The sequence below is a fragment of the Pinus tabuliformis genome, chromosome 8 (genome assembly GCF_031772625.1).
Source record: "Pinus tabuliformis cultivar Carrire ecotype Pingquan chromosome 8, CPIR1, whole genome shotgun sequence".
In the NCBI taxonomy this organism is placed as follows: domain Eukaryota; kingdom Viridiplantae; phylum Streptophyta; class Pinopsida; order Pinales; family Pinaceae; genus Pinus; species Pinus tabuliformis.
Window position 1 is genome coordinate 648,757,005 of NC_142294.1, and position 72,089 is coordinate 648,829,093.

Consider the following 72,089-nt stretch of genomic DNA (forward strand, 5'->3'; position numbering starts at 1 on the left):
AATAAGGCAAGCCTAAAAGATAATTTCCCATTACCTACTATGGAGCAGATACTCCAATCAGTGGCAGGCTCTGAGTTGATGTCCTTTTAGATGGTTTTTCAAGATACAACCAAGTTTTGGTCCATCCTGATGACAGACTCAAAACCACATTCAGAACAAAATGGGGAACTTATGCCTATCAGAAAATGCCTTTCGGACTTATTAATGCAGGAGCTACGTTCCAAAGAGCGATGGATATAGCTTTCAAAGGATTGATCAAAAAAACAGTAGTTGTCTACCTAGACGATATTACTATATTTTCTAAAAAGAAATCCGATCATTTGCATGATTTAAATCAAATTTTCAATGCTGCAGAAGGTACGGTATTTCACTCAATCCCAAAAAATCCTTCTTCGCTCTTGATCAAGGAAAGCTCTTAGGTTTTATTGTTTCTAAAGATGGCATTTATATTGATCTGGATAGGATTAAAGAAATCTCTGAAATCCCTTTCCCTCATAATAAAAAATCCATGCAGTCATTTTTAGGTCAAATCAATTTTGTCAAAAGATTTGTTCCCGACTTTTCTCAAATCATTCTGCCACTACAAAATATGATTAAGAAAAATTCAGTCTTTAGATAGGGATCAGCAGAAAAAGAAGTGTTTGATTTAATCAAACAATCAATAATTAATGCCCCCGCTTTAAATACTCCTAATTTTTCTAATCATTTCACATTGTATACTATCGCATCCGATTTGTCTTATGCATCGGTACTCACTCAAATTAATGATCACAACTTGGAAGCACCCATTTCATTTTATAGTTCAAACTTGCAGGGTGCTGAACTGAATTACTCCGAAGTGGAAAAACAAGCCTTTGTTGTGTATAAAGCCATTAAACATTACAGACCCTTCCTTTTAAAAGCCCATACAAAACTTATAGTTCCTTTTCCTGCAGTAAGGCAACTATTAATCCAAAGGGAATTAGGTGAAAAAAGGGCAAACTGAGTTACAACACTTCAAGAATATGACTTGGAAATCAAGCCAGCAAAGATTGTTAGAGGCCAAGGTTTTTGCAGGTTATTGGCAGGAGCATCCAACATTAAACAACTAGGTGATACAGAACATATCGAAGAAATCAATCAGATAAGTATTACTGATTCTGAATCACAGTATGCAGACCTGATCTTTTATTTGAAAAACGGATATACACCTCCTAACCTGTCTTACAAAAACAAAAGGGCCATTATATTAAAAGCAAAAAACTTCACAATTATTGATGATGTACTTTTTAGGCAAAATTATGATTCAATATTATTAAGATGCCTAGAAAAACCTGAAGCACAAAAGGTTTTGCAGGAATTACATGATGGACCAGCAGGAGGACATTTTGGAGCTGACACAATAGCCCACAAAATTATTCATGCTAGGTACTATTGGCCCACCTTGTTCAGAGATGCTCACGAATATGTAAGGAAATGCCGAAGTTGTCAAACTTCTAGTGGAAGATAAAGAAAGCCGGTTTTCCCTTTGCAATCGGTCAACATTGAACAACCATTTGAGCAATGGGGATTAGACATCATTGGAGAAATCACTCCACATTCATCCAAACAACATAAGTATATCCTTACTGCCATTGATTATTTTACTAAGTGGGTTGAAGCGATTCCTTTAAAGACAACAAATTCTGAGGCAATTATGGAATTCATAGATCAATTCTTCATTACCAGGTTCGGTGTCCCAAATGCTCTTGTTTTTTATAATGCATCTTACTTCTCAGGCAATGCTATGTTTGATTTCGCTATTAAAAGAGGATTTAAATTGAAATATTCTGCTAATTACTATCCCCAGGGTAATGGTTTAGCAGAATCCACAAATAAAAATTTGATTAAAATTATTAAGCGGACTATCGAACAGAATCATAAAAACTGGCATAAATCCTTAATATTTGCGCTATGGGCTGATAGGATAACACAGAAGGCTTCCATAGGTTCTTCTCCATTCAATCTCGTGTATGGGAAAGAAGCAGTGCTACCAACAAATCTTGTTCTTCCTTCTCTAGCCGTAGTTCAGTTTATTGAGGAAAGCCCTTCTTCTTCTATTCAACTTAGACATGATCAAATCCTAAAATTAGAAGGGGAAAGAGAAAAAGCCAAGGTTATTCATGCAAAACATCGGCAAATTATCAAGTAATCCTTTGATTCAGCTTCATCAAGTTCAAAACAGTTTCAAGTCGGTGATTTAGTTCTGAAATGGGACAAAGCCCATGAGGATAAAGGAAAACACACCAAGTTCCAGAAAATGTGGCTTGGGCCATTTCAGATCTGCGAAAAGATAGGCCATTCGACCTTCATATTGCAAGATTTATCAGGTTTGAGAGATTCTCTCCCTGTTAATGGCCTTATCTTAAAGAAATTCTTCAATTGAGGAGGTAACCCCTTCTCCATTTTTAGTTTAGTAAAATTTGTAGTTTGTAGGACCATTAAGAAATAAAGTTGTAAGGTATCTTCCATTGAACTTTGTTATATGAAAAGGTTGCTCAAGGAAGTAATGTTGATATTTGCTTTTAAAATAATAGAAGTCTTAGACAAAAGGGATAATTTCTAGGAAACTAGGTATAATTGTATTCTGAAACTGCATTTCAATCCTTGTGAACTCTTCTCAAAATTTAGAAGTATTGTAAATCATTTTATGTTTTCAAATTGGTCACAAAAGAGGTTATCAATATCAAAACGGAAACTAATCCAATTTCAGCATCTTCAACTCTTACCTTGTCATTTGTTCTCTCTTAAGGAGAAAATTGTCCATCCCATTCATGGAAGTTTGTAATTACTCAGAGTGTAATTCTAAAATATTTGATAGAAAAGATAAGAGGTCTTATTACAAGCCTACTTACCATGATCATCAGGAAATAGTTTAACCGACATTACCAACACTGCATACCAAAACAGGGTAATGGCTTATTATAAGACAAAGGGTCACATCACGAGCCAGTTTGTTCGGTTAGATTACTACCAGTGAATGGCATTGTCACTCAGCTGGCCACCAAACCAGGACAATGAATTTTTATCTTACAAAATAACAGAAAAGTAAAAGAAATACAAAATATGAAAGCATGTTTTGAATTCATTCTGTTAATCATACTCTGAAATGAATGGGATAATGGACAATAACATGGTTAAAAGGTATCCCTGTCAAAACTATAAACGTTTGCTGGCAGCAGAGGCTCTACCTATGACAGACGAGTTAATTCTAAAAGCTGATTTGGAAAGGTTTTCTGTTTTTATCAACCAATAGAGATCAATTTAAAACTTAGAATGTATCTAATTTTAAACAAGAGAATAAATTAGCAAAGATAGTTTTATTTTATTTTTGGAATGCATATATACATAGTTATATTAGAATTGTCCTCTTTGATGAGATTCCTATTTAGAGAAAGTTTAAGTATTTCAGTACTTTTCAGAGATAACTGTTCCTTCCAGCGAATCGCCAATTGTTGTGCTCTACAACAACCCCCCATTTCATACAAATTTTATTCTCAAAACTATGATATGAAATGGGTCCCTTTTTATTTAAATTGGTATCAACTTATCATTATTCAAAAAAGGTCCGAAACAAAATGAAAACATTATAAAACCTTTTTGATAAACCAATTAATCGGTCTTATAATATAAAAATGAGTAATCTTTTATCATTGCGATAAAGCGATCGCAAGATCGCATATCGCAATGACAAGGGAGGCATGACTTAAAAGACCCATTGATTTTCCCCGATGCGACAATGCACAAAAGGCTATCGGATATCGGCAATGACAAGCTATCATAACAAAAGCCCCTTTTCGCTCCGATGCGATGCGATATTGCTATCGGCGATCAGAGATGTACCATGCATGCCTTTCAAAGCCCTCATTTAAAACTCCCGATGCGAATTGGCGATATCGCTATCGGCAATCGGGGATTCCGAAAGAAACCAATATAACAACTTAAGCTTTCCCCAATCACCGATTGCGATAAAGCTAAAAGCGCGGATTTCAAAAAGGATTGGTAAAGCTGGGATATTTTACGGTTAATTTGTATTAAAAGCCTTATCTTCCCGATAGCGATTCACTTAAGCTCAAACCACCAAAACATCAAGGCCACGCTTGAATGAATCATTCGGCCAATAAACGATATGATGAGCATTTAAAGGATTGACAGGTTTAAACGGCCATTTAATGAAATAGTCAGTCTAAAATCTCTTCACAGATTGTATCTGCGACTACCTTAAGTTAATCCTCCATCATGCATTGATTAATATATCTCGCTCATATTTGGTTTGCACCACCAATTCTCTGCATTACGTTCATTTTCACTCCTGTGCAGAGCTCTTCCGAAGCAGTAAATTCAAGCAGAATGGGGAAGAAGTCTAAAAAGACTGCCACAACTTCCGCTTCGCCAGCCACAGGACAACCCATCGCTGATCTAGGAACTAAGAAAAAAGGATTGATATCCGACACTACATGTCTAGGACTCGACAAAACTACTTGGCAAAGTACCTATAATTTGATTGAGGCCGAAGAACCCGAGGTGACAGCAGTACAAGCCACAGCAGATATGACTCGGAAATCTGATGCTACTCTAAAGGATTTAGCCGACTCTTTCCTTCATCGGATAGCATCCCGGGAACAAATTCTCCCATATACAGATGTAGTGAGGTGGGAAATTGAAGAAATCCCAATCACGAACATAACCTTTTGCACCATGGATGGGAGAATCTTCGGTTCATTTGAACCCAATAATTTGAGGCAAATGTATCATTTGCCTATACTGGAGAAGAATTACAACAAGGCTTTCTTGGAGAAATTCAGAAAAGAGAACGAAATTGAATCCGAACCCATTCGGGATTGGAGGCAAAATCCAGCAAAACACAAACATGAGTCTTCAGGTAAGTACTCTGTTGATTCTTTGTGTTCTCCTTACTGTTATGCCGGGATAATGATGTGTAGATTGTGGGGGTTGCATGATTCCGCAAACTTCACTATAGAAATGGTTCCTTTGATGGAGGCAGCATGTAATAGTGAAATAATGGATTGGGCAACTGTATTGTCGGATAAGCTAGCAACCGCAGTTCTTGATTTTAGAAGCAAAGCCCGCATTACTGAAAGGCTTATTCCCCCATTCTACTATAGTGCCTATATCTTGGACACCCTGTGTTTTAATTCTAAATTTCCTGTGCTTGGATGGAGATGGACTCCGCAAGACCCCATGCCGATTCATATATACCATCAGAAGTTGTGGAAAGCTTACTATAAGCACCATTTATATCAAGTGTGCAACGGTTTTATGTTACCCATTCACTATTCTATTTTTGATAAACCTGCTCCTAAGATTTCCTACCAAGCAGGGATTGACTTGACATCCGTAGGAAGATGGTTCGGAGAAGAAAAATTCACCTATATAAGAGTTTTCGGCAGCCAAGCCAACCCTTATGTCCTCCCTTTGTACATACCTGATAAACTGTTAGCCAGGGAGGTAGCCTATCAGATTACATTCGAAGGAGTTACACAGACTCTAAAGAACAAAAAGAAGCAGGTTTGGCCTCCTTTTCCTCTAAGATGTGGTGTCTATGCTCTACATGACTTTAAACATGCAGAGAAAGAAGCTGGTAAAATCAAGGCACTAAGTCTAGCCACTCTTCCTAATAGGCGATTTGATCCAAACAAAGTCGCCTACAATGCACTTGAACAGGCAAAATTGACTAAGTTTGACCATAAAGAAGATGTGTTCGATGACCTGTTCTCCTCAGCCGAGTCAATGTCCCAAGTTAAATCTTTCGCCAGAATGGAGTATAAGGATGACGGGATAGTTGAATTTAACAGACTTAGAGAACAGAGGTTGCAAACTCTGCCTCTAGACATGTTAGCAACAACCCCAACGACAGAATCAAGTGAGCCTGAGCAGCGACTCACTAAAGAACCTCCGGCCACATCAAAAATTGCTGAAGAAATCCAAACAAAAGCGCAGGAGGAAGAAGTGCATAGCAGATAGAAAGAGGAAACACAGAGGATAGAACAAGAGCAGAGCAGCACAGAGGTGAATGTAGATGCCCAGATTGACCCGAAATTGCTCCAGGAATGGCAGCAATTCGACTCAATCATAAGAAATCTTGAGAGCTCGAAGGAAGCCGAAACATCAAAAGCAGCTGACACACAAGAGACAACATCAAAACAGGTTCCAAGTGGGACCAGCAGCCTACCCAGTTCTACAGGAATAGAGATAATTCCTAAGGATCCCTCCGATCAGATTGTTTTGAAAGTAGAAGAAATTCCTCCCTTAGATGTATTTTACAGCCCAAAACACAAAGCTGTAGTAAAACGACAGCGGAAAAGGAGAAGGACTGATCAACCTTCCCTATTCCCTGAACAAACAGTGATGGGAAACGTGGTTTGGAAGGAGGAGTTTGATCCCTCTGATGACCTAACGAAACTGTCCCAATATGCTAGAGCCTATTCGGCAGCTACCATAGACAAAGCATCAGAGGTGAGTAATTTATTAAAAGGAAAGGACCAGGAAATATTTTCGCTACAAGCACAACTATCGGAGGCACAGAAGAAGGCAGAGCAAGCAGAACGGCAATTGTTTACACAACAACAAATAAATAATCAATTAAATAAACAATTGCAGGAAGAGAAACAGAGGATTGATTACAGTGCAGTTCAAAAGCAGAAAGAATTGTCGGAAGCATTGGCACAGCTAAAAGCAATGAATGAACAAATGCTGAAGTCGAAAGATGAGAAAATTGCTCAACTATCAGCCCAAATAGAGAAAACCAAGAATCTTCCACAGCCAGCTAAATTCAGAGTAGAGGCATTACAGATAAACAAGGCATTGGTAACATAGATAAAGCTGTTATGTCAACAAATTGCCCAGGCGGAACCTTTATGTGACTTGACAACATCAATAGGTGAAAAATCGGAAAAAGCTAGAACAGACTTGGATCAAGCCGATGAGACCCTAACTAATTTTCTTGAGTGGCAAGACATTGATGAGGGACAGGCAGCTAATTTGCCAAAAATCCTAGAATCGCATAAGGAGATATTATTTACGGAATGGCAGTCCCAGTTAATGAAAGCAGAGAGAGAAGTTTCAAGATGCAAACTAACCACAAGTAATTTGGTTGAATTGGTTAATGATACTCTCTACTTATCTAACATGATTTCTCAATGTACCCCAGGTAAATTGACATCGGCTAAAACATTGGAGCAGTCATGTTATCCAGAGCTGGAGAAAAATGGGAGATTAATCGCAGGAATTAACAGTTTGACATGGGACACCTATTGGTTATTCTTAGTCAAACCATACAGCCAGAGAGCCACCCTCAAATGCCTCACAGATGCAATCGGGTGTATCATTCCCGATATACAGGATGCCACCTATGCTGCCCAACTCAATTCTCACCTCAACCGACCACCAGAAGTGGAACCAATGCTTGCGATATGCCAGCTCAGGTCTAAAGGAAAACAGCCTAAGTGATGATTCATGCCACCGACTGCCAGATTGTTGTGAAGGAGATATTCAGAATCAAAGTTGTACCAATTAAATAGGATTTTAGTTTCATAGTTAGTCAGTTTAATCAAGTATTTATATACCCTTTCATGTATTTAGAAAGGGTCGTAAGTTTTGTATATGACTTAAAACCTGAAGTTGCATTACTGTACTTCAGGCGTATTCTTTTATAAAACTGGGCCAATTATTCCAGATTTTGATAACGAAGCTTTTCTGTGGATGTGCACTATTGCCTTTATTTAAAAGCATTTCTGAGTCGGAAGAAGGAATTTCAAGTAGCGATTGATGTTGGGAATGATTTGCAGCTCATATGGTACTACTATCTATGTCTGAGTTCATTCTGTTTATGTGAATTGTTGTTTGATCGCTCTTGCTATTATCAGATATATGCATATGTTTTTAACAAGCATTCTTTATACTTTCCACTATTGGATGTTTACAGCATGCTTTTCTCTCAATCATTCATGTATCGGTAATATAAAGGATAAGTGTAACAATGTGCTAATCACTTTGTTCAACTATTTGAACAAAGCAATCATTAAGTGAATGAATGTCTACGTTTATTGCTTAGAGTCATCTATATGCCTATCGATGAACAGAGATCATCAAACGTTGCACTTCAAAGAATAGAAGCTTCCCGGGATAGAATAGTTATTTATATTTTCGCTGATAGATTAAGTCATCCATTCGTTATCATTTATTAGAAATCAATCACTCATCCATCCCCTTTTATTCATCATGGGGAAACTGGTCCCATTATATCCAGTCGGAGCCACCATTCCAAACAGAAAAGGAGCTGCATTAAGGTCCGGACCGGGTGGTTATCCCCAATGTTGATACAACGATTTTTGGGGCATCAACAGAAGGCAAAGCCCCTTCCACATCCTGTGGTGCTAGCATTTGCCTATGGGCTGATGAAGAAGGCAAGGTCCCTTCCACATCCCGTGGAGCAAACACTTGCCTATCAGCAGAAAACAACCTCCTTGTGCCCCTCTGATATGTCATGATGGTCCCAGGCACCTCAGTAGTTGTAGTCTCTTTGGCCTCCTCATCTGTCTTCACTTGACCAATGCTAGAAGGTCCCCCTGCTTCTTGAGACACTGGTGGAGGAATTTGAGGACCCTGCAGATGTCATGAGTAATAAATGTCTCCCAAGAGATGTTGAGGAGACTGAGCTGATGAAGCACAATCAACTTGATCAGGGAATAATGATAAAGACTACTCATCTGCTGAGGGTATGGCTTCCTTTGGACAAAATGAGCCATCTTCTCATATTCCTGAACAAGAAATAAGTGAGGTTTAACATCCTCACCCTGGTAAAATGCATGAGGAGCCTGATGTGATAGGTGTACACAAGTGAAATACTTCATGATGATTTTCATCATGGGGACATACTTGTCTTCGAGAAATCTGAAAGGGAAAAAGTCTCTTCACCTCATTTATGTATTGGAGTTTGATATAAGGCTCATAATAGTGTTCATCCAGGTCCTGGGCCTTGTACCACTTTTCCCCTACATTTGGAATCTTGGTTGCATCTGCAATGATGGAATGTGAAACTGTGAATGTTACCCTAGGAAGAGTCACCTTGTTGTCCTGAAGATGAGCTACAAAACGTATAGTGAGCTCAGGGTGGTGTTGAACTTTATCTACTTGCTCACAGAACTCATAACAACCAAGATATCTGAAACATGTGACAACCAACTGAGAGGCCTGCAATTCCCTAAGGTTTGATGGCTCTTTCCTAATAATTCTGCCTCCCTTTTGTGGTTTTCTCTATTGCCTAGCTCTATCTGCTGAGGTGTCACTTCCTGTATTTTCCTCCTCCTAATAGTCTCGGTCCTCTTTGTCCATGTTTGCAAGGCCTGAGGTTGTATGAAGGGAGTGACTGAAAGTGTTTTAGGAGTGAGGGGATGGAAAATGACTTTATGGACTAAAAATAAATGAGGGAGTAGGAAATGAGAGGGAGGGCTTGTTTTGTTTGAGAAATTGCCCTTGGGGAACAGGGATAAAGGGATGGGAATGATATGGAATAGGGATAAAGGGATAAAGGGATAAGGGAATAGGGATAGGGAAAGAGTTTAGAGTTGTAGTGATAGGTGATAGGAGGGACAATGGGGGTTTATGGTTTTAGGCATAACTAGGGAGATTTTTAGGGTTTCATATTTATCATGGAGAATGATTCTTATGATGTTGATATGCAAAACAAAACTGTAGCAAAGGAGGTCAGCTTACTTGCAATGAAGGTAAGAGAGAGCAATTTGGAGGTTTTTTTAAGTTTTGAGGGATTTCTAACCCTTCTGCTCAACGTGCAGTGCCAGTGCACAAACGCGCAGTGCCACTCCCGAAGTTCATCACAGTATAAAATTACACTAGGAAGTTTTCCAAATGCGCAACGCTGGGCCTCAATGCGCAGTGCCAAATTCTCAACATGCAGTGCCAACCCTACCTACCTCAGACACGCAACACCACTCCACCACTGCTCCAGAAGCGCAACGCCAACTCTTTTTCGCCCAAAACTCGGTCAACCTTACCTCTTCTTCTCACTTTTTGACTCCTTGCTTGCCAAATGAGAATAATGAACATGAAAATTAAATGTGAGAGCTTCAATAGGAGTAGATTTTGTTTTTTCACTTGAAAAACCCACCTTCTAATGCTTCTTGTCCTTCTTCAAAACTTTGTTTTTAATACCTTTTCTTCTTTGTTTCTTTTCAAGTGGATAATGCTTAAATTGAACTGATTTTTGCAGTGTTTCTTTGTCTTGCAGCAAGGAGAGATGCTGTGGTGCAGCTGGGATCATTTATTACATATAGTGACTTAAAATTACATAAAAAATACAAGTTAACTCAAAATACTTTGTTTTCACCTCAAAAACATGTTTTTTAGGTGAAAATTGCATTAGGTTAAGAGATAATTATTCAGTGACTATGACCTACAAGCCATCATGCTTGACTTATTTATCATCCTCATACCTTTGTTGACCTTTATTTACACTTTCAAATCAGGCATCTTGACCTTCGTGATGAAACCCTAAGACCTAATGAAAACATGCCCTATGACCTAATGAAAGCATGATTGCTAATTGACCATGAAACCATAACTGAAGACAACCTAAAGAAGGGTTAGTAAGTATACTCTATGAGGGAGAAATTTGATTTTCGGAAGAGAAGACAACCATTAGTGAATCAGTTTGACATGACCTAATGAAATGATGTAAAATTTTTAGTATGGGACCCCTAAAATGAAAATGCAAAGAGCAAATTTTGATCCCTGATGGAAGTATGCAGATACAGACTCTAACATTGGCTCCATTGGGGATGGTAGCTCCTTGTAAGTGCCAAGAACACGTAGACCAAGTAGCCTTATCCATTGGGCATGGAGTAAAAAAACTCAATTTGAAATACATGACTGAATATTGATGACTCCAAGACACAAACTGGCTTTTACTCAACTAAAAACTGACTCAATACTAAAACACAACTGACAAACTGGAAAATATGCTCAAAATGGAGCTTATTCAATAAAGCCTACTCTAACTGTTCCATTCATCACTTGATCAAGTGAAATGAAACAACCAATGCAACCAAGTAAGCATTATGACTATTGTTTGAATTCTCCACAAGTTCTTGTTTATGAGCAAGAAGAGAGAACTACTGAAATGCAACTCGCACTAAAACTGGTAAACAGATCCAAATTTTCCCAGATTGAATAATATGGATGCTCTATCTGACTCCAAAAATACTGCATAAGGATCTTGAAATTCATGTGCACTGGGACTTAGCCCATCCAATGGATTACTTTGCTTCTCCTCATACCATGAATGCAAACTTTCATCTGAGCTTTGTGACGAGACTCCTGTTGAAAATGACAAAGAAACTGGCTGTTGGATCAAGTTTGTATCAATACTTTTTTCAAGCTCATAGTTAGCTAATGGAGAAGGACTTTGACTACAGATATCATCCAACACATCAGCTATTGGATCATGAAAAACTTGAAAAGACTATTGCAACCCATTTTCTATTGGTTCCAATGAGATTGCATGATTTTCTACAGGTTGCTCATCCTTTATTGAAGATATACTATGCAAATTTCCCTTCAAAAACTGAAATGATTCAAAACATAATGGTACGGAATCATCTTGCATCATTTGATCATATGTTCCAGCTTCCAAGTCTTCATCTGCAACCGGCATTCAATGGCATTCGGGGGCTGCAAATCTAGATATGAGAAGTCTTGAACAAGGATTTCATTGCCCTCTAGATGGTCCAGATACAAACTTATCAATGGTTGATTTATGATTGCACGAAGGTTGTCTTTGATGAACTGAAATGAAGTAGAACAAAGAGGCAAAGATCCTTCACTTACTTCAAAATTTTCTACACTTTCTTCCTCACTTCCATAGCTGATATGCATCAGCTGAACACCAAGCTGCTGAAAGTGAACTTCCTCCTTCCACAAACTAGCTGTTGTTTTGTCTGCAAGATTAACTTCTGTTTGGAGAACATAATCATCATCATATTGATCAAACTTAGGAAAATCATTAGTATAAAACACATCATCAAGCATACATGTCAGATCAACAGATCTCTCTTCTCTAAGATGATCTATAAAACAATCATTATCAGATCTATGACAACTAGGACAAGAAAGAAAATGTTTTGGATCAGCCACTTGTTCTTCCTCAATCAGTGAACCATGGTCTTGAACATCATACTCATTCATTGTGGTGATCTTTTGCATCATCTCTTCCACTTCACTTACCAAAATATCCAGCTTTACCTCTAAAGATGTCTATTCCTCTGGATCTATGTTCTTCATCTCTTCTTCCTTCAACTTTTCCCTTCTGATCAACAGATTAGCCTCTACATCTACTGCATTATTTTGCATCTCTTCAAGTGTTGCAAGGTTCCTTTTGCTTAGTTGAAACTCCATTTCCAGATCAAAGGCATCTGGGTAGTGCAAGAGAGCGGATCCAGGAGGAGGTCTTATATTAGTAGGCATCGAAAAATAGACTTGGTTAAACCTGGCAGAAAATTGTTGTACTGTCTCCCCTGGCAGTCTTTTTAGCTGGTTATACTCTTCTAGAATCAAGAAAGGCTTCTGTTTGACCACCCACTTGTCGAGGAAAACTTTGACGAACTGCTGGAAATTTGAGATGCCCGCATCAGGTAGGGTTTTGAACCAACTCTTGACTTTGCCTTGCAAAGAAAGAGCAAAAAGCCTAATACTGACATCCTCTTCATCAACCTCAAGAAGGTCAAGAAAAGACTCAAAATTCAGTACATGTCTCTCAGTAGTGATGTTGTCACAGTCACCATCAAATCTTGGTAGATATAGGTAATGATTTTTAGGGAAAGCATGGGATATAGGAGGTAAAATCAGAGGCTTTTATCTATTTGGAATTTTACAAGGTATAGGAGTATATACAAAGACTGTATAATTATTCTTGATCTCTTGAGGCTCATCAGTTTGAAGATGGTCATCATAAGATTCAGAAGAAGCATCTTGATCAAGATCAAAGGCATGTGAATATTTTGTATTAGAAAACCTCAAAGGGAAGGAATCACATGCATGTCTAAGATATTTTCTCAAATACAGTATACTTTGTAAAGCCTTCTTGACATTCTTGGGAAAAGAGAAGAAATAATTTATAACAAAGAACATTATGTCTTGGATAAAATTCCAACTTGAATACCTGATCTTTCCATATTGTCCTTTCATGTTTTTGCTGGTCGGGTTCATCCTCCAGTGGAGTCCTTGGATCTAATCTCGAAACTGATTTGGAGTCACCAGGTGAATGATTTCAACCTTCCTGTGTCTAATCGTTGTCCACCATCAACAATCAGATCTAAACTTGATACATTTTGCCGAGGAACATAAAACTGTGTTCCCCAGTATGGTTGCCACTATGTTAATACCTGGATTGAACCTCAGACTGAAGGAAGGCAATGCTAGGATAACCACAAACCACGCTTAGCCAAGTAGCTAGCCCTACTAGGCTAGGAGAGGGCTCTCTCTGTAAGGATCTCAACCAAGATGAATGGACCAGGAAAAGGATATTAGGCTAGGTATAGTAGCACAAGGTTTGATTTGATTTTTTGAAGGGGTTTTGCTGGATCAGGAGGAGCTGGACAGTTAGGGCTAGGGAATTAGGTCAAAATTGCAGGGTGTTTAATGGGTCAAGGTAGGCATAAGGTTTATCACTCTAGGGCTTGATGGGTGACGTGTTTAAGATTGGTGAGAGGCTAGGAAGAGCATGTGATTATCATGGATCCTTCCCAAACTGTAGAAAACATGAAATGGTGAATGTTTTCCCAAAGCAGAGCAGTGATGTAATGAATTTTGCCTATCAAATTGAAAGCATTCACTTAGAAGCAATGAAATGATTAATGGAATACACAAAACATACTAACATATGATCACAAGTGAAGAAACTGTACTAAAACTCCATACCACATGGATCCCATAAAAATAGCTGAAATTCTTTTTAATCTCCTGCTAAACTGCTACAAAATGATGTACAATCAAGGCCTAAGCATCCAGCTGAGTCCAACCCTTTAGAATGAGAAAGAAGAAGAAGATATAGGCATTGTTTCAACCTCCTCCCATCCTTAGGTGTCGAATCCCTAAGATGAGGAGCTAATCTAGCCAACACTGAACAAGAAAACAGGAATATAGGCATCTTAACAACTTGCCTCTAAAAGTGAAAAATTGATTCATTTGAACTCAAATTGACTTTTAATGCAACGAATCTACCCTCTACTACTAATTATACATCATATTTGCATGCCAAGTCATAATTTACAATTTTAAAACATCCTCCATGAGAGAAAATCCATGAAAACAGTCAAATAATGGAAAACTAGCCATCCTGTGCAAATTTGCCCTACGCGTAGTGCCACTGGCCCAACGCGTAGCACCACTTTTAGGTCCCTTTTGGAGGCCTTCCCGGCATCCAAATTGAGCTCATGATAGCTCATTGGAAATTTATTCAAGTCTACGTTCCAAAACACCTAGAATTTCTGCATTTGAGGCTCATTTGACCCCTCAAAACTTGATTCTCCCCAGACTGCTTCTGTGTGTCCAAAAAGTGGCAGAAAGGTCATTTTTAGGGTGTTTTTTGAACTTTTGGTTGACTATTTCTGCCCCAAAAACTTTGAAAATCTTTAAGATGCATGTACGAATTGCTCTGAATCTAAAAAGGTAAACCATTTCTCATTTCGGTGCCCCTAGGAAAGGCGTAACGTCGGTGGCGCTGCGCGTTTAGGCAGTTTTCCTGTGTGTAAAATTCCCAAATTTGCAAGTGACAAAATTTCTTCTAAACTTGCCCAAAATTGGTGAGAAGAACCATCATCAAGTGTCCACATGAGCCAAGGAAGCTTCAGCAAGAAACTTAAGCCTATCCTCCTCCTTTTTGCCTTTCAAAGCTTGCCTAAGCCTAGCTTTCATCTTTTTGACCCTCATGTTGCAAATCTTGTTTCGGGTCCTATAATGATAGGCCATGTGTCTGATCATCTGATTGTCTCTATTGGCCTTCTGTAGCATCTTCTCAAGGTGAAATTTGACTCTCTCAAGCCAAGTCTCTCTATCATCTTCAATTTCCTTCTCAATAGGAGTTAAAGTGACCTGTGCATCTTTGTCCCCTTGCCGTTTTACCTTGAGAAGTTCTAGCTCCATGAGGACCTACTTGTCACTCAACTGCTTGTTTTCTTTTTCCAAATATGTGATGGCATACTTGGCCCTCTCCAAATTGTCCATCAAAGCTTGGACTTGAGCCTCCTTTTCTTGTATGATGATGTCCTTTATTGTTTCTTCATCCTAAGCCTCTAAGTCAATTATTTCCATGCCATGATGAGTATAACACTGCTCCAGGTCATCATGCTCTGTCAAGTCAAAGTCTCTTTCCTCCTCATCATCAAAACTCTCCTCTGGCATCTTTTCCTTCCCTTTGTGCAGCTATTTCACCTGTACCTCCTATGCTGATGAAGAAGGCAAATCCCCTTCCACATCCTATGGAGCTAGCATTTGCTTATGGGCTGATGAAGAAGGCAAGGTCCCTTCCACATCCCATGGAGCAAACACTTGCCTATTGGCAGAAAACAACCTCCTTGTGCCCCTCTGATATGTCATGATGGTCCCGGGCACCTCAGTAGTTCTAGTCTCTTTGGCTCCTCATCTGTTTTGACTTGAGCACTGCTAGAACGTCCCCCTGCTTCTTGAGACACTGGTGGAGGAATTTGAGGATCCCTGAAGATGTCATGAGCAATAAATTTCTCCCAAGAGATTTTGAGGAGACTGAGATGATGAAGCACAATCATCTTGATCATGGAATAATGATAGAGATTTCTCATTTGCTAAGGGTATGGATTTTTCTGGACAAAATGAGCCATCCTCTCAATATTCCTGAACAAGAAATAAGGGAGGTTTAACATCCTCACCCTGGTAAAATGCATGAGGAGACTGATGTGATAGGTGTACAACCTAGAAAATCTGCCCTCACAAGTGAAATACTTCATGATGATTTTCATCATGGGGACATACTTGTCTTCGAGAAATATGAAAGGGAAAAAGTCTCTTCACCTCATTTCTGTACCGGGTTTTGATATGAGGCTCATAATAATGTTCATCTAGGTCCTGGGCCTTGTACCACCTTTCCCCTACATTTGGAATCCTGGTTGCATCTGCAATGATGCAAGGTGAAACTGTGAATGTTACCCCATCAAGAGTCACCTTGTTGTCTTGAAGATGATCTACAAAATGTCTAGAGAGCTCAGGGTGGTGTTTAACTCTCTCTACCTGCTCACAGAACTCATAGCAGCCAAGATATCTGAAACATGTGATAGCCAACTAAGAGGCCTGTAATTCCATAAGGTTTGATGGCTCTTCTCTAATAATTCTGTCTCCCTTGTGTGGTTTTCTCTACTACCTAGCTCTATCTGTTGAGGTGTCACTACCTGTATTTTCCTCCTCCTCATAGTCTCGATCCTCTCTGTCCATGTTTACAAGGATTGAGGTTGTATGAAGGGAGTGAGTGAAAGTGTTTTAGGAGTGAGGGGATGGGAAATGACTTTATGGGCTAAAAATGAATGAGGGAGTAGGAAATGAGAGGGAGGGCTTGTTTTGTTTGAGAAATTGCCCTTGGGGAAGAGGGATAAATGGATGGGAATGATATGGAATAGGGATAAAGGGATAAAGGGATAAGGGAATAGGGATAGGGAAATATTTTAGAGCTGTAGTGATAGGTGATAGGAGGGACAATGAGGGTTTAGGGTTTTAGGCATAAATAGGGAGATTTTTAGGGTTTCATATTTATCATGGAGAATGATGCTTATGATGTTGATATGCAAACCAAAAGTGCAGAAAAGGAGGTCAACTTACTTGCAATGAAGGTAAGAGAGAGAAATTTGGAGGTTTTTGAAGTTTTGAGGGCTTTCTAATGCTTCTACTCAACGTGCAGCACTGATAAATAGACATGCAACGCCACTCCAGAAGCATAGCGCAGTGTAAAATTACACTGGGAAGTTTGCCAGATGCACAACACCGGGCCTCAATGCGCAGCCCCAACCCTGCCTGCCTCAGACGCACAACGCTAACCCTGTGTACCTCAGACGCGCAGCTCCACCTTGCCTACACGCAGCGCCACTCCACCACTGCTCTAGAAGTGCAGTGCCAACTCTTCTTCACCCAAAACTTGCTCAACCTTGCCTCTTCTTCTCACTTTTTGACTCCTTGCTTGCCAAATGAGAATAATGAACTTGAAAATGAAATGTGAGAGCTTAAAGAGGAGTAGATTTTGATTTTTCACTTGAAAAACCCACTTTCTAATGTTTCTTGTTTCTTCTTTGTTTCTTTTCAGGTGGATAATGCTCAACCTGAACTGATTTTTGCAGTGTTTCTTTGTCTTGCAGCAAGCAGAGATGTTCTGGTGTAGCTAGGATCATTTATTACATATAGTGACTTAAAATTACATAAGAAATACAAATTAACTCAAAATTACATTAGGTTAAGAGATAATTATTCAGTGACTATGACCTACAAGCCATCATGCTTGACTTATTTATCATCCTCATACCTTTGCTGACCTTTATTTACACTTTTAAATCAGGCATCTTGACCTTTGTGATGAAACCCTAAGGCCTAATGAAAACATGCCCTATGACCTAATGAAAGCATGATTGCCAATTGACCATGAAACCATAACTGAAGACAACCTGAAGAAGGGTTAGCAAGTATACTCTATGAGGGAGAAATTTGATTTTCAGAAGAGAAGACAACCATCAGTGGATCAGTTTGACATGACCTAATGAAATGATGTAAATTTTTCAGTATGGGACCCCTACAATGAAAATGCAAAGAGAAAATTTTGATCCTTGATGGAAGTATGTAGATACGGATTCTAATAGTATGATTCTCAGATGAACTCCTTCAGCTTTTGCTGCTCCTGTACTTCCTGATACCTCTCCTGGATTACCTAGTCAAGCTTCTATTGTAGCGAAGCTTGCTCTGTCTCTACACTTGAATGTTGAACTATGAAGTTTTTGGTTCACACAACTTCAGCTCGTCTATGATCTCTAGACACAGCTCATGTAATCTATTAAGTGGTATTGTTGCAATGTTCATGTTCACATGCGTCCACTCTTTGGCTTGTTGTTGTACCTTAGCAGGGTGAAATTGCAGGGCTCCAACATGTATCAATTCTATCTTTGCTGCAAGGGTAGACTCTACTGGTCTTTCCTCTCCAAGATTTTCCTCTTCCCGCACTAGTTGTCTGTTTGTTTGTGCTAATATCTTCTGTTATGCAATGTGCTCCTTGATATCCACTAGAATTATGTTGCAGCGATCCTCTAACTTGTTCCATGATTATGCCATTACTTCCTGGATTTTGTCCCCAATTTGATCCAAGTCCCCATCAGTGAGGACCACTGGTGTTATGTCCTTTGTCTTGTCTTCCTTCTATGTCTTTTTACTTCTTGTAGTAGCTTCGGTGTGTGCCTTCTTCTTCTTCGTGACAACATGGTTTGTCTCTATCTTCTTAGACTCTTTTTTCTGCTCATCACCTTCAGGAGGATCTGGGTAACCCTCATCTTATTGCTCCTCTTGTTTTGATTCTTGCTCATCCTTATCCTTCCCACTAGCTTCCCCATGTTGTGTCATGTCCTAATCTGTTGGACTATCCTCTATCTATGTCTCCAGTGCAATCATCCACTCTACGGGCCATTATTGTATCCATGTTAAGAGATCGTCTTTTTTCACTAAATATGGCATGGGATGCCATTTCTTCCTTGTTTCCATGCGAGCCTTTATGTGAATTCAGTGGAAGTTAGCCTTTAAAATTGTGAAAGAGCTATACTACTTGTATAGGCTCAGTGAAAGGTGAGGGTGCTGGTTCACCAACATGGTAAGTCCATATAATATAAAAAAAACATTATCTTATCCTATGCTCACACTAGTTTAGTGGTATACCATAGTGAGGCATATCGTGCGACTTCAAAAACATCCGAGGCTATTGGAGGGAACTGAGAATATTTCGATTCTATCTATGTAAGCATCATAATTATCAAAATTAACCATGGATAGTGAAACATAGTACCTTTCTCCTAAGCCTCACAGCAATCGTCTAGAAATTCTTGGCAAACATATGCAACCCAGTTGCATTGAACCCCATTAGTGCACTGCGCAGCTAATGAAACTACCGGTGTAGGCACTTCATTATCCCGACACTTCCTCATGATTTTTGCAGCCAATATATGTGTTGCGAAGTAAACTCCCTGGTCATTGATCGAGTTGATATCATAACTTCGCTTCCAATTTTTTAGTCCAAACTTATTCTTCATGTTTTATGCTATGGCTCTGTCTTGATCTTTCCCAACGAACTCCTCTACAAAGTTCAGCCCTTGATAAGGAAATCTTGTGATTCCCCATATTAGCATTGGGTCAATAGGGATCCTCTTCCCCATCCATAGGAATCCATCGTGCACCGGCACGAGCAATTGTATCACATAACATGTGCTTCCTAGACTTTTGCTGAAGTGTGAGACATTCAACATATTCATCAAGCCCAACTATGCCAATCCTATTGCCCAATGTTGCAGTTCTAACCTTGTCACACCACTCTCAGGGTAGTGCACTTGTTTTAAATATTTTTTTGGTGCAAATTGTGGATATTTCTTTTCGTCGCTAAAATCATATTCTGCAAACTTCAGCTACATAATCTTCCTAAGTGTTTCTCCAGTAAATTGCATTGACTCCAAAAATAAAGGTGTGAAGGTGCCATACTTTGCGTCCTTCGACTCTTTCACTAGTTTTGCATCTAGTTTTCTTGGTGGAATATATGGTGGGAGAGGAAAAAGAAACGATGCACCATTTGTTTCCATTTTCACTTTCTCTACTTCTTCCCCACTCTCTCTCACTTGTGCAAGCTATTTCTGAGGCTCAACAAGTCTCTTTTCTTGTTTATTCTTTGTTCTCTCCTCTTTGGTCATTTTCTTTCACGGGGATCTCCGTTGTGTGCATGATGATGCTACGAGTGGTGATGTTGCAGCGGGCATATCAGCTAATGTTTCTTCCATGACTCTAGCTAATCCTTTCTCACTAAATATACGAATAAATTCTTTAGGTGCTAGGGCATTCATGGAAAAATTTATACAAGTTCTTCGTAATAGGAATGTTTGAATTCTCAGGATAGCAAAGTGCCAAATCTGGGTGGGACACTATTTTTTATAACAAATCTAAATTTCTAGCCCCATCATTAGCTTATATTGTGTTCATTAATTTCATATCTATTGCTAGATCCAGTCAATATATCCTTATAAATGCATCTCTCTTTGTGTTTCAACGACAACTTTCCCTTTTAACAGTCATATTTTTCTGGTGAACTTCAGTGCATCCCATACTATAGCAAGAAACCCTTCTTATGTCAAGACTCCTATGAACTTCGAAATAATTTTCCTACTTCTAATCTCTCTCTCTCTGCAGTGTAGTTTATAGTCCAGTACCTATTTTCAACTGTAGGTGGCACTAAGACTCTTATTCTTTCTTTAGAGCGAAGCTGTAGGGGCAAGCTTGTCCCTGTAAAGATTCAACCTGCTATTATTTACTCTTCCTTGAACCAATTCTCCATTTAAATTTTCTAATTGAACTGTGCCTCCATCACTAATATGCTTGATAATGTATGGGCCCAACCAATGCATCTTGAATTTTCCTAGAAATTTTACAAACTTACTGTCATAAAGGAGAACAAGGTCTCCTACCTAGAACTTTTTTTCTTAATATATCTATCATGCCATGCATTTTCTCTTGATTTCTGTACCTGCTCATGGAATTTTTCTATAAATTTATCTTCCTCGAAAGCATGCAAGCAACTGTAACATTCTTTCCTCCATTATATTAGGATCTGCCATATCTATAAAAGAACCAATTCTCAAGCTAGGCATGATGTACTCCATTCACATCACAACTTCTTGATATTCATGGAGTAACTTTGTAACTTTACTAACTATCTCCTCATCCCAGTAGTCTCCTATTGTTGCAAACTTGGGTTCCGTCTCTGATCCTATGTTCACCTTCTTGATCTTCAGTGGCTTCATTATGTCTGGTATTTCTAGCTCGGGTCTAGTTACTTCGAGGTATCCTTCTGACTCTACTATGTCGATGTTTTGAGGATCTTCTTCTTCATTTGCAATAAGGATATACCACTCCAGTACATTTTTTTCTCTACACAGCCTAATCAGGTTGCAACCATTTCAGTGGTGTTACATTTTCAAAGATCCTCTTCTTGACTCTTTGAAGGGCCAAATCTATGTATGGGCAATCTTCCTCAAAGATGAATGTTAATATGAAGCCATCCACCATGTCTGCCTATTTCATGATATCATTTCCAAGCTCTGTTTCTAGGTACTAGTTCTTAAGGATTGTCTCTAATGTATGAATGAACCCATGTACCCATTCTTGCTATGAAATTGTCTTACATGATGTAGTGCGTAACTGGATATGCTTCCTAGGATTAGTTTCACCATCATATTTTATCTCCATCTCTGTATCTATCTGTCCAAACCTTATCCCCATCAATATTTGACATTCCTTCCAACCTCCTCTATTCTTCCTGTGTGCATTCCACCATCTAGCAAGGGTATATTTTAGGGCTATATCCAAGATGGAAACCTTTGATTTTTTCGAACTTGTTCTTCATAATCATTAAGAAAAGTATTTACATCACTTAAGCCATCATAAGAAGGTAGGTTACATACCTCATATATCATACAATGAAATGATTTGGTAATTCTTTCACAACGCCTTGTGGATACTTCATGTAGCTTCTTCTATTAGTTCTCCAACTCTTCTTCCAAGTCTAAGCTACAAGAACTATGATGTTCCAAAATAAACTTGCCTTCTGTAGTAGGGTTAACACAATCATGTTCCTTCACTGTCATTTGATAGATATTGTCCATGTCAGCTGCACATTATTCTTATTTGACTGGTTCTGTATATCTTACTCCTAATGGATCCAAGGGAACAATTACTCTCATATTGTTTCCTTCAAATATCATCTATCTCTTCTTCAAATTAGTTATGGCCATATTGTGAAATTCCCAGCCAGTTCCAAGAAATGCAGGACATGTAACACTCCCTCCTAGGTATACCCAAAGTAACCATGCCAACTAGGGTAAACATGAGGAGAGATGCTACTACAATCAGATTCAACCTCCTATGTCACCTTAAGGAAGTGGAATCGATGGAACATCACATAAAATCATCCAACATCATCAACAGAACCCTTAAGAGACAAGTCAACCTCTCAAACAACCTATCCTTAGGTCCCACAGCTATTTTGCACCTCTTAGGCCATAGTCACTCTCATGCTATGGGAAAGGGAGCGCCTAGAAACCGAAATTCACTCTCACAGGCCTGCTTGCTAGCGAATGTGGACCAAAATTTCGAGTTTTGTGCTAGGAACCCCAGGATTTAAGCTACTTTTCTTGCCCAGAATCCTTGCCTCTGCTCAGAACTTATTGTAACTTCCAGAATTCATTAAAAACATAATGACAATGCTAATAAATCAAAAATCACCCTCGGGATTAGGCCTGAGCATCCCCAACTAGGACTGATTTTTTGTCAAACACTTGGCATCAATGGAACCTACAGGTCTAAGATATAAGGCAGAGCATAAATGACTGAAATAACTTATGAAACATAACTAGAAGGATGACCTCCTTCTCCATTGAACTACTACATCATAAATTAGGTATTTCATCCATCCATTTTGTAGTTACAAGTAAATACATGAAATAACCATGACATGAACCAATCAATCAACCATGCTAATAAGCAGCATAACACCATATAAATATAAGAGATATGAAAGCCATTAAATCCACATATAAATCAGTGCAAAAGTAAGTTCTGACTAGGTTTGAGACTTCCATGTACCACATGACCATAGACATGGCTGAACCAAATCTCTCTTTCAGCGAGTCACCCCCGTGCCATATTCCAAGCATGAATGTGGGATCTCATAGAACAACCAATCCAAGAACAATCAAGTCAATCCATAAGTCAAACCACCTCCACCCTCATCAGACCATGATCACACCAACAGTGATGCTCCGACCACAACTAAAGAGAACTTGGAATGCCATCCGGAATCCATCACTATCCTTGAGGAATTTTCCATCTCCTTGTCTCTCAAGCTTTACTACAATCCAAACCCAGATCACTAGGCCCTAAACCAGGATTGCTTCCTTAGGCTTTACCGTGTATCCCACCAAAACTGGTCAAGGTATTCTTAGGCCTTTGGGAATGAACCTTGAGACCACCTCCGCCCTAGATTCTGAAATCCATTTGGTAATTCCAAAGTTCTAAAACTGAAAAAAACATCCCAACATACCATGGCATCCATAAAAAGGCTAGGCTAGGATGAAATTCACTGTTAGAACCCAGCAAGACCATGCCATCGACAACAAGAGAACCATAAACCAACATGCAAATCCATGCATGTCCAAACTAGCTAGGAAATCACACATGCAAAAGGTTACCTGCAAGTATTCCTACTGAAGCTACTTGACCATGCTTTCCTTTCCTTGATCCTTGCTTGCTTTTCCTTTCCTTTTCTTTCTTTTCCTTCCCTTGCTTCAAACTAGAGTGCTCCAAGTAACTCTAAGTGGCCAAGAGAGTGAGAGAGAGAGAGAATAATGGGAGAGCTCCAAACTTGAAATGACAAAATCTAGGAACTCGTCGTCTGAAGCCTTTTGATGCATGAGGTTTCTAATTTCTTCACTTTCCATCATTTTCCTTCAATTTCCTTCTCACATGCAACTTGTGACCTTTCACCTTACTTTTCTCCTAATTTCCTTTGTTTTCATAAATAAATGTGCCAAAATGCCTTTTTTCCTTTTAATGCCTTTGCCTTATCCTTTGACAATTTTCCTTAGCCAAAACACACATCCAGTGATTCCCACCTGGATATCTTTGCCCAACATTCATCTTGGAATGCATGTCCATTACCCATGGTCTTATTTTTCCTTTATTTACTTTATTACATGAAAATTTCACCAGGGTTGTTATAGAACCCTCCCCCTTGGGGTAACACTGTGCTTGATGTTAAACCACACCAAGACCTCAACAAAACTACTGAAAATAAAACATACTACCCATGGATCTTTATGAGTTAGCTCAATGTAGTATTTACAATGGAAGACCTTCTCAAAAGAAAAACATCATGAAAAAATGACAAGATAATAACCATACCGCTTATTGGAGCTTTATAACTTATCTCATGGCAGTATTTACATCCATATACATATACATACATATACAAAGACATCAACAAAACGTATTCCAAACATAGACCAACATCAAACCAAAATTGGTTTCCCTCAACTAGCAAACAATGAAGGATATAGGGCCTGCATCTGATCTGCCATCTACCATGTAGATTCTTTCAGCCCAGAGTTCTTCCACTACACATTAAAATGCTCTATGACTCTATTCCTAAGCATGAGATGTTTCCGTTGTAATATGCACTGAGGCTCCGACTGTAACTCTCCTTCTTCCTCCACCTGCAATACAGACCAATCTATAACATGATCAACATCCTTTATATACTTCTTAAGCAATGAAATATGGAAAGCATCATGGACTTTCACTGTTAGAGGTAGTGCAAGTCAATATGCCACTGGTGCAATCCTCTCAAGGATGTCAAAAGTCCCGCAATACCGTGGTGACAACTTCGCACATGAACGAATCCTCAAAAATATTTTCTTGGGATTGATGCACAAATACACATGCTCCCCAACGTGAAACTCTTTAAACGCCTTATGTTGATGTGCATAAATATTTTGTCTATCATGTGCTTCCTTGAGATTATTCTTTATAACCTGCATTTCCTACTCCATGTCTTCCAACATATCTGGTCCAATAAGTACCCTATTCACTGGATCACTCTAGCTGATGGGAGTGTTACAACTCCGTCCATACAATGCATCAAAAGGACTCATCATCAATGAATATTGATAACCATTATTGTATGAAAACTCCACCAATGGAATATACTCCTCCCATTTCCTCTGCTATTGCATCACATACATCCTTAGCATATCTTCCAAGATCTTGTTGACCCTCTCTATTTGACCATCTATCTGCGGATGATAAGTTGTATTGAATGCCAAATTTGTAACCATGCTTGAGAATAGCTCCTTCCAAAACTTGGAAGTGAACTTTGCATCCCTATCCGACACAATCTTATTTGGAACACCATGTAGCATCACTATCTATTTGATGAACACTTGTGCTACCCCACTAGATGAATATGTAGTCTTCGTGGGAATCAAGTGAGCTACCTTGCTCAACCTATTAGCCACAACAATAATAGAATCATGCTTCTTCACTTCCCTCATAATACCTGTGATGAAATCCATGGAAATGACCTCCCATTTCCATTTCGGAATCACAATAGGTTGTAGTAGACCACCTGGATGCTTGCATTCTGCCTTTACCTTTTGAAAGTCTAAACATATAGCCATAAACTCTGCCACTTCCTTCTTCATATTTAGCCAATAGTAAACTTCTTCACCATCTTCGATGTCTTTTGATATCTTGGATTATACAAATATAGTTGCACATGAACCTTCCTCAAGATAAGCTTCTTGAGCTCACTCAAATTCGACACGTAGATCCTGTCTGAAACCTCACCAAGCCATCTATCATGAGATAATTGTCTGTATCCTGATCCGCTATACCTATACCTTCACCTGTACCTATGCCTTTACTCTGCTATAACTTGTCCATAATCTCCATGTATTTTTCATCCTGCTGTACTACCTACAAGATCCTATTGTGTAACTCTGTCCCATAAGAGCTTATAGATGCTATATGATTTACCTCTAATTTCCTGCTAAGAGCATCTACAACCTGGTTCTCCTTCCCTTTTATGTATCTAATATCAAAGTCAAACTCACTAAGGGTATCGAACCATCTAGCTTTCCTGACATTTAGATTCGGCTAGTCAAACAAATACCTCAACCCACTATGATAGCTCATTAATGTAAACCTCCTGCCTAGAAGATAGTGTCTCCATATCTTCAATGCTTGTATAATTGTTGCTAGCTCAAGATCATGCATTAGATAGTTCTACTCATGCTCATTCATTTTCCATGGCTCGTAACACACTACCTATCCTTCTTGCATGAGAACTCCACCAAGTCCTCTCTTGCAAGCATCTGCACACACTACAAACTCTGTGTCCGGATCCACAATCTTTGGCACTAGTTCATGTGTCAAGAACTGCTTAAGTTGCTTAAAATTATCTTCACAATATGCCATCCATTCAAACTTCTCACCTTTTCTGTTGCAATGATGTGATAGGATATGCAATGTGTGAGAAGTTGCTTTTGAACGTCTTGTATTGACCTACCAATCCTATGAATGATCTCACCTCATCTACATTCTTAGGAGTTATCCATTCCATGACGATCGTTAGTTTTTCTGGATCTACTGGTATGCCTTCCTTGGAGACAACATGTCCCAAGTATTGTACCTCAATCTAAAAGAATTTGCACTTGCTACGATTATCATACAATTGATGCTCTCTTACCAATCTTAACACTGCTACTAAATGTTTGTCATATTCTTCCTCCTTCTTAGAATATACTAGTATGTCATCAATGAATACAATAACAAACTTGTCTAAATAAGGACACACCACACTATTCATCAAACACATGAATGTAGCTAGAGCATTAGTCAAACTGAATGGAACAACAACAAAATCATAATGCCCATACCTGGTCCTGAACGTAGTCTTGAAGATATCCTCTTCCTTGATGCGTACCTGATGGTATCTTGATCTCAAGTTGATCTTAGAGAAAATTGTTTCTCTCTTTAGCTAATCAAACAAATAATCAATCCTCGGCAAAGGGTACCTGTTCTTGATCGTTACCTTATTCAGTTGCATGTAGCCAATGCACAATCTAGGAGTACCGTCTTTCTTCTTTATGAACAACATTGGTGAACCCCAAGGTGATACACTAGTTCTGATGTAACCTTTTTCCAACATTTCCTTTAGTTGCAAGTTCAACTCTACCAACTCAGGTGTGCTCATCCTGTAAGGTTCTTTTGATGTTGGAGCTACCTCTCGCACCAACTCAATAGAAAATTCTAGCTCCCTATGAGGTGGATACTATGAAATTTCCTTAGGAAATACATCCTGAAATTGTTGCAATATTGGGTACCTACTCAACACATCAGTATCCTCAACCTCCTTACCCTTGTCATTGGAAATGTGTACTACAAACATCACACAACCTTTTCTACAACTACTCTTAGCCTGCATAGTGCTACCCATCCTCACTAATGTAGGCTTCTTCTTTCCCTGCAAGGTCCTCTTTCTCCACTATCATCCACACACTCAATGGCCTTGTCGAAGCAATCCAATTTGTTTCTTTGAAGGTATATCCAATCCATACCCAAAATCATACTATACGAACCCAATGGAAATGCATTCAAATGCATTGTTGTAAGCATACCATTTAACTCAAATGCACAAGCTCATACCCAATGGTGAACTCACTTCTTTGTACAAGTAGCCAACTATACCAACCAAGATTCTACATGCACTTCTTTTCTCAAACCACACTTAACCACTAGGTCATGATTAATATAACTATAGTGATCCGAATTGGATCCATGAAAGACTGTCAAAGAACCATGACTGTATCTGGTCGAGACAAATCTCTAAGGATTCAGAACCATGATCAAAAACACCCCTGAACCAGTGGCAATGGCAGCCAGGGTGGAACGACGAGGACCTCGATCAAAGCGCACTGACTGAGGCCCATGGAGACTGTGCAGGAGGTCAAAGTAGCCCCTGGGAGCCCTGGATCGGGAAAAGGAGGTGGATTTTGAAGCGTGATTAGCGCTAGGTGAACAGGGCCAAAATGGGGGAAGCCTGAGCACTCGGATGCATGGGGAACCGGAGAACCGCAGGCGAAAAGGCGAACAATGCTAAAAGGACAAAGGCGAGACCCACACTCTGGAAACCAGTAGTATTAATCGGGGTGCCCTCAAATGGTAAGCAGTTTTGGATGGAAGCGGAGCAATCCCACTTAACGACCGACGCGTGGCAAGCGGAGGTGAGAGAAAACCAACGTTGATCGTGCATTATCGGTCGAGCAAGTCAACCGCGCAGGACGTGCATATGTCATCAGATCTAGAGGCCCCAGATCGGATAGCTGAGATCAAGCCTAATGGAGGAAGCGAAATCGATGAAGGAATACGCCGTGATTTGTAAAGATTTGGAATCCGTTTGACCACCATGGTGGAGGAAGAATGCATCCACGACGTAACTGAAGAAACGAACCAATGAAGCAGGCTGGCGCTGTTTAGAGGAGGACATGTGGCCACTTCCTGAGCATTCATGCTGATGCCAAATAGGGAACTCCAAGCGTAGCTGCAGAAGGTGAATCGATAGAGGCGGAAGAGGAACCGAACAGGCCTTGGAACAAAATGGCTAAAAGTTGTGAACAGAGATAGAATACACAAGTTAAGTCAGAGAATAGTCCGAGAGACGAAGAAAGACCAGAATCCCGAGAGGAGGACGGAATACATAGAGAAAGAAGACAATGAAGCGAAGAAAGAAAGAGGACAGAGGGCCGAGTTGACCAGAGGCAGCATCAAGCACCAGAGAGCTTGAGAGATTCAAGCCATCCCATAGAGGAATCTGTTCGGGCTGGGCACCACATTGGGCTCTAGCCACTATAGACCAGAAGGTCACAGAGCTGGTAGGAAGAAGAAGAGTCTGTGTACTCCAGTGGCTTGGGAAATCCAAGAACCACCCTGCCAAGCAAAACCTACTTCAGGAGAACTCACATTGAGTCCATGTATTTTAATTCTCTGCTTAAAGGCATAATAAAACAAGGCTACCACTGAAAGCTGGACCAGAGATGTAGCCCTGGAGAATAGGGTGAACTCCTTGTTAAAATTCTTGTGTCTTTGTTTTTGCTTACTGTATTTCTCTGTTGTCTTTCCATTTAAATGTCTATGTGTTGGCAATCTGATCGATCCGTTGCTTAAATAACACAGAACACACACCAGTACATGAGTCTGTAATACCTTTGTTTAATAAATCTTTAACTGATGTCACTCATAGGGTGAATATCAGATCAAGTGGTATCAAAGCTCTAGGTTGTAAGGTTAGACAAGCTTGTGTTGGTTTAGCTGTGAATGCTCACTAGATCAAAGCTCAAATTAGGAGAAGGAGAGTTGGTCGAAGCTAATCGTGAAATTGGGAGAGTCTATCCTTAGAAGACAATGTCAGAGGAAGGTTCTATGGGGCCAGACCCTCAATTCATGGAGAGTTTCCTAGCTATAAAGTCTATGGTAGAAGAAATGTATAGGGACATTAGAAAGCATAAGGATGAAGATTCATCAGGTTCTAAACAAGATAAAGAAGAAGATGACTCTCATTCCCATGACCACTCAAAAGGAAAAGGGAAAGAGGAAAGCCTTCTCACACCTCCTAATAGCCCTGTGCATAATAAGAAAGCATCTTTCATTAAGATAGATGTTAAATTTGATTTGCCTATATATGATGGAGAGCTAAATGCTGAAAATTTGGACAATTGGATTAGACAAATTGATGTGTATTGCAGAATGCAGAACATCAACTCAGACAAGATCAAAATTCAGCTAGCAAGCCTATGCCTAGGAGGCATTGCCTTGGTTTGGTGGGAAGGCAGAACCCAAGCTGATATGAAAAAACATGGTAAGACCATCTCTGTCTAGAGTGAATTTGTTGCTGCAATCAAAAAGAAGTTCTATCCATTGGCCTACATGCAACAAGCCATGATGAGTTGGAAAACTCTTTGGCAGTTGAAAGGGCAAAGTGTGCAAGGGTATACTCAAGAGTTCAGAAAGAGAGCATTGATGTTGGGTATCTCATTAGACTCACCATAGACTCTTTTGAAGTACATTGGTGGTCTACACAGCTATATGAGGCATACCATCCTCATGTTTAATCCCACTAGTATAGATGAGGTATCTGTACAAGCTACTCATCTAGAAGCTAGAGGAAAGAATGGAAATCCAGAAGTTGGGGGACCATCCCAATCCACTGTAAGCAAGAGCAAGGAGAAAAGAAAGTAGAAGTGGAAAGCAAGGAAGGCTAATACTGCACAGAAAAGCAAAGCTCCATGCACTCACTGTAAAAAGGAGGGGCATAATGATGAGCACTGTTGGATTCTGCATCCAGAGCTAAGACCTAAGAAGTGTGAGGGCAAGAAGAAGAAGAATGCTGCAGCAATTCAGAAAGATTTGGGGTCAGAGTCGGGAGATGAAACAATCATTGCAGCCACAGGTATAAAAGGTAAGAATTCTGAAGCATCTACAAATAATTCTGCTCAAACTATTGTTGATGAAGAACATGAGAGAAAAAGACATGAGCTTTTTCATGTTCGAGTTATTTCCAAACATCAAAAGATTTATACTTTGTTTGATGGTGGCTCACAAGTAAATTTGATTTCTAAAGAAATTGTAAAGAAATTGGGATTAGCAACTACAACTCTCAAGAAACCATAACCATTAGGATGGTTGAATGATAAAGCACAACTACAAGTGACTAGACAATGCAAACTCAAGTTTTCTTTTGGGTCAGCATTTGTAGATGATGTTGAGTTAGACATAATTCCTTTGGATATATGTCAAATTGTTTTAGGAAGTCCTTACTTGTATGATAGAAAGGCTATTTTCTATAAAGCTGAGAACAAGTATCTACTTGTTAAAGATGGAATCGAATAATTTGTAAGAGCTCACAAGCTCAAGAATAATTATACTCTCATAAATTCTGGGCAAATGAAAAGAAAGATAAATTCATGCAAACAATTCTTACTAATGGTTGTAAAGGAAAAGAAACCTGATAAAACCAATGTATTTGAGGGCTATAATGCTCAACAAAAAGCTAATATAGAAAACATTGTTTCAGAGTATGATGTCCTGTTTCAGGAACCTAAAGGTCTGCCACCCAAAAAGGAAATAGTACATGATATTATTTTGCAGCAAGATGTTCCATTGCCTAACATTGGGATGTATAGGTTGTCTACTTTAGAGAATGCTGAAATTAAGAAATAGGTGCAGGAGTTGCTCGAGAAGGGATTCATCAGGCCTAGCACATCACCATGTGGGTCACAATCATTTTGGTGAGAAATAAAGATGGCTCGTGGAGAATGTGCATTGACTACCGAGCACTGAATAAGATAACAATAAAAAATCGTTATCCCCTTCCTCGCATAGATGATGTTTTAGATCAATTGAAGGAAGCTTTTTATTTCACCAAGCTGGATTTGCACAGTGGATACCATCAGGTCAGAGTTGCAAAGCAAGATGCATGGAAGACTACTTTCAAAAAAAAGCAGGGATTGTATGAGTGGCTGGTTATGCCTTTTGGCTTGACCAATGCTCCTCCTACTTTCATGAGATTAATGAATGATGTACTCAGGACTTTTCTTGATGATTTTGTTATTGTGTATCTGGATGACGTTCTGATTTTTAGTAAAACGTGGGAAGAACACTTAAATCATGTTAAGCAGACATTAGATGTTTTGAAAAGAGAAAAACTTTATGTTAAATTCTCAAAATGTGAATTTGGCAAAACATCTCTAAATTATTTGGGTCATATAGTAGGGGGTGGTGAATTGAAAATAGATCCCTCTAAAGTGGTAGTCATTGTAAACTGGCCTAAACCCAAGTCTGCTACAAAAGTGAGAAGCTTCTTAGGAGCAGCACAATATTGGAGGAAGTTCATTTCTAATTTTTCTTCAATTACAGCTCCCTTACATGCTTTGATAGGATTGAACAAGGTGTTTCAGTGGGGAGGCAAACATCAGAAAGCCTTCGACACCTTGAAAGAGAAGATTAGTACAACACCTGTACTATCACTGCCAGATCTGCAAAGACTGTTTGAAATCCAAACAGATGCCAGTGACTATGCCATGGGAGCAGTGTTGACACAGCACGGCAAACCCGTATGTTATCATTCTGAGACTTTTAATCCTGCAGTAGTTAACTATCCTACATATGATAAAGAATTGTATGCATTAGTGCAGAGTGTGAAAAAATGGAGACATTACTTAATGGGAAAAGAGACAATAATACATACTGATCATCAACCACTTCAATATCTACACTCCCAAACTAAGTTGCAGCAATCAAGGCATTATAGATGGATGGGTTTTCTACAATAGTTTCATCTAGTCATCAAATATAAAAAGGGCATACATAACAAAGTTGCAAACATGTTATCTAGACCCATTATAAATGCATCTACTATACTTAAGCATAATTCTGTACTACATGAAAGTTACATTGAACAATATGCTCAAGATATAGACTTTAAAGATGTATATGCAACTTTGAGTCAAGGCAAAAAGGTAGAAGAATTAGACTATCATGTGAAGGACTGACTCTTATATCATTGTGGGAAACTCTGCATTCCACAAACCGAGAGAGTAAAGATAATTAGAGAGGCACACACTTCTCTAATATCAGGTCACGTTGGGGTAAGTAAAACAGTTGCACAACTGCAAAGCTTTTGTTATTGGCCGAAAATGAATGAGACAGTTTCTAGATATGTAAGAGGGTGTACTATGTGTGCTAAAAGAAAGCCCATCAATAGAAAACTAGGCTTGTACACTCCTTTACCAGTCCCTTCTCACCCTTGGGAAAGTGTTTCCATGGATTTTGTTGGAGGACTAACTAAATCTAGGAAAGGTCATGATTATCTATATGTGGATGTGGATAGGTTTAGCAAAATGTGTATTTTGATACCTTGTAATAAACAGATTACAGTTGAACAAACTACAAAATTGTTCTTTGAACATGTATGGGTTCATTTTGGATTACCCAATTCTATTGTATCTAATCGAGACACCCGATTTGTGGGGAAGTTTTGGTCAAGTCTTTGGGAACTGATGGACACCCAACTAAAGAAAAGCGCATCTTTTCATCCACAAACCGATGGCCAAACAAAAGTAGTTAATAGGACAGTGATCCAGTTACTCAGGGGATATTGCAGCAAACATCCTAAGCTTTGGGATGAACATTTGTGTTATGTGCAGCATGCTTACAACAGAGCCAAACACTCTTCTACACAAAGATCTCCTTTTGAGACCTGTTTTGGTTTCATACCAAGGTCTCCTTTGGATTTTGTCTTTGGTAAAGATACCATGGTTGATGGACACAGTGATGTGGACAAGGCAACTAGGTTCATTGAACAGATCCAGGAGATCCACCAGGTAGTACAGGAACAGCTGGAAAAGAGCCAAGCCAAATACAAGGCTAGGCATGACAAGCATCGGATGGAGCATAGTTTTCAAGTTGAAGACCAGGTCTGGCTGTATATCAGCAAGGATAGGATGCAAAGTGAAGGTAAAAAGCTAAAGCCTGTCAGGTATGGACCTTTTAGGATACTTGAGAAGATTGGTGAAAATGTTTTTTGCCTTGATCTACCAGCTTACATGCACATCTACTCAGTCGTAAATGCAGATTGCTTGAGATTATTTGAACCTTCAATGATTGAGGATCCTGAAGAGCAAAGTCAATTACCTTCTATTGATGACTTACTACCTAAATATCTTAATGAATTGCAGGAAGACACAGTCTTGGACAGGAAGGCGAGGACGACACATAGAGGAGATGTTGAGTACCTCAAAATTGGACTCAAAGGTTCGAAGCCGAGAAGTGCAAAGTGGATTGAGATTGGACAAGTGAGATAGCAGTATCCTCACTTAGTCGATGCTTGAAAGAAAGCCAACTTTTGGTGGTCCAAAAGCTTTTTTAGTGGGAAGGCCGTGATCCGAATTGGATCCATGAAAGACTATCAAAGAACCATGACTATATCTAGTCGGGACAAATCTCTAAGAATTCAGAACCGTGATGAAAAACACCCCTGAACCAGAGGCAATGGTAGCCAGTGTGGAACGACGAGGACCTCGGTCAAAGTGCGCTGACCGAGGCCCATGGAGACTGCGCAGGAGGTCAAAGTAGCCCCTGGGAGCCTCAGATTGGGAAAAGGAGGTGGATTTTGATGCGCGATTAGCGATGGGCGAATAGGGCCAAAATGGGGGAAGCCCGAGCACTTGGACGCATGGGGAATTGGAGAACCGCAGGTGAAAAGGAAAACATCGCTAAAAGGACAAAGGCGAGACCTATGCTCTGGAAACCGGCAGTATCGATCGGGGCGCCCTCAAATGGTAATCGGTTTTGGATGGAAGTGGAGTGATCCCACTCAACGACCGACGCGTGGCAAGCAGAGGTGAGAGAAAACAACTGTTGATCGCGTGTTATTGGTCAAGCAAGTCAACCGCGCAGGATGTGCATATGGCGTCGGATCTGGAGGCCCTAGATTGGACGGCTGAGATCAAGCCTAAAGGAGGAAGTGGAATCGACAAAGGAATATGCCGTGATTTGTAAAGATTTGGAATCTGTTTCACTGCCACAGTGGAGGAAGAACGCATCCACGATCTAACTAAAGAAACGAACTGATGAAGCAGGCTGGCGCTATTTAGAGGAGGACATGTGGCCACCTCCTGAGCGTTCATGCTGACGCCAAACAGGGAACTCCAAGCACAACTACGGAAGGTGAATCAACAGAGGCGAAAGAGGAACCGAACAGGCATTGGAACAAAATGGCTAAAAGTCATGAACAGAGACAAAATACACAAGTCAAGTCGGAGAACAGTCCAAGAGACGAAGAAAGACCAGAATCCCAAGAGAAGGACAGAATACACAGAGAAAGAAGACAGTGAAGTGAAAGCAGAAAGAGGACAGAGTGTCGAGCTGACCAGAGGCAGCATCGAGCACCAGAGAGCTTGAGAGATTCAAGCCATCCCATAGAGGAATCTGTCCGGGCTGGGCACCACATTGGGCTCTAGCCACTGTAGACCAGAAGGTCACAGAGCTGGTAGGAAGAAGAAGAGTCTGTGTACTCCAGTGGCTTGGGAAATCCGAAAACCACCCTGCCAAGCAAAACCTGCTTCAGGAGAACTCACATTGAGTCCCTGTATTGTAATTCTCTGCCTAAAGGCACAATAAAACAAGGCCACCACTAAAAGTTGGACCGGAGATGTAGCCCTGGAGAATAGGGTGAACTCCTTATTAAAATTCTTGTGTCTTTGTGTTTGCTTACTGTATTTCTCTGCTATCTTTCCATTTAAATGTCTGTGTGTTGGCAATCTGATCGATCCGTTGCTTAAATAACACAGAACACACACCAGCACATGAGTTTGTAATACCTTTGTTTAATAAATATTTAACTGATGTCACTCATAGGGTGAATATCAAATCATATAGTTAGATCCATGATCAATCAAAATAGAAACAACATGATCACAAAGCTTACTGTCCATCTCAATGACCAATGCCTCATGATCTGCCTGCCTGTTGTCGATAGCTGCATAAATCCGAGGAATGATATGACCAACATTACCAATTGTATGTGCCTCCTCAACACTATAGACCTAGGGTCTACTACCACTCTGATACTATGGAAAATCCCTCTTATGATGATCCTTACCACATATCAAACATTGTACCACCTCTAGACTGCTGCTCTCCATGTCCCTTCTTAGTTGTATTGAATCTTTTGTAAGGAACTTCAATTTCTTTCTCACTTGCATCTTGAGGTCTTCCTATATTTGGTGGCCATTTTCCTTTAGCTTTGTCATTTCTCTTCAAGTCGTGTTTCGGCTCAACTTTGCACTTCAACTACTCATAACAATGCTTCAACTTTCGGATCACCTCCTCCAATGATCCGGGCTCATCGAACTCAATCCGATCTCTATATGAAACCACTGATGAATCTTTGAACCTTGGCCTTCTCCTCTATGAGGTAAGGCACATATCTCAACAGCTCCAAAAATCTACTAGTATACTCCTCATCTATCATAGAACCCATCTGCAACTCATAAAAATCGTTAGCTCTATCATCATAATACCTCTCAGACACGTACCTTCTTCTTGAAGGGCATTTCAAATGCATGCCAAGTCAAATCATCCTGATGTATGTCCTTGACATTCTTCATGTCTTCCAACCAAATATTTGCTTTACCTTTGAGACTAAAAAGGGCTATCCTTGCTTTCATGTTTTCTTAGTAATCATGAAATCTAAAGAATTTCCTCATGCCAAGCAACCAAGCCTCCGCATCTTGTGATTTCTTCATCTCTCCATCAAAGGTAGGTGGATTTTCCTTCTTGAACTCATCCGGTAAGTATCCCCTATCATTCCTCTCATACAGATGAAAATAATGACGATCATGATGTCTATCATAACTAGAAGTAGAGTAACACATGTGTCTCTCACCCCTCCTATTCAAAGTGTCCAAAATCGTGCCATCTCTAATAGTGTCAGATTTATCTGACCTATGTCTACTAAGAGACATGCTACCATATGCCCCATTAGTTATGTCCTCATGTCCATGGCTGATCTGAAGAGGTCCTGTCACTACAAATTTGACAAACTGTGATGTAATATCGCATTCACCTCTGCTTGTTTATCTTGTCCCTGCATGATTTTGTCATTGTTTTCTTGGAAACTCCTTACTTCTTCCTTCAAGCTTATCAATGTGTCTACCAAGTTAGAAGAGTGCCCCACACCACACTTCCCATCTGATGCATAGGGAGACTATATGTAGTCTAACACCTTTCTAACCATCTGATCTCTTTCCTACAAGTCATACTATGTTAGCTAAACCAAATCACCATAAATCAATGTACCTTAGCATAGTCATGGAGGATACTATTGGCTTGATGGGGCCTAACCCAGGTTTAGTTTTATCTGTGCCAACCAACAAAACCCTAATTTCTTTCCCTTTCGGAAACAACCCACACAGTGCAGGTTGCAATCTCACCCGAAGCAATACTGGGGGATGCTAGAACCAGGTTTCTGCATCCAAAGGACTATGTGATGGTCTCTTGAAGTTATTATGGCTTAGATCTAGCTTAGCAAAACTCTAATCCTTCTGAGTAGATGACTACTACTAATATATCTAAATGACTTCCATATCTTCACGAAGGTATTTAATTGTATTTATCATGCATAAAGATTACATATCTACCACTTTTGCACAGTAAACAAGCATTAATTCGTATAAAATATATCACAGAGCGAAGATACATGAACTTAGAAAAAGTAAATAATAAGACATAGATACATCAATTTTGGCCCAAAACAGTCTTTATTAAATATAAGTGTTCAATTACAGACTTCTTATCCCTATGCACTTAGCTACAGGGGCCTGCGCACTCAGCCTACAGACTTACCAAGGTCTATGCGCACTCATCCGCAGGAGCCTTCGCCTTTCGCCTAAGTACCAGAAATAGACTTTTCCTACCTTAGCACCTTGCCCTTACAATGATTCTTCTATTTTTTCATTGATACTTAGACTCACTATGACTCATCTATTTATAGCATTTTATTTACAATACCATGGTCCGCGGACCATGGGCAGGTCTCAAAACAAATCTATCATCTAGCCAACTAACGGAATAAATCCCCTTTGACTTCTACTAGCTTCGCACTCCGCTTCCACATTTCGCGGAGAATTTACAATCGCTAAAAAGATATTACAAAATTTGCTCAAAATTGACTCAAAACTTGTCGTAACTAACCCTAGGGACCCCTTCCCAACATATGCCTTGCTTGCAATATCATCAAATCAACGTGATGCATGTACAACATAACCATAATAACATATAGAAATATATAAATAATGCATCAATGCATAACCATCATACTAACTAGGGTCCAGTCATTAATGCAAGGCCATATCAACAATGCATGCTATGACCTCATGCATGACAACAACCATTACTCCGTTATACACATTTCCTCGTGCAACTATCCACCTTCATAAGAAATGCCTAATCAAGTACACATATGCATAATCGCATGTAGTCGAGCATAAGCAATCAATTCTTGTAATCAACCTAAAATATTGATGCATGTAATCAAGTAGCCAAGAAATCAACCCAACATACAAGGATGTTATCAAGTTTCATATAATTGTATAACCAGTCATATAATCATGACGATGCATTCAATAAAATCGACATCAAGTTACTCATGATAACCTTACTACTACCATGATCAGTATGATGCAGTGCAACAAGAACATGGAATGCAAGTGTAAGATCCACACAGAAAATTAACATGCATGCATGACCAACATAGTCACCCATATCTGTAACACCAGATATGACCCAAAGAGAGCATAACTAGGCTCTGATACCAATCTGTAACACCCCCTCCCAGGTATACCCAAGGTAACCATGCCAACCGGGGTAAACATGAGGGAAGATGCTACTACAATCAAATTCAACCTCCTATGTCATCTTAAGGAAGTATCGATGGAAAATCACTTATAGTCATCCAACATCATCAACAAAAGCCTTAGGAGACAAGTCAGCCACTTATACAGCCTATCCCTAGGTCCCACTTCTATTCTATAGCTCTTAGGCCATAGTTGCTCTCATGCTCTGGGCAAGGGGGCGGCTAGATACCCAAAGTCGCTCTCACAGGCCTACCCGACAACGACTGTGAACCAAAATTGCTAGTTTTGTGCTAGTAATCCCATGATTTAAGCCACTTCTCTAGCCCATAATCCTAGCTTATGCCCATAACTTATTGTAACTTCTGGAATTCATTAAAAACATAATGAAAATGTTGGTCAATAAAAATTCACCCTCAGTACTAGACCTGAGCATCCCCAACTGGGACTAACATTTTGTCAAACTCTTGGCACCAATGCAACCTACAGGTCTAGGATACAAGACAGAGCATAAATGACTGAAACAACTAATGAAACATAACTAGAAGGATCACCTCCTTCTCCATTGAAATACTACATCATCTAGGTCTTGCATCCATCCATTTAACAGTTACAAGCAAATACATGAAATAAACATGACATGAACCAGTCATTCAACCATGCTTATAACTAGCATAACACCATATAAATATCAGAGATATGAAAGCCATTAAATCCACATATAAATCAGTGCAAAAGTTAGAGAACTTAGCTTTTATTAATCATAGGCAAATATGACCAGGTTCTGGACTTCCACGTACCACCTGACCATAGATATGGCTCAACCAAATCTCTCTTTCAGCGAGTTACCCCCATGCCATATTCTAAGCATGAATGTGGGATCTCATAGAACAACCAAGGGAATCTACAGGTCAAACCATGATCACACCAAAACCGGTGCTCTGATCACAACCGAACAGAACTTGGAATGCCATCCAGAATCCATCACTATTCTTGAGGAATTTTCTGTCTCCTTGTCTTTCAGGCTTTACCGCAATCCAAAATTGGATCACTAGGCCCTAAAATGAGACTACTCCCTCAGGATTTACCATGTATCTTGCCAAAATAATTCTAGGCCTTTGGGAATGAACCTTGAGACCACCTCCGCCCCGGATTCCGAAATCTATCCGACAATTCCAAAATTCTAAAACTGAAATAAACATCCCAACATTCCATGGCATCTGGAAAAAGGCTAGGCTAGGCTAAAATCCACTGTCATAACTTGGCAAGGCCATGACACAGACAACAAGAGAACCATACACCAACATGCAAAGCCATGCATTTCCAAAGTAGCTAGGAAATCACACATGCAAAAGGCTACCTGCAAGTATTCCTGCTGAAGTTGCTTAATCCAGCTTTCCTTTCCTTGATTCTTGCCTGTTTTTCCTTTCCTTTTCTTGGTTTTCCTTTCCTCGCTCCAAACTAGAGTGCTCCAAGAAACTCTAAGTGACCAAGAGAGTGAGAGAGAGAGAGAGAGAGAATAATGAGAGAGTTCCAAACTTGATCTGTCAAAAGCCACGAATTGGTCCTCAGAAGCCTTTTTATGAATGAGGCCTCTAATTTCTCAATTTTCCATTATTTTCCTTCAATTTCCTCCTCACATGAAAGCTGTGACATTTCACTGTACTTTTCTCCTAATTTCCTTTATTTTGATAAATAAATGTGCTAAAATTCCTTTTTGCCTTTTAATGCTTTTGCCATTTTTCTTAGCCAAAACACACATCCAGTGATGCCCAATAGGGTACCTTTGCCCAACATTCAACTTGGAATACATGTCCATTACCTGTGGTCTTATTTTGACTTTATTTACCTTATTGCATGAAGATTTCACGAGGGTTGTTACAAGATAAGGGTTACTATCATCTACGATATCTATTAATTCAAAATTAGTAGTCATGCAAACACCTTCAATATCCACTATGACACTTGGTAGACTTCCCAGAGGGAAGATATTTTGCTGATTTTCCATCCTTAACTGGATAGGTGACCACTGCAGCTTCATCTTACCCATTAATTCCCATGTCTACTTTGTCAGGACATTAACATCATATCCTAGATCCAGAATAATTTGATCCATCTCATATTCTCCTATCTGTGTGGTGAGCACTAGTATTGTATCAAGAATGATGCAACTCCTGGGCTGCCAACTTACTTTTATCAAACTGGTAATTTGTAACAAACTTGGAAGCGTCTGTGCTGTATGCGCAAGTAATAGTTCTTACTGCACACTGTCACTTGGTCAGCTAGCACAAGATCACTAGGAGCTCAAGCCAACTTCTATAGATCTCAGAAGAAGCTCTATGTGAGATGAAAGAAAGAAAGATTACTCTTTAGAAGCTACTCTAATTGCAGAAAGGAAAAATGCTGGAATGTAAAGCAAGACCTAGTAAACCCTAATTAAAAAGCTAATTCTACTTTTTCCAAAAACACTATGAAAACCATGAAAGCAATGCCATTACCTACTCAAGAAAGCAAACAACACCTAACCATGCTATTTTTGGAAGTAAATAAGGAAAAAACGTATTTTTGGATTTTGATGTGTTTTTATGTGAATTTGACATGCATCTAATTTATTTGTGTGAGTGTGTCAGTGAACAAGTGGCATTAAAGGGTGCTTTTGGATCTTGGGAGGATGGAAGATGGTGTGGATGGGTCCTAGGATATCTTAGGTGGCCTTCTAGAGGCTTTTCCCACACTCGGCCTTCAAAAGAAATCCTACAGGAAAAACTATAGGAAGACACGGGAAAACTACAAGAGGAAAACAGGGAAACTACAGGAGGCCTACAGGAGGAGGCCGAGAGAAATTTCTCCTATTTTTAGGGTGTGAGAGTGGGTGGAAAAGGTGGATGAATGTTGGAAGGAGTTGTTAGGGTGCCTATGGTCTACCATGAACCACTAGGAGAGAGAAAGATGATTGGGTTTGCTCAAGGAGAGAGGAAGAAGTTCTATGAAAAATGCAGGAAACTAAGGCAGAATTGAGGTGAGGTTTGGGAAGATCTGTGGGGCATGGATTAGATGGGGGATGTGATTGCTGATAAGCTGGAAGAGATCTACTGCAAAGGAACTGGCAGTTAACCAAGAAGATACATCAAACAATGAAATGAGTGCATTTAGGAAAAATAGAGTTTTGCATTAAAATGATCTAAACTATGACCTATGAAAGGAAATGCTGCAAGCAAGGGAAGCATGAAAGAGGACTATTGCAAATCAAGAAGTGAACATGATAAGGAAGATCTGAAGCAAAGCAAAATTGGACTATTAACCTACTAAAAAGATGCAAACACTAGAAGTCCTATGAATGAGGAAAATCTGTGTTTTTGGGGCAGCAAGAGGATTTTTGCCTCAAATCATGGTCCCAGAGAGAGGAATAGAGGCCAAGGAACTATTGCTAACATTTTGAATCTTTTCTGATCGCTGCTTAACCTACTAGAGAAAGAACAAATGGAAGCAAAGTACTAAATCACCAAAAGAAACCTATTCTTAACCATAAAATAAATACATCTAACAACAAATTAGTCTACAGCTAAAGTAAGCATACAAATACAAGTAAATAGAAGCTTGGCTGCTTGGATTGGGCCCTAACCCAAGAGCTTCAGCCCTCTAAGGTAACTCATTGCTAGCTCAAAAAGGATTCCATCTTCATTATCAAAAAATAGCAAGTTTACATGAAACTGTCACAAAATAGTAAGCTCGAAATTCGAGCAGAGTTTAGATAAGCAAAATTCTAACCCTAGTGATGCCTTAGGCCTCTCTACTTATACATCTGAAGCTACCAACAACTTCCTTAAAATTAGGGAGGCTTGGCTCCCAAAACTCGAGATAACTATCAATCATCCTCCACTTGCTCGGCTGCCTTCTAGTGCATGATTTAGCAGATTGTACTCTGAGTTGAATGAAGGGGAATTTGAAGTGAGGAGTAATAAATGAGGGGGATTCCCTCCTATAAGTCCTCTCCTCTGTCTACTTCGAGTTATTTTTGCCATTTGACCACTGGATCCTTGACTTTGACTTCGAAATCCATCAATAATCTGCATTAAATACATGTTAGACCACATGGGATCATAACTAACTCAACTCACTCTATAAGCATAAATATAATCAAAAAAGCATACAATAAGCTAAGAGAATGGTTGATTTGACTAGGTTAGGAGGTAAAATGAGCCCATATAATTACCCATTTATGAGGCTCATCATCACCCCCTACTGAAGGTGTTGCTCATCCTCTGAGAAACTTAGTCAATCTCCTCATCTTTCATGGCCTTGGTGGCCTCCCTAACATCCCAAGCTTCTGATGTGGTCTGCTCATGTTGGTCATAAAACCATACCTTTCTTTCTATGTCCTCCCACTGCTCCTCCTCTTCTTCTTCTCTTCTGCCTTCTAGCATGCCTAAGAGGAGTGGGGGACTCAGTTTGAGGCCAATCCAATTGACCTTCAGTCTTTGCATGGAGCGCTTGTACATTGGCACTCTTTTCAATGCCTCCTTCAGCCTCATGGGGGAATGGTATTCCCTAATCTACAAACTGTGAGGTAAGGTGTTCCATCTTCTCATGCATGCATGCACACAGTCATCCCCAAGTAGCCTTTGCATATCTTCAAAGTGTGCAATGGCTTGTGCTTGATTGGTTAGATATTTAGGGGAAATCTGAGGGTCATTGGCAAGCAGGTTGTGTGTGCTGATGAGTGCCATAGGATCTGATGGCTCAACTCTTATCATTAATGGCTCATCCTACTCCTTTATTATCAATCTTTTCATTTCTGCTGCCCCCAATTCTTCATGGTTCATCCATGAGGCCATTGCCATTAATTGCAGGTCTCCTAGCTTGGCATTGGGGTCCCACACATTCATGTTTGAGAGGGCTATGTTGTGTAGGTAGAACTCTGCCATCTTTGCTTTATCCTCCGAGGTGCTCTGGTCACACAAGTCCATGAACTGCATGTAGTCTTGCAAAGGCATTGTGACTTTTTGTGCCAAAGTCTTTATTTGGAATTGAAGCCATTGGTCCTTAAGATAGAGGCCATAAGATTTGGCTGGTGTTTTGCATTGTAATGCCTCCATGGATAAGCTGGCCATGTATGCCAGCTGAGTCTCTTTCTCTTGCAGCTGCCTCCTTAGGATTTCATTCTCATTTTCAAGGTGGCTTCTTGTGATGGCTTCTCGGTCTCTGAGAGCACTCAATTCTCTGCCCATTTCACTGAGTTTGTTTTCCATATGGCCAACATCCTCAACCCCTTTGTATTTGGTTATCTCCATCCACCTGTGTGTTCTCACTCTTTCTTTCTCCAATTCGAAAAACAGTGGAATTGCAAATTTCTGTGGGATTATTCTGCCTCCCTCAAGTAGATTGTAATAGGAGGCAAGACTAGGCTGGGGGTCAAGTTCTTGTAGCTATTTTGCTTCCTCCTTCACCTCTGGCTGTCCTTCTATCCTCTCACCAAGCTTTTGGGTCTCCTATAGGACTGTCTTAGCCTCCTATAAGTCTGGCTTTAGGTCTTGTAGTATTACCTTTCCCTTCCATGTAGAAGATCTTGGAGTCCCCCTTTCATATGTGATAGGTGTCTTGGAAGGAGATTCTTTCACCTTGGTAGGTGGTGAATCTTAAATGGTAGTGGGAACTTTTGAAGAGGGCTAAGGTTTGCCTGTTTTAATTCTTGTGCTCTTCCTTGCCTTGAAATACATGGAGGTCTGTCTTTTCCTCTTCTGCTTTGGCTTGACTGGTGTACTGAGGGCAGTGAGGGCAGCTGATGCCTCTATTTCCAAAGTCTCAGGGGACTCTTCCCCTTGCTCTGCTTTCTCTCCCTCCTTTTCTCCTTCTTCTGTCTCTTCAACTTTTCCCTCCTCTGTTTCTTTTCCTTCCTCCTTCCTTTCTTGCTCTGCTATGTCACCACTAGCTTCACCTTCTCCTCCTTGATGTTCTTCCTCTTCACTGCCAGTAGGACTGATATCATGGGTTAATGCTTTTATGTCATCCTCAACTGTCATATTTTGGAAAACTTCCCATGCTATAGGGAGTGTAAAGGTATGGAGGGCTTCCTCTACTAGGAGTTTGATTAAGCCATGGTGAGCTAACTGCCCTAAATTTCCTGCTTGTACCTTGGTGCTAGAGTCAATGAGGGACTGAAGGAGAAAATAAGGGATACTGAGCTTTTGATGTGCTGGGGTATTCATGCCATACCTCAAGTCATGGAGGATTCTAAAATGATAACCATAGACAATGTTGTGCCTCCCCTCACAAGAAATGTATTTGATTATTTGGTAGCTAACCTCATCCCAAGGAATTCCATTTTTATCTTCCACAGGAGTTTCATTATTTTGGAAGAATTTCTTTTTGGCAGCCTGGCTAATTGGTTTTTTCATCTTTACTCCAAGGTAGCCCAAGAGGAAGGGTAGTGACCCTACTGATGAATTCTAGGGTTATTTCGATGGAGAGGCCTGTAATGGTTATAGTGGCATGTGTTCTTGTGTGAGGGACCAGAGAGAGAAAATTCTTGGGCATCTCCTCATCAAACCCTCGAAATTTCTCAAAGAAGTTCATCGAGTTTGCCCTTGTGAATATGTCCACTACTTGGGGATGTGCATGGAGACTAGCAGAGTTAGTGGGCTCCCTTCTCATAAACCCTCCTGTCATACTGTCTGTGCTTTTTTAAAAAACCAAATATGGAGGTGGAGACAGAGATTTTTTGAGAAAAATAAAAAACAGAGGAGACTATTTTTTTTTTTTTAATAACAGAAACTTTTTATGTATTTTCTACCCTCCTAAATACTTATTTCCTCCTCAAATTGAGACCACTTCTTTCATATATTGATATTCAATAGGGGGTATGCATAAACCCTACCTCTTCAGACTGAATTTCGGGCCAAAAACCATGTTTTCTCCCTTCAAAATGGCTCACTGCCCCTCTTGTAGAAGCTTGTTGTCCCTCCTATAGATTTCCTGTAGGTGCTCCTGTAGAAAATGCCGAGAGCAAAGATAGGGAGGAAATTGATGGAGGATGGTGGTTACAAGGTTTTGGGGGCACAAGAAGGTTGCTGTAGGTGAGTTACGAGGAGAAAATGAAGAAAAGGTGGTGAGAATATGCGGGGAGGAGTGCTCATTACCCTTTATGGATATTTTCGGTTATGAATGCTGAGTTGGCAAGGTGTACATTGGCCATATTCGGACCGTTGGTCCCCACCTGCTTGGTCATCATGGCCCCTCCTTGTAATCATCCCTCATTATTGCATCGAAGTTCACTCTTCCTCCACTACCTGTCCTTGGCATCTTTTTCTTGAGTTGATTATGCGCACGTGTGGGTGACATCTCGGATGAGTGGAGTCAACTAGATGAAGGTGGCCAAGTTAACTGGCCACCTTTTCCTCGTTCAATCTCAACCATCTCGTTGCCTTCGTATGACTCCCAATTACACAAATGAAAATAGAGGAGTGATTTAGTTACTTACCTGTGATCCGAGTGTATTTGTTGTGAGGTGTTGTGGCTCTCTCTCTGCTGCATGCCTTCATTCTTCTTCATGCATGCTGTCTTTGCTAGCTAATGTGTGATTGTGGACTTTTGTAGGTTCTTCTTTTGCTGGAGATGAGCTACATGTGCCTTTCCAACCTTCAGATGTGCACTCTTTTGCTGTTGGTGCTAGACTTCTATGGGATCAGCTGCTACAGGAATTCCTATAAGAGCTCCTGTAGCTACTTCTCCCCTTGAAACTTCAACTTCTCCCTATGCTTGGAGCTCGAGAATAATGCCAGAGGTGTCTTGCATGATGGAGGAAAAATAGGTAAGCTTCAGGTAAGGTTATTGGTGCCTTTTCCCCCTTTTTTTTCATATTGGAAAACTGTTTTTTCTTTGTTTTTCTTGGACAGGAAAAGAAATGATGCTTGGGGGTGTGATGCAGGCTTGGAAATGATAGCAAGGAGGCTTGAAGGTGGTAAGAGGGATGATAAGTTCCTCATGAAGCTCTCCTGGTCCCTCAAATTGCCTTCTGTAGACATTTTTGGCTCTTTGTAATTCCTACAGGAGCCTCCTGTAGAAAACACAGAGCCTCGTGTAGAAAACACAGTTCTGAAAAAAAAGTACAATGGGGTGAAAGGGATGCCAAATATGATGGAGGAAGGTGCGGAGAAGGTGAGATGGATGCTAGTGTGAATGTCAGGGTTCCCTTGGCACCTTCTTCTGCTTCTTGTAGTCCTCCTGCAACCCTACAATGCAACAAAAATTCATTTTTCTTTTCTCTTTTTTTTGTTTTTTGTTTTTTTGTTTTTTTTTTTGTTTTTTCGAAAACAACTAGGGTGCCTCAAAAAGTTTTTCACCTTAATTGCCTGCCCTGGGCACCTCCAAGGGAGGTTTTCACCCAAGGATCTTATTCTTTTTTCCTCTTTTTTCATCACTGGGCTGCCTTGGAAGAGGTTTTCAACCCAATGATGGGACTCAAGCGCCTCATGGAGGTTTTCACTTGAGTCCTTATTTTTTTATTTTTTTCTTTTCTTCAGTGAGTGGGTGAAGTGGAAGCTAAGACATGCTCCACTACCATCATTGTTTTATTCAAATCTTCAATAAACTCTTGCTTGGAGAGGGGTTTCTTGTAGACTTTCAACTGATGTCCATTGACAAGCATGGGGATGGCTTCATGATCAATGGTTCTGATCAGAACTGAACCATTACCATTGCATTTCTCCACAGTGTAGGGTCCTAGCCATATTGTCCTTAGCTTGCCTTTGAAATCTTTGTATCTTGAATCATAGAGTAGTGCCAAATCTCCCTCTTGGAATTGCTTCTCCTTGATAATTTCTTCATGCCATATCTTTCTCTGAAGCCGAGCTACCTCTGTATGTAGAAGGGCTTGCAATCTGTATTCATCCAATCCATTGAGCTAAAGTAATCTATCCTTCTATGCATGGCTGAGGTCTAGGTCCAGATGAGATGCCATCCTTAGGGTATTGAATTCAAACTCTATTCACAACAAAGCCTTCTTCCCATAGACCAGTTCATAGGGTCTGAACCCGGTGGTGGTCTTCCATGTTGTGTTGTAGGCCCAAGTGGCCTCAACTATTCTGTCTACCCAGCCTTTTCTGCTGCTGCTCACTACCTTGGTTAGGATCCCTTCCAAAGCTCTGTTAGCGACCTCCACTTGCCCATTGGCTTGTGGATGGTAAGGGGTGGAAGTCCTATGCTTGATCTTATGATGTGTGAGCAGGTCTTCAATCAAGCTGGAAGTGAACTGACTGCCTTGGTCTGTGACCAACTCTCTCAGGTACCCGAATTTGTAGAATATGTTTTCTCTCAAAAAGTCAGCTACTTTTTCTTCTGTCGCTACTTTGATTGCTTTTGTCTCTGCCCACTTTGTCAGGTAGTCGATGCACACAATGATGTATTGCTTCTGCTTTGAAAGCGGGTTGATAGGCCCCATAAAGTCCATGCCCCACTTCTCGAATGGCTCAAAGGTCACTTGAGGTTGCATGGGAATTTCATCCTTTGGAGTGGGTTTCCCTATCCTCTGACACCGATCACACTGGCTCATGTATCTCCTCACATCCTGATGAAGAGTGGGCCAGTAGTAGCCTGCTTGCAATATCTTGAAGGCAGTTCTTTTTGATGCAAAATGACCTCCACAAGGCCCATCATGACAGGTCAAGAGGATGTCAAAGACTTCCTCCTCCCTGACACATCTTCTCAAGATCTGATCTGGGCCAAGTTTGAAGAGATTGCCTCCAATCCAGGTGAAAGGGGTGCTTTTCCTTACTATCCTGCTCTTCTCTTTTGAGGACAGGTGTGGTGGGAACTATGTTGAAACCAAGTAGTTTTCTATATCAGCAAACCATGGAGAGAGTACTGATATAGCAAATAGGTGTTCATTTGGCATTTGGTCATCCACCATTCCTTCTTCACCTGCAGGCAAATTCACTCTGGACAAAAAGTTAGCACCAACATTCTCTTTACTAGGCTTATCAATAATTGTCAAATCAAACTGCTGCAGTAAAAGCAACCATCTAATAATGCGAGCATTTACATCTGGTTTGTTCATTAAATATCTAATTGTAGCATGATCAGTGTGCACAAAGGTTTGATAGCCTGTGATATAATTTCTGAATTTGTTTAAGGAATGCACGACAACTAGGAGTTCCTTCTTGGTCACTGTATAGTTTAACTCTACCTTTGACAAGTTTTTGTTTATAAAGTATATGGCATAAGGTAACTTTTCATCAACTTGTCCTAAGGTTGCTCCTATCACCTTGTTCGAAGCATCTGTGTGAATGTGAAATGGTAGGGCCCAGTTTGGGCCTCTGAGAATTAGGGAAGTCATGAGCTTGCTCTTCAAGGTATCTAGGGCTTCTTGACAGTTTTCTGACCATATGAACTCAACATCTTTGCCTAGGAGGCTAAACAAAGGAGAGGCTATCTTGCTGAAGTCTTTAATGAATCTTCTGTAATATCTGGCTAAGCCTAGGAAACTTCTGACATCTCTCACCTTTTGAGGAGGTGGGACCCTTTGGATGATGGCAATTTTGTTGGGGTCCACCTGCAGTCCTTGTTGAGAGATTGCATGACCTAGCATGGTCCCTTCAGTCATAAATAATTCACATTTTTCCGAACTAAGGGACAAGTACATCTCAATATGCTTATCTTGAACTTTTCCTAGGTTAGATAAAGCTTCTTGAAAGTTAGAGCCATAAGGAGTAAAATCATCCATGTATATTTCTACTGCATCATGAACCAATTCAGAAAATATACTCAATACCGCTCTTTGGAATGTGGCTAGAGTGTTGCACAAACCAAAAGGAAGGACCTACTATGCAAAGGTACCCCACGGACAAGTGAAATTGGTCTTATCTTGGTCTTCTGGGCTGATTTGAATCTGATTGTACTCGCTAAACCCATCTAGCAAGGAGAAAAACTTTTTCCCTTCTGGACCATCTAACACTTGATCTATGAAAGGTAAAGGAAAGTGGTCCTTTTTAGTGGCTTTATTCAATTCCCGATAGTTGACATAGATTCTCCACTTACCATTTTTCTTTGGCACCAGCACCAAAGGAGAGACCCATTCATTGTCAGAAATGGGATATATGAATCCTGCATTAAGCAATTTTTGCAGTTCTTCCTTAACAATATCTTTAAGTGTTGGGTTCATCCTCCTTGGAGGCTGCTTGATTGGCTTGCAATCTTCCTTGATGTATATATGATGAGTACATACTGAAGGGTGCACTCCCTTCATCTCCTTATAACTCCAAGCGAAGGCATCTAGATGTTTTCTCAGTAGGATACATAGCTCCTTCTCCTACGAAGGAGATAGGGATAGATTGATTTTTAATGTTCTTTCTGAGCTTAACTCTATATTCTTAACACGGAAAGAAGTAGGGTCGGCCACACAAAGATCAGTTGAGGGGTTGTTTTGGGTTTCTCTTATTATGTATTCTAATGGTGATACACTGGGAGGTGGATTCCAAATCAAATTTTCAATCACATCATCCTCATCTTGCGGTTTTCCTCCCATGGCAATTTCCAATGCACAAAGTGGTGCAGAATAAACTTCATCCTCATCCTCCTCTTCCAACTAGAGAGGTAGATCATGTTCTAGCAAGGGTTGGGCAGGAGGATATAGGGTCAACTGTTGGACATATGCCCATTCTTGATGGTCATGTTCCTAGCTCAGTAGCTGATGTAGGCATCGGCCGTAGCCAACCAAGGTCTTCCTATAATGAGAGGATACCCAGTGAGCTTTGCATTTGGCTGGAGAACTAAGAAATCAACGGGGTACTCCCAAGAATCAATGGAGACCATCACATCTTCCACAATCCCCTTAGGCGTCACGGTGGAGTGGTCTGCTAGCTGCAGCACCGTCATGGTCTTCCTCAAGGGGCCCTGGAGGTTAAGTTTGAGCATTGTGTCCTTCATCATCACATTAATGGAAGCTCCCAGATCAACCAAGGTGTGTGGGACCATTGTGCCATTGATGTGGACATCAACTACTGGGCTTCCAGGATCCAGATATTTTAGACAGATTATCTACCCCAACATCAGGTCGGACAGTTTTCCTATGACATTGATGGTTGGGGCATCTCTCTTGCGCCTTCCTAAAGCACTTCTCTTTGATCAACGTATTGTAGATAGGCGCATCTTTTATGGCTTGGAGAAGTGGTATCTTCACACATAAATGTTTCAATTCTCCCAAGAGTTCAGTCTCTTTTGGGGTAGGCTTGATTGTCATGGATAGTCTCTCAGGAAAGGGTGGATTGGCTTTAGGTTTTTTTTCCTCTTTATCTTCCTCAACCTCCCTGGGTGGAGGCTAGCTATCTGGGAGAACTTTTCCAGATCGCAAGTTGATTTCTTGAATCTCCACAGCATAAGTTGGGCATGATGGTTCCCCACTATACACTTGCTAATCCTGTTTGTTTCTCGGGTTCGGATTTGGCTGGGCAAGCATTTGGGGTTGCCTTGGTGGAGCAGAAGGTAACGGTTGTGGTTGGGTAGGTGGTGGAGGCAGAAGAGTGGGAGGAGAGTTGTATTGGGGCCTCCACCCCTGATGAGATGCGTTCCACTGAGGTTGTGGCTGAGCATAGGGTTGAAATGAATGAGCGGCTAGTTGGGCATGATATTGAGATGTGAAGGACCAAGGAGCAGGTGTGGACTAGGAAGGATGAGCAGGGGGAGCCCAAGAAGGCATGGAGGTGACTTGGTTGGGGTGGTAGTATGCCTGAGATGTCCCTTGCATCCCTTTCTAGTATGGTCTAGGTCCATGCGGCCTCCTTTGGTTTATGTAATAGATCTGTTCAGTGGCTCCTTCGGCCCCATAGTATATAGCTTTAAGACTGGGCAAGGAAGGGCACTTATCTGTAGGATGACTATCTTCACAGACTGAATAGACCTCTATAGAGTTTAATGGGCATTCATTCCTAGGATGCCTCCTAGTGCATCTAGGACAAAAAATGGCCAAATCCCTCTCTGCCTCCTCTTTCTTTCTTTTTATACGTAAAGTATCCATTTGCATGGCAAGAGTCTGCAACATCTCACTCTTGAAGTCTTCCAGCATGCTTCCAATTTCCCCTTTTATGGATGCATTAGAAGAAGAGGTACTGGCTATAGGTTGACCCCCCTACCTTTCTTTCTGGCTGCTCTAGAATTGTTTCTAAAAACAGTCTTTATGTCCTCATAGGATAGTTGGTAAATGTCTCCCCCGGCTAGTAGATGGAAGGTGTCTAAAAGGTCTTCCCAGATTCCCCTGAGTAGGACCAACTTCAGAGACTCAAGGTCAAGTGTACACCCAACCCTTTTGTAATTGAGCTGGAATCTCTCTTCGTAGTCTTCCAAGGACTCATCACTTCCCATGGTCATTCGGAAGATTTCTTCTTTAGTATCTTTTGACCTACAATAGTCTCGATACTTGTTGTTAAAGGCTTGCTGCATCTGAGCCCAAGTTGTGATGCTATTGCCAGGTAACCCCATGAACCAGGGCAATGCTGCGTCCTTGAGAATAGAAGGGAATATTTTCAACTTTTTCTCATCTTCTGCATAGTCATAAGTTCAACATATGACGACAAACTCAAACAAGAAGGTGTCAGGATCTTCTGTAGTCAGGCCATGGAAGTGAGGTAGGGCTGAAGGACTTATATTTTTCATTTTGGTGTCCCCATTGGTCTCCCGAATGGGAAAGGTACCCTCTATTCTTTCTCCATTTCTCCTAGCATTTCTATTTTTAGCCATTGCCTCCAGAGGAATGTTTTCTTCTTCTTGTTCTTCCCCTATAGGTTCTTCAAATATGTTTGGCTATTCTCCTAAGGGTTCTTCTTGATCACAGCCACCGAAGAAGAGAGAAGGTTGGCTGTGTGAAGCAGTGGGGGTGTTGGGCAAAAAATTTCCTGAGTTATCTCTATTCGTACGAGGCATGAAAGGAAATATTTTTGGTTGGTTTTTTTCTTTTCCCCACACTAATTGTACCTGCAGAAACTGAAATTGTGATTGAACAAAACAAATTGCAACTAGCTGAAATGAACTTGCTGAATGGAAATTTGCAAAATTGAAAAGGAAAGCAAGGAAATGCAGAACGGAAAGAAAGGAAATGACTAGTCTACTTTTGCCGAAATGAAATTTGTAGAATTGGAAGGGAAAGCAAGGAAATGCAGAACTGAAAGAAAAGAAATGACTAGTCTACTTTTGCAGAAATAAACTATTAGCAGAATGTTGTAATAGAAAATAGAAGAAAGCAATAATCACAGAATAATCTGACGCTTCCCTGGCAACGATGCCAAAAAGTGGTGAGCGCCAATATTGCAGCAAGAATGCTGCAACTCCTAGGCTGCCAACTTTACTTTTAACAACCTGGTAGTTCGTAACAAACTTGGAAGCGTCGATGCTGTATGCACAAGTACTATTTCTTACTGCAAGTTTTCACTTGGTCAGCCAGCACAACATCACTAGGAGCTCAAGCCAACTTCTATAGATCTCAAAAGAAGCTCTATTTGCAATGAAAGAAAGAAAGATTACTCTATAGAAGCTATTCTAATTGCAGAAAGGAAAAAGACTGGAATGTAAAGCAAGACCTAGTAAACCCTAATTAACAAGCTAATTCTACTTTTGCCAAAAACATTATGAAAACCATGAAAGCAATGCCATTACCTACTCAAGAAAGAAAGAAAATCATCTAACCATGCTATTTCTAGAAGTAAATAAGAAAAAAAACATATTTTGGGATTTTGATGTGTTTTCATGTGAATTTGATATGCATCTAATTTATTGTGTGCGAGTGTGGTAGTGAACAGGTGGCGTTAAAGGGTGGTTTTGGAGCTTGGGAGGATGGAATATGGTGTGGATGGGTCCTAGGAGGTCTTAGGTGGCCTTCTGGAGGCTTTTCCCACACTCAACCTTCAAAAGAAATCCTACAGGAAAAACTACAGGAGGACACAGGGAAACTACAGGAGGAAAACAGGGAAACTACAAGAGGCCTACAAGAGGAGGCTGAGAGCAATTTCTGCTATTTTGAGGGTGTGAGAGTGGGTGGAAAAGGTGGATGAAGGTTGGAATGAGGTGTTAGGGCACCTATGGTCTACCATGAACCACCAGGAGAGAGAAATATGATTGGGTTTGCTCAAGGAGAGAGGAAGAAGTTCTATGAAAAATGCAGGAAACTAAGGCAGAATTGAGGTGAGGTTTGGGAAGATCTGTAGGGCATGGATCAGATGGGGGATGTGATTGCTGATAAGCTGGCCTACTTTTGGAAGAGATCTACTGCAAAGGAACTGACAGTTAACCAAGAAGATCAACCAAACAATGAAATGAGTGCATTTAGGAAAAACAGATTTTTGCATTAAAATGATCTAAACTATGACCTATGAAAGGAAATGCTGAGAAATTCTGAAATCAAGGGAAGCATGAAAGAGGACTATTGCAAATTAGGAAGTGAACATGATAAGGAAGATCTAAAGCAAAGCAAAACTGGACTATTAACCTACTAAAAAGCTGCAAACACTAGAAGTCCTATGAATGAGGAAAATCTGTGTTTTTGTGGCAGCAAGAGGGTCTTTGCCTCAAATCATGGTCCCAGAGAGAGGAAGAGAGGCCAAGGAACTATTGCTAACCTTTTGAATATTTTCTTATCGCTTCTTAACCTACTACAGAAAGCACAAATGGAAGAAAACTACTAAATCGTCAAAAGCAACCTATTCTTAACCATAAAAGAAATACATCTAACAACAAATCAATATACAATTGAAGTAAGCATACAAATACAAGTAAAGAGAAGCTTGGTTGCTTGGATTGGGCCCTAACCCAAGAGCTTTAGCCCTCTGAGGTAACTCAGTGCTAACTCAAAAAGGATTCTGTTACACAAAATATTGTCACCATGACTTTCTGCAGTCAGTGTGAGTCTATCACCACTCATACTGTCCTCCTTTGCAAGTCTCAAACCTCAGCTCTTCATGTCAAGCTTTAAAAATGAGAGAAAGTCTTTGAAAATCTATAAACCTCTGGTTCCACACTTTCTCTTGCCATTACCTGCGGTCCTGCACCCCTTGGTCATGTTACCTACGGACCTGCCCGCTCTGTCTCTAAAGGAGTGGGTGCGGACCCCTGTAAAAGTCAAAAAGGCGCAAGTTTATTCTTAAAAACTCACTTTGGGTTAATTCTGGACGCTTCTAGAAGGAATCTTGACATGGTTGGTTTGCTCCTAGGTGGTTCATGCATCCCATAACTAAAGGAGCTAACCCCTTGATGAGAGGAGCTTATCCCTTTGAAGGAGGGCTCTATCCCTTTGAAGGTGGACCTAGTAACTTCCCTCCTCTGCACTATAAATTGAGGCATTGGGCTGGTTGCTAGGGAGGTTGAAAGTTGAACATTTTTTAGGGTAAATGCTGTTGGAATTGAGACTTCCTAGTTAAGCTTGAGAGGAGGGATTACATACCTTTTGGCTTCTTTGGGAAGAGAGTGAAACTTGTCGAAGTAGAGGAGATTCTTGTTGGACCCTGGGAGGAGCTTGTACAGCATCAAGGCACCAAGGTTGTAAAGTTCTTCTTTGATTAAAGTTAATACAATCAGATTCATTTTTCTCAATAAATTGTCTTCTATGATTTATTTCATGAATTCCTTGATCATCATGATAAATATGGATTATTATATTGGCTTTCAGGTGTTATTTGATATGTGTGCCTGTTTGTGTTTGCAGATTCTTTACAAAGGAGCTCATTTGGATCAATGGAGCGTGGCTTCCACAAACTAGCACTGGACCCAAGGTAGGCCTAAAACACCTAGTAACCTTTATTTATAAATCGCATATTTAGAGAAAGATAGAATTTGTTCGGTTTTCTTGTCGCTAGATATCATTAGATACTAGGGAGATCGGTCTTGTCCGCAAGAACGATTCATCCGCCCGACAAAATGGCGACTCCACTGGGGACTTGAATTTTTGGTTTTTGCCTTTGCTTTTACTTTGACTTGAGAAATTGTTTCTCTGTTTCTGGTTTTTGCTTGCTATGTGGGATTGGGTAGGTTCTGTAGATCTTGAATTATTTTTTGTTTTTCACGCTTTTGGAAGAGGACCACACCCTCTGTTTGTAACACAGTGCAGACATCCCCGCACTTTTGCTTTACACACAGAGCGGTACCGCACCTGGTTGTACTAGGAGCCTGCGGACCCTGTCAAAATTTTGAAAAACTTAAAATTTTCTCATTCAGTCAGCTTAGGATTTGTTTATATGTTTTAGCCTCTGCCCAGATCTGCACGTGTCTTGTCGAAAACTTTTCGTAGGTTAATTCCATTGGCATTTAGGTTTTAGGTGAATTTCTAGAAGCTTTGTGTGCCTGGCTTGATTTTTGTTTGGTTTTTGTAGTAACTCAGAGCTTAGAGGCCTTAGAAACCTCAGATCACCTTGGTTTTTGCTGGTCTTCTTATGAGTCTGACCGATTTGTAAAATCTGCCTTTTTTGAGGAATACATCTTGTTTTTCTCTTTGTGAAGCTTTGAAAGAACTTGTTTTGAAAGTTTTGGATTTCATTTTTAAAAAAGAAAACAAAAGCTGCTTGTTTTTTGATTAATTTGTGATTCTGGACAAATTAGTCCTTAGTTTGTTCATAACTAAGTAAAACATCCTTGAAAAGAAATCTTGTAAGCTTTTACTTCAATTAGTTTTTTAGAATTTATAGATCTCAAGATTAGATTTTTCAATAGTTTTGAGTGTTTTATAAAAATTAAAAAAAAATCTCTTTTGAAAAAGTTTGTTTTTGTAGTATTTGAGTGTTTGAAAAGAAAGGGAAATTTTCGTGAGCATAACTAGTTGTCTTGTTTTTGAGTTTATTGGAAAAGACAAAAAGTTCTTCTTTTTATTTGATTGTTAAGGAAAGATTTGTTTTTACAAGCATTTGCATTCTCAACTCTTTCTTTAGCTAGAAGTTCATTGAAGAAAAAGGATTGTTTATCATCTTAAGTGCATTTTTAGTGTTTTGGAGTCGAGTCTTCACACCATAAAGTTTGATCTCCACACCTTTTGACTTAAGGAAAAACCAATAAAAATAACGCTTAAAGTAAAATCTATCTAGCAATCTTTTTATTTCTAGGGCTCTTTATCACCAACATAGCTTAGGCTAGTATCTTGGAGTAGGAAGTAATTAACTCTCCAAGATAGTAAAACAAACAAGTAGCTGTATCTTGCGGTAGGAGATAAATTCCAATTGTTACATCAATGCTCTGGGAAGCTCCTCTTAAAGGAGTCAAGCACGAGGTCATATCCAAACTAGTGGGGTAATCAATCCTTCCTCATTGGGAACGATAACAGATATACACGTATTAAAAATGGTAAACCTCGGATTAACCATTGTCGAGGAGCCTGGGGTCACTTGTTGGTAAACCTTGGATTATGTCAAGGAGCCTTCAAGGGGATTGAGCTTGCTACTCTGCCCTTGCGTGTGTATCAGATCATAGACTGTTCCCCCAGGTATATTTGTTTCCGTTGGTAACCATAGTGACCATATTCTATAGGATTCTTTCCTAAGGTGACGGTGGAGGGAAGATCCCACTGTACCTAGAGCAGACGTCGGCTAGACTCACTTGGATTTTCTGGGGGGTTCTCTTCACTCGAGATGGTTTAGTGGAGAAACTTGTGCCAGTCTATTCATTAAGCAGGTTGCTGGGGTAACTGTTCCAACCGCCATTTCTGTATTGAATTCTGCGACGTTGGATTTCATCACCAACTAGTGTTTTCGGTACGGAAAGTTACTGTTTGTGTGTGGTTTGACCTCCTAGATTCTTTAGGCGTGTGATTCAAAATTGTTTGGTTCTTTAGAGACTTTAGGTGGTTTTCATTGAGATTTTTCTTTGTTTGCGTGTGAAGTAATTAAAATTTTTAATCGTGGCTGAATTACCGAGGAAGTCCCGTAGACTTCGAGGCCAACCTCCTGAGTTTTCACCAAGCCAGCTTGAAGGGCTACGAGCCCTTGTAACTCCTAGTGACAGTAGAGTTGGGTCACCTGAAGAAGGAGAGTCTTATTTAGTTGTACATCCTGATTATCAAGTGCAAGCACCAGAGTATATTATTGAACCTGTTTCTTTTTCCGAAGTTACTGGTAGTTTTTCTTCTACTAGTGAATTAGCCGAGGAACCTGAAATATCTGAACCTGAAACTGAACCTGCTGCTACTCCATCATCAGGATTTGCCTCTCCAACTTCCAGTGGTCCTGGTTCACCCAGGGTAGAAAGAGTCATTACCCAAAATCTTCCTTTTGGACTTATTGCTATTGAAGAACTTGTTACTCCGGAAGAAGGTATAGTTATACGAGCAAGTAATTGCTCAAGCTCAATACCTTGACCTTGTTTATATGCAGTCAGGTACATTACATGAGAAAATCCCCGATCTTCCTAAACAAAATCAAATAACTGCAGCTCTTTCAGGGTCTCATGCCGCTGATGGTATGATTGGTACAGTTAATACCAAAAGTAAGAAGAAATCTTCCAAGAATTCTTCTCCTATCATAACTTTACCAAATTCCCCGACAGGAGATTCTTCCGTGGAAATTTCTGCCGATATTCATGTTGTAGAGTCATCTGCAACCAAATCAAAATCTGGCGGTAAAAAGAAAGGAAAGAAGAAAAATAAAACAGATAAAAATTCAAAAGAGAAACCAGAAAAAATGGAATCTACTAATGAGAAACGTAAACCTCGTTATCCTTGTCTCATTTGTGACGAAGAGCATTTTACAAGAGACTGCCCTCATCGCGCTGAGGTTGCGAAAATCGTCAAAGGTTCTCAAACGCCTGCTGTTTTGAAGGATCCTTTTCCTAGTCAAGACAGTAAGATGATAGGTTCTTCCTCAAATGCCTCAGAAGAACCCATAATGATGATGTCCCATGTTAGGATTGCGACACGATCGCAAGATTATGGAAGTAAAAGTCCTGTTGGTGGTAAGGAAGCAGAATCTTCTAATTCGAACCCATCAACTTCAACTCCCGGTTACGATCCACTACAGATCGAGAAACCTAACCCAGACTTAGTAATCAAACCACCCGCCAAGGGTATACTTCGAAATTCAGCTTTCAATCCACATGCGAGAGCTACTCAGAACTATAACATTGTTGAAGATTTGGCTATTTCATCTTCAGCAGTGTCGGCTTTGGAGGTGCTGCAATCATGTCCAGCATAGCATAAATTGCTATTGTCGGCTATAGGAGCTGTTGATATTCAGGACTCGAACCTTATAATTTTTGATCTAGAAAATAGTGCACCTCGCTTACCTCATCAAATGGCTTTCCAGATTCCAGTGTTAGTCAAAAATAGACCTTGCTATAGGACTGTGATTGATGAGGGAGCCTCAACGTGTATTATGTCAATCCAGTGTTGGAGATCGCTTGGTTCTCCTACACTTAATCAATCCCCGATGATTCTAAAGGCTTTTGATGGCCGTGGGTTCCATCCTTTTGGCATTCTACAGGATTTACCTATAGGGGTTGAAGGCAAAACTGTTAATCTAGATGTGGAGGTGGTTGATGCCCCTCTAGATTACAACCTTCTCTTGGGTCGTAGTTGGTCTTACGCTATGACTGCTATTGTTTCATCGGTCTTTCGGCTTATAAAGTTTCCTCATAATGGAAAGATCGTAACTATAGACCAGCTAACTTACTTTTCATCCGACCCAGCCTCTTCTGAAAGTATCCAGCATGTCGGCAAAACAACTATCCCTTATAAGGATGTTGGAGTAGGACTAGTTAAAGATTCTGGTTTACTAGGAACTTTTTCCTTTCCTCCTCCCAAAGTATCGCCTTCTACTGCAACCATTCATATGACTTCATCAAACACTATTGTTTATGATGATCCTTGGATCGTACCTTCCGAATCTGAGATAGATTAATTTGGTGATGCTATGCCTTTGAATCCATATGAAATTGCGTATCAGGCCGTACAGTCATTTTCTGACCCTTCTTCAACCGAAATTGAATTAATGAATGTAGTCCATGAAGAATCACTTTCAACATCAAACTCAGATTCAACAACTTTTTCCGAACTTGTTCACACTGATGAGCAAATTCGTGAAATCTTATCTGTTGATGATTTACCATGGGAAGATCTTCATCATAGATCTTCATTTTTACCTGAGATTGATCACTTTGAAAATGATTTTTCATCTATTTTTACGACTGATTATGTCAAGGAACCTCAGAATCCATTGCAAAATCCTGATTTTGAGTTAAATTTGGGAAATATTTCTCAAACTATTCCTATTGACATTTCGGTAAAACCTAGAATTGTTGAAAACATTCATATAGATGCCTCTTGTACGGAAGATGAAATTCAAACATATAAGGCCCTATTTCAAGAATTCCATGACGTGTTTGCCTGGTCATATGAGGAAATGCCAGGAATTGACCCAGCAATTGTTGTTCATGAAATCAAAACTTACCCGGATGCTAAACCTATCCGGCAATGTTTGCGTCAGATCCACCTGTGAAAAGCTGCTGCTATTAAAGCAGAAGTTGAGAAATTACTTAAAGTAGGTTTCATTTATCCAAAAGTAGGTTTCATTTATCCAATTCCATTAACGGATTGGGTATCGAATATTGTTCCTGTTAACAAAAAGCAAGGAACAATAAGAATATGTATCGATTATAGGGATATTAATCGAGCCTGTCCAAAAGACAATTACCCAACTCCCTATATCGATCAAATCATTGATGATTGTGCCAGCAATGAAATATTCTCCTTCATGGATGGTTTTTCGGATACAATCAAATAAATATTCTACCTGTTGATCAACCAAAAACAGCTTTCATTTGTCCATGGGGGAAATTTGCTTATTGCAAATTACCTTTTGGGCTTAAGAACGTCGGTGCAACTTTTCAAAGAGCCATGTCTTACGCGTTTCATGACATCAAGCACATTGTGCAACCCTATCTCGATGATTTACCTGCTCATTCATTACACCAAGCCAATCATCTCATTCATTTACGAGCAATCTTTATGAGGTGTAGGCATTATCGAATTAGGTTGAATCCACATAAGTGTGTTTTCTGTACGGAAACGGGTCAGTTACTGGGATTTGTTGTTTCGAAAGCCAGCATTCGTGTCGATCCCTCGAAGGTTGAAGCTATTGTCAAATTGCCTCCTCCTTTGACTCTTCGCCAACTCCAAAGTTTGCAAGGGAAAGAAAACTTTTTACGTCGATTCATTCCTAACTACTCCGAGATAACAAAGGGTTTTACCCGGTTATTGAAACAGAATACTCCATTCTTTTGGGATGAGATAGCTAACAAATATTTTGATGCACTAAAACACGCATTGACCCATGCACCGTTATTGCATCCTCACAACTACAACCAAGACTATTTCTTATATCTCGCCGCCTCGCATTCCACCATCGGAATGGTACTAGTTCAGGAAGATGAATTCAGTAGTGAACATGTGATATATTACCTTAGTCGAACCTTAAATCCAACTGAGCTAAAATATTCACATGTGGAGAAATTGGCCTTGGCAGCTGTTCAAGCTGTCCAACGTTTTCATCATTACATTTTACTATGCAAAACTACAGTAATTTCCGATTGCAACCCTATGATCTATATTTTGACCAAACAATTGCTAGGGGGAAAGTATTCCATATGGATTATTATCCTGCAGGAATTCGACTTGGAGTTTGAAAAATCTAAGTCAAAGAAATCTTTAGTTTTTGCGGAGTTGATGTGTGACTTCCCGCGTGCTGATACTGAAACTGTGGCGGAAGAGCCCATTACGGACGAATCCTTGTTTCTAATCAGCACTCTTGATCCATGGTATGGAGATATCATAGTTTATCTCCGAACCCAATCCTTTCGGCCTGAAATTTCAAGAACTCAGCGTCGGAAAATATGATTCCAATCCCAACAATTCAAAATTATTGGAGATACACTTTATCGTCGTGGGGTGGACACTGTTTTTCGATGTTGTTTAACTCATGAGGAAGCTGAAAGGGTTCTAAATGACTGTCACTCTAGAGTGTGTGGCGGTCGTATGTCTGGGTTTGCCACAGCCCAAAAGAGATTGCGTGCTGGCTATTTCTGGTCGTCTTTGTTTAAAGATTGTATTAATGTGGTCCGAAAATGCCACAACTGCCAAATTTTTGATCGAAAGATGCGCGCTCCACCTACTCCTCTCCACCCTATAATTGCCGTCGGTCCTTTTGCGAAATGGGGTATCGATTTTATTACATGTAACCCTCACTTGGCCGGGGGCATGTGTATATCATCCTTACGGTAGATTATTTTACCAAGTGGGCCGAGGCGATGCCTACATTTTCGGCAGACAGCAAAACTGCTGCGATTTTCATTTTCAATCATATAATTGCTAGGTTCAGTGTTTCACAAGTGATTATCACTGATCATGGGCATCATTTTCGAAATATTATGATGACTGAACTAACAGACCAACTTGGCCTGCGTCACGATAGTTCAACTCCATATTATCCATAGGCTAATGGTTTGGTTGAAGCCATCAAGAAAGTTCTAGTCATCATGATCCGACGAATCATTGGGATTCATAGGTTGAATTGGCATAACATGCTATTTTCAGCGCTTTGGGCGTATCAAACCTCAGTAAAAACATCAACTGGTTTCACTCCTTTCCAACTAGTTTACGGTTTGGAAGCTGTGTTACCCATTGAATGCGAAATCCCGTCATTGCAAATGGCCATAGAATTACTTCCAGCCACTTCCGAAGAGGAAAAACGTTTGTTGTACTTGGCTCAGCTAGATGAGAATCGACGTGATGCTGCACTAGCAATCGAAGCTCATGCCAAACATATTAAAGCTCAGTATGATCGAAATGTTACACCTCGTAATTTTTCGGAAGGAGACCTAGTCTTACTGTACGATCAAGCAAATGATAAATTAGGCGCTGGAAAATTCGTACCCATGTGGCATGGTCCTTATGTTGTTAAGCGAAAGCTGGCAAAAGGGGCCTATGAATTGGTAGACTTTGACGGGGTCTCTTTAGGTAAACCCAGAAATGGTCTTTACCTGAAGAGATATTATGCTTAAATCTAGGTGTGGAGATTTTAGTTAGGTTAGTTTTCTTTCTAGCTGGTGTGTTTTAGATTAAAAAGTGTGCTTAGCTTAGAGAGTGTTTTTGTCATTATTCCTGCTTATCTTGATTTTACTCTTGATATTGCAGATGTCGACGTCTCTCCAAACATACATTGGTTTTGCTGATGGTGCTTGTCGTAATACACGGAACATTTCTTCCGCAGCTTGGGTTATCTATTCGCCCTCTGATGAGTTGGTATCTATGCATGGGGTAAGCCTCAGTCAAACAACAAACAACATTGCAGAGTATAGTGCAGTGATTGAGTTATTATCTGAATCCATCTCATTTGGGATTCGGAGTTTGATTGTGAGGTTAGATTCTGAACTTGTTGTATTGCAACTTAATAGAGTTTATGCCATTAGAAATCCAGTGTTATTGAGATTATTTTTGAGAGTTCGTCTCTTGGAACGTGAATTTGACTATATTGAATATCAGCATATTCCAAGATATTTAAATACATTAGCAGATGCAATTGCTTCTCGAATGTTAAGTAGACATTTGCAGTAATCAAGCAAGTAAATTTAAAAACATTCCATAACATGTTTTACAAGATAGTCGGTAATAGTGATATAGCATAGCATAGAAGTGTGTCAAATATACATCGTCTTCGATCATAGGTTGAAAAACACCTTATGATCGGAAAAAATGATAGTACAAAAAGCAAAAATGTCATATGAGTCTACAACAAGCGATCATCCTATCACTGGTGATGATCACGATAAGAAACCACTGTATGGGCCACCCTACAAAGGAACCTCCTGAAAGGTCCTGGGACCCCAATCACATAGCGCTGTAGCCTAAGAGGAATGTCATCTATGCTAATCTCTGGAATGTCTACTGTCAAACGCTCTAGATGGTTTTCCAATTTGACCAAGGTCTCTATAGATTCATCCCGTGGGGCTGGTGCTGCTGCAGCTTGCTGTTTCCTCTCATAGGGCCAGAGAGTGGCTGGTCGTCGTGGACCTACATCTGCATTTGAAACTTTTTACTATCAATTTTGGGATGATTTAAAAACAAAAAACAAAAAAAATTAAATTAGAAAATGTTGAAAATGATTTTACCTGAGTCATCCCATTGCTCTCCTGGTGGAAGAGCCATGTCTGGGTCACCACGATAATCCATCCCAGCATAAGGAAAATCCTGAATAGCAAAAACTTGGTTCTCCAACCAATGAAAATACTCAGGAGGAAATCGAACAACTTCTGAACCCTCCTCAGGATGACGGGCCATAACTGCAACCCAACGCATCAGTTTGGGCTCTCAGGGAAGTCCAGCTCCAATGGAAAGATGTTGTGGGACCAACATTGGGACCCTCTCTAAACCAAAGCTCACAACTAAGAAACCATATCCAAAGTTTTTCACTTTAAAGAGGCAACTTTTGAAGAATTTTTATTTATTTTAAATAGGTATGAGTAATGTTTGAGTTTTTGTGCAGGATAACGGATTTTTCAGGCAAAATTGATCATTTTTGACAAAAAACATCAGAGACGCCTTTAAGCTCTTTTCTGACTCCTAAAATATGAAAAGATTGTTGAGTTTTTCTTTTTAAGCTCGTTAAAACGGAATTAAAAAGATGGTCCACTTATAGCCCTTTTCTGACCGTAAAAACATGAAAAGATTGCCGGATTTTTGTCGTTTCAAATTTGATATTGGTTATAAAACGACGTGTCATTAATCGCTTTTTTACTTTTTTGGATCAGAGGCACTAATTATGAAAATTACTCCTTGATCGTAATGGTCAAGCGGTTCTCTCAAGTATTATTTTATACTTTTTCGGGCTTGGAAGACACAAATTTACGAAAAAGGACAACCATGGAGTTTTCTTAAGTTTTTTCAGACTCCCTAAAATTGAAAAACGCCGAGTTTCTCCTATACTGGACTCGTTAAAATTTAACAGTAAAGGACCTGTTAAATTACAAACAGGAACGGACCACTCCTTCTTAGGGTTTGAATTTAAACTAAGTTGGACTCATCCAAAGGATGAGCTTATAATCAAGCAAATGTTATCCTCCTCAAGCTTGTCAAAAATAAAGAGGTACTTGCCAGAAATGGTGGGGGAAAAGAGAGAAAAATGAACCTGTTTGTCATACTTTGTGTCTCAGAAAAACATTTAAACACTCTTGAACACGACACTTTTTATTCACCTAGGTTGGGAAATCCTTTTCCTAACAGTTAATCAAACCATATTGAAAGCTTTCAGCCGGTTTCTGGGTATTAGCTTTAGGTCAATTGTCACCAAACCATCTGCAGTCTCGTTATGTGTTCAAGAGGTTAGTACAAATAAACCATTCATCTGCAAAATATCTGTCATCCATCTTGACCATCCCTGAGTCAGTCCTTGCAACTATATTTCTTAAAACTTGATCTATGATTTCGTGTTGTGGGCTTGCCTACGACGGATCGCTTTCTATCGACTTCAGCTCATTATCTAGAAAGATGATCTAGAAATCGTCAGTACCTTGGGATCTGCATGCCTCAATGGCAGGTTTCTCGCCTTCGACGATAGGTTGCATCATTGACCTTCGATCAAAGGATTCCGTGACATGTTCGACATCAACATATCTATTCGCATTTCATGGATTGTACTGAGTACTTTGAGAGCCATTGACATTAATGGTGGTTTCTCTCACACTTGTTAACAGTTTACATCATTGATTGGTAATCAAGTGGTTTCTACCATGTTTGACTTCAACACATTCATTCACATGGATAGAATCGTACTATTTCGGGAAGGAGAAATCAAGACCCTGGATCTAGTTTCCACCATCCAGGCTGCGAGGAATTTTGTATTCATTATATAGTGGAATATTCATAAACAGATGGCTGCGTCCATACTGTGTCTACATGTGTCTATACTTGTGATGTATTGCAAGATCATTCCTATATCAAAGCAGTTTAGTTAGTTTTCTAGTCAGTTTTGATCTGAGTATGGGAATGCCTACCTCAGCGATGATATGATCTCATATATATATTTTGTATTGAATGTTTTTACAGGTTCCAACCAGGCTCTCCACAAGATGATCCTCGAAATGATAAAGTACTTCACTCTTCTTAGATGATAAATGAAATCCTCATCTACTACAGACTTCGCACTTTAGGGGGCAATCTGTTACACAAAATATTGTCACCATGACTTTCTGCAGTCAGTGTGAGTCTATCACCACTCATACTGTCCTCCTTTGCAAGTCTCAAACCTCAGCTCTTCATGTCAAGCTTTAAAAATGAGAGAAAGTCTTTGAAAATCTATAAACCTCTGGTTCTGCACTTTCTCTTACCATTACCTGCGGTCCCGCACCCCTTGGTCATGTTACCTACAGACCTGCCCGCTCTGTCTCTAAAGGAGTGGGTGCGGACCCCTGTAAAAGTCAAAAAGGCGCAAGTTTATTCTTAAAAACTCACTTTGGGTTAATTATGGATGCTTCTAGAAGGAATCTTGACGTGGTTGGTTCGCTCCTAGGTGGTTCATGCATCCCATAACTAAAGGAGCTAACCCCTTGATGAGAGGAGCTTATCCCTTTGAAGGAGGGCTCTATCCCTTTGAAGGTGGACCTAGTAACTTCCCTCCTCTGCACTATAAATTGAGGCATTGGGCTGGTTGCTAGGGAGGTTGAAAGCTGAACATTTTTGAGGGTAAATGCTGTTGGAATTGAGACTTCCTAGTTAAGCTTGAGAGGAGAGATTACATACCTTTTGGCTTCTTTGGGAAGAGAGTGAAACTTGTCAAAGTAGAGGAGATTCTTGTTGGACCCTGGGAGGAGCTTGTACAGCATCAAGGCACCAAGGTTGTAAAGTTCTTCTTTGATTAAAGTTAATACAATCAGATTCATTTTTCTCAATAAATTGTCTTCTATGATTTATTTCATGAATTCCTTGATCATCATGATAAATATGGATTATTATATTGCCTTTTCAGGTGTTATTTGATATGTGTGCCTGTTTGTGTTTGCAAATTCTTTACAAAGGAGCTCATTTGGATCAACGGAGCGTGGCTTCCACAAACTAGCACTAGACCCGAGGTAGGCCTAAAACAACTAGTAACCTTTATTTATAAATCGCATATTTAGAGAAAGATAGAATTTGTTTGGTTTGCTTGTCGCTAGATATCATTAGATACTAGGGAGATCGGTCTTGTCTGCAAGAACGATTCATCTGCTCGACAGATTCCATCTTCATTATCAAAAAACAACAAGTTTACATGAAACTGTCACAAAATAGTAAGCTCGAAATTTGAGTAGAGTTTACATAAGCAAAAATCCGACCCTAGTGAGGCCCTAGGCCTCTCTACTTATAAATTTGAAGCTTCCAACAACTTCCTTAAAATCAGGGAGGCTTGGCTCCCAAAACTCGAGATAACTATCAGTCATCCTCCACTTGCTCGGCTGCCTCCTAATGCATGATTCAGCTGCCTGTACTCTGAGCTGAATGAAGGGGAATTCGAAGTGAGAAGTAATAAATGAGGGGGATTCCCTCCCCTCCTATAAGTCCTCTCCTCTATATAATTCGAGTTATTGCTTCCATTTGACCACTGGATCCTTGACTTTGACCTCGAAATCCATCAATAATCCGCATTAAATACATGTTAGACCACATGGCATCATAACTAACTCAACTCAATCTATAAGCATAAATATAATCAGAAAATCATACAATAAGCTAAGAGAATGGTTGATTTGACTAGGTTAGGAGGTAAAATGAGCCCATATAATTACCCATTTATGAGGCTCATCACTGCGCACTAAGCCTCGTTTCTCTTCTAGTTCTCTTTTGTTGATGCAAATTATTGACTGAGCACATATCACTTACCAGTGTTTCTTTGGTTGCACAAGAATATCAACTCCTGAAGCCCTTATAAAACCTTTTGATCTCCTAACAATTTCATACAAGTCTACAGAAAAGACTTTAAAATATCTACTTTATTTGTTGAACCGTGGTCTTGTGTCGGAGCTCGATCCTTTGTCGGAGATTGGTTCTATATCGAAACTGATGACACATCCTAGTTACTTTTCTTATCGGGATTTGGTTGTGCATTAGAGGTCAAAGTTATAGTATCCATAAAACTTCGCTTTTCTTCCATAAATACTTCTTCTTCTTCTTCTTTTTTTTTTTCTGAATATAAAAAAAGATGAACTTTCTCAGTAGTCTTTCTAACCCATGCACTTTTATATTCTTTCTTTTCATCCGCTTTATCATTACCAGTCACAACTCCACTTCTAGTGATAATACTAATTCAAGGTTCGTCAGTCCTCCTTTGAGCAGTCATCATTTGAATATTCTATGTTGGTTGTTGATTCCTTTTTTCTTGCATATTTTCCATAAGTACAGGACATTATTCAATTACATGGTCAAAGGATTTACAGTACTTACATGTTGTTGTGGGTTTTTTCCAGTCTCTCGCAAAATGACTTTGCTAGTAGTAGTTATAGAAAATGATCTTTCCGTGTCCTCAACCAGCTCCACCACCTCAACCTCTTCCTTGGTAACCTCGTCGACCACTATGTTGTCCATTGTCCTCATGTCGATGCTCTTCTGCTTTCATTCAATAAGTGTCAGCACCACGCTCCATCATTAGTTCATCAACTCGACAATTATTCTCATCATGTCCTACTAATTTACAAAATTTGCAATATAGATTCCTTGGAGTTTGTACATATTTATGTAACATGTAAAAGTATTATGAAAAATGTTTGCCTGTAGTCTTAAATATTTTGCACCACAGGCTGGATCCTGCATTCAAGGGATTTGGTGCCCCACCAGCCATGTACTTTTTGAAGATAGGGCACTCCTCTTTAGAATGGCCCTCCAATTTGCACTTCGTACACCATAATTTTTCTCTAAGTTCTTTACTTTTTTTGATGTCTTGTATCTATATGGTTAGGTTCGCCAGTTGATTCTGAATCTGTTTCATGCATGCATTAGTATCTCCTATAGGTGAAGCTTCCAATTTTATCACAATTTGTAGAGATTCTGCTTGACTTTTTATCTTTTTTTGCATCAGTGGAAATGTGATATTCTTGATGTTGTTGTGGAGATATGTCGAACATTACTTGATCCAATAACACCTTAAATCTCTGATCAAACTCCTAAATAGACTCAGTACGTTTTTGTTTGATGTCTTTCAACTCAGTGATGCACTATGACTCAGACTTCGGCTTCTTAAACTCTTTTAGCAGTTTTTTTTTAATATCTGCAAATGTTATGTCCTGATTATTTGAATACTTCATATACCATGTCAACTCTCTATCTTAGAACGTCATAATGAGCTGTGTTTTCTTTATATTCTCATCATTGATATGCTTCATTTTCCATACAACTTCACATAAAATCCAAAATTGTTCCAGATCCTCCAATCCAGTTCCTTTGAAAACAGGTAGCTTAATATCATCATCCATACTTCTTCTTGGAAGGGAAGGGAGAGGAGGAGGGGGAGATGAGGGTAGGAGGTGTACGGGGAGGGGGAAAACAAAAAACACCCTGGCTATTAGTGGATTTTGGCTTCTCCAAACTCTCAGGCTCGAAGGGTGAATACTGTGAAGTTACCTGGGGTTTATCAGTGTGGCCTTCTTCTCTTTCACTTTTAGATTGACTTAAAAGAGGACTATAATCAATCTCTACAAAGGTCTTCAGGTAATTTCCATGCGATCTCTTTTTTGTATCTACTCTATATCTCTTTCCACTTCACGTTGCTTTGATCTCTTGCTCATATTTATTCTATCTTCTTCTAAACATAAGTAAACTAACAATCTGGATGCATTTGTAAAACTCCCTTTGCACACAAAAGCATCTTAATTCAAAGTTTGAGAGATTCTTGTTAGCTCTGCTACATGCTTTGACATTTTGAGGGTCAAATACAAGCCTGGCCGTGTTGTTATGCTCAAAGAGGACTCACATAAGTCATCCTTCTCATTCTCCTTCACTCCGCTTACACTCTCATAACCCCACTATTTCCGTTCTTTCCTCCAAAACCCAGGATAAACCCTTATTTCTCCAAGCCCTGAGTGCAAAGCTTAAGCCCCCACAAGTCCAAATTCACGTGACCCCATGCTCCCATAGTTCATCACCACCTTTTGATTGTAGCCGTTGATCGCCACACCCCGATCTAACGGTCCTGGCCGCATTCAATGAAGAACCCGCCCATTTATTTCTTCCACCATCCGATCACCCCCACCGCGATCGGACGGCATTTTCTCCTCCCGCATTCGCAAACCAACAGTGTGATAACTCGCGATGAAAAGCGGTTTCGCCCATACCCCGCCACCACGCGTCACAGGTTAAATGGAATCGCGCACCCCTATATGTTTACCGCTCGAGATCCAACAACCTATGATCACCCCGATCCCGCCTCCTCCGATATCCCTGTTGGCTCATCTCCACCGTCAATCCACCCGATCCAATGACCGATATTGCTTCGCCATTCGACTACTCTGCCCGCTGTGCAATCCATGTACTGTAACCATTCTATGCTCCCGAAAGGATGAAGGTAATAAATTTTCAGTACCAGACGCATTTCCTCCTCAACAACTACGTTCCACGGACAACATGGTCGAGAAGGAAAGGGACAGAGCCGAGAAGGTAAATGCATTCAACAGTTATGGGACTTTATCCCATATAACACTCCACCTGTCCGAGAAGGAAAACAGAGCTCTCGAGAAGATCATATTTATCCACTAAAGCAGGAAAATTGCACCAAAGACTCCATCAGGCAGTTAAAGCGGTTGGTGGTCAATTATGACCCCTCTACACCTAGAATGGTAGAATGCCTTTGTAATGAAAAATCTTTATATACCCAGAAAACAGATGTAATTAGGGTTGATGGTTGTTGTTTTGATGTAAGGTTCAACTTCTGGAGACTATAACTACTTTGATACTTGCAGCATCTCGTCTTCATTTTCAGCTAATACAAGCTTCTTTTGTTGTTAATTGCTCACTTTCCATTTCTATTCTGTTCTAGGCTATGCCTGTTATGCAGTTTTCCTAAACTCTTGATGTTTAGCATTAGAGGAGCTATCATCCTACCTCTGTGTTAGAATCTTGTATGTATCAGTGAATGTGTTATTCAGGTTTCTTTTCACCTAGTGATAGAGACCTGTCTGTGCATTAGGGAATTAGATTTGCAGACCTCTTTACTAGTTGCAGCCAGCCATCACAAGGTCTTGTGCATCTGCTGGTGTGGTCAGTATTCTCCATATTCACCCAATCTTTAAACCGTGAGTGATTGGTGGTCTAAAGCCTTGTAGTCTGGGGGTGTTCACGCATGTCTGGATTTAAGCATAGTAGAAGTGGTTATCTGGCTTGAACAAGCATCATTCCTTCCATTCATCCATTTCCAACATTAAGTTGAGTTTGTAATGTTCCCGAGAATCTCCAAGCTACAACCTAGGAGAGTTTCTTGGGGTGATAACATTAATTGGTGCCATTGCCGGGGAGAGGAGATTGAAGCTCAGCTTCCCTGGGAGAACGACATAGATTCAGCTTTGATGATAGATAAAGTCTGGACACATTTCAGGTTGTAATCATCTATCTGGCGACTCTACTGGAGGATCAACCTAGTGGCGACTCCACTTTTCAATTCTGGCTTAGTTTGTGAGGCACATCCGGAGAAATCCTCAGAAATCACTAGCTGACCCAGTGCCCGACCCTGAGAAGATCGTTAAGAAGAAGAAAACATCACAGAAAGGAGCATCAGGATCAGGTAATCCTAAGAAATCTTATGTATCTCTGCAGGAGAAGATTATAGCTGAAAATGTATATTTTGAAGATATAGAGCCTAATATTGTTAGTGAACTACCCTCAGAGATTCATAAAGCTCCTTGTCTGTTTAGTTCCCCTTTGGATCTCAGTCCAAAGAAAGTCTCCCATACAGTCCATCACATCCCTTTGTCTTTGTCATCTATTTCATTATTCCATACCACTAAATCTATTAGTATCCTTCCACCTACCCCAGTCATGGTAGGCCAGCAAGCACCTACAAAGATGGAAAGAATCATAGCTGCTAGATATGGACCCTTGGTTTTTCCTGTTCCTTTGAATGCCATGCCCACAGGAGAATACTAGAAATACATGCCTAAATTCACTGGTACAGAGGGAGTAACAGCTGAAGAACACCTTGAATCTTTTTATAGTTATGCTGATAACCTAGATATCAGTGAGGATGATGTGTGGATGAGAGTACTTGTCCAGAGCCTTGATGGAGAGACCAGAAAGTGGTTCAGAGAATTGGCCCCTAGGTCTATTTCTGATATTGAATCCTTAGATGATGCATTTTTGAAGCACTCGGGAGATAAAAAAGACTTGCTATATTACCATATTGAGTTTGGTAACTTAAAGAGGGAAAATGTGGAATAATTGCCCGATTTTAATAAAAGATTCAATCGTATGTATAGTAAGATACCAGCTGAAGTAAATCCTACTCCCACCTCTACCAAACTTGCCTATGCCAATTCTTTTGACTCTGATTTCTGCCTGCTTTTAAGAGAAAGAAGATGTGCCACTCTAGCTGAATGCAAAATGCAGCACTAGAGGTGGAATATAATATTATGGCTACAGAAAAGCTAAAAATTCATGCTGATAGAAGGAGGCAGAGAGGTGAGGCTTCTGCTTGCTCTGTCTCCTCTTCAGAACCGAAGTTAGACAAGATGACTAGAATGATAGAGTCATTGGCTGCTGAGATATCTAAGCTGAAGCTTGAACAGAGTTCTGGGAAGACAAAGCTT